Raw genomic sequence first — 72,089 nt, 5'->3', positions numbered from 1 at the left:
TCATCACTCCTAGAGTCTGTTGTTCTGCCTGTATCAGCTCTGAATGTCAATTCCTTTCCAAGTGGCAAGTTGAGGTATTGGAGCTTGACCCTACAAGGTGCTTTGGTAAATCCCATCATCTCCCATTGGATTTTGCAGTGTTTGTGCTCAATATTATAATATGCTTACTATGTCTTCTGAGTTGCTGAGCATCATCAGTTCCTAATGACTTCAGTAGTAAGTTGTGGGTGACCAGTTACTTGGGAGTGCATTAGAACATAAAAATGGACATACTTACTGAGAACAGTGGTCCATCCAGCCAAATATCCTGTCTTCCAACAATGACAGGTGCCAGACCAGTGTCAGACAGAATGAACAGAGCAGGGAAATTATTGAGTGGTCCATCACATGTCATCCATTCCCAGCTTCTGACAGTAGCTGAACCTGACCCTTTATGAGCAAGAGCATAAACAGAATAACAAACATTCAGAAAAATATAAGCTAAAATAAAGATGCATGTGCAAGTTGTCACATACTAAAATACAGCTTCAATTTATATGCATGCATCCAAATTGTATATGCAAATGATTTAATCATATATTCAATTTCTTTGTGTGTATGTAAATCAAGAGGAATTTTTTTTGCATGTATACGTTTTGCCATTTGTTTTCAGAAGTCATGGTGCACAAAACATACACCCAAAAATAAAGATATGATCAAAGTTACAAATACCTAACTAGAGACTGGGTTGAGATCCCTCTAAAATTAAGCAATTTTCAGAGGTGCTGAGTACATGTATCACCCATTGATTTCAATTTGAGCTGTGGGTGCTCAACACCTCTGTAAATCAGTCTACTTTTATTTAAATGCCTAAGCTTTAGGTACCCACGTTTGAAAATTTTGGCCATCATTTATAATCCAAATTTTACTGACAGTTGTGAACATTTGGGAAGTCACCAGCTGGTACTATTGCTAATTGTCTTACAAGTTCTGCTTATCTGAATGTATAAGCTGTTAGATCTTGGAGAAATGTCTATTATGTATGGTACAGTTCTGTTTAGACAATGAGCATGTCACTAGTAAAGTCTGCTATGCCTGAAACTCTCTCTGACTGTGTTTCATCAAACATTACATATTGTCAAACAATTACAGTAGTTTTTGACTGCAGTTTGGAAGCCGTCTTTCAAATCTGTCCTGGAGATATGGATCAAGCAGTGTCACCAATGCACATTCCTCTTTTAAACATTTGTGTGTCTCAGAGTCTGTAGAATGCTTTGAAGATTCAGTCAGTGTAACTGCAGCTATGTCTTCTTCGCTTTCAAACTCAGTCTGCAATTGTTTTAAAGAAAGAGGAAAAATTGGTGGCAACACCAAGCTTGTATTATCACTGTTGCCTTGTCCTTCAGATGGGAACATGAACAAATTTTCAATAGTAAAAATGTTCTAGAGAGTGGGACCTGAAGGCAGTCTCTGCCTTTCATTGCCATAATCCAGTGCCATTCCATCACTTTAAATAAGCTGACCATATTTCCCAAAGGGAAAATGGGACACGATGCAGGGCTGGCCTGAGTGACTCGCCCATACAGGGCTGACATTGCTGCTTACACAAGTGCTGACTCCTCCCCCCTGCTTGAGCCCTACCTACCGCCCCCTGCATGGGGCTGGAATCACCTCTTGCCCCCTCTCGTGTTTGTCCACACCCCCTTTTTAATTGTTGTTATTATTTTACACAAAAGTGGCCATTTGTTGCCAAGGGCAAACAGGACTTTTGCAAAAAAAAGTTGGGATGGCCAGGACAGGACTTAAAAAAGGGACGGTGCAGGCCAAAATGGGATGAATGGTCAGCCTAACTTTAAACCTTGGATAGACTCAAGGGCTCACATTCTCTTGTTTCATGAAACTGCCAAAATCCATTCTATGCTTCAATTCTGCTGACGAACACCAACTTTGCACTGAAAACTTGAAGTGTTGAAATACAAACCTCTGTAATTCAGCCACTCTAACTTTTCCAGGCTGGAAAAGTTTTGAAAAGTTAAAGTGTAGCAGAAAGAAAAAGTGAAAAAAGCAAATAATCAAAAGAACTAAACTAAACCCTGGTCATTATTCATTTCATTGTGACCAGTAGCAAAAAGAGCAGAGAAAATTGTGGGAAATTAAAATGTTAAATGAAAAGTTTCATGACAAATTTTGAAAGAAGGAAAAATTGTTCCATTACAAAACCTGCAAAGTGGAAATGACCCTCACATTTCAAAACTGTTGTGCAATTGCTTTTCCAATTTTCAACCAGCGCTAGAAAGATAAATATATAGACTATGGCCACATTACAGATTTTCACCCACTAAGGACAGATAAAGCGATTGTCTCTTGTAGGTTGAAAAGAATCCTTTATTTGCATCTTTTAGTATATTCATAAGCAAAACTAACATAAATCTACAAGGAAAATGTCTTGGGTAAACTCTTTTGCTGTGCAGGAAGAGTGTGAATAATGTAGGTTAAGAGGCTCTGAGATGCTAACTTCTTTGGGGAAATAGATGATCTCACTTTCCTCAGTTCTTCAAATAGAATTACACTGGAAGGGATGTTTTTTGTGTTGGTACCTTAGGGAAATGGGGAAAGGTAAACAGATTGGAATTAATAGCTTCAAGATCTGTAAGAAAATTCTGACCCTCATACTCTTGGAATTCTGTCTAATAAATATTAAATCCCTGTAGGAAGATTTATTTTTAATACCTACATTCTACATAAATGCAACAGAAAGAGAAAAGTGTAAATTATATGTACATCTGATCAGGTAGAAATGCAACATATTCATAGAGCTGACCAGAGGATGACATCTATTTTGCAGCAACTTTTGTGGTTTAGAAATTTCTTTTTGTTCCATATTGGAATGAGACCAAAACCCTTGAACCTTTTAAACATATTTGTGAAAACCAAATTCTGTTAAAATGTCTATTTTCAGACCCCACTCAAAGCTGTGTGTGTCCTAGGGTTTAGAGCATTGCCCTGGGTTGTGGGGAATCCAAGATCACTCTCAGTCAGGTTAAGAAGGGTTTTAAACCTGGATCTCCCAGATCCCAGGCTAGTGCCCTAACCACCAGCGTACAGATTATCAATCTTTCTTGCTCCTTCCCTGCTAAAAACATTGAAGAAACTGATACATTGCAAAATATTTCATATTTGATCAAATGACTTTGTTGAAAATATTCCAACCATTCATCATATTCTATTCATCATATTCTTGCTAATATTACTTTTGCTGATGAGTCCAATTCTGCTTTCCAGAGGGAGATTGTCTAAGAGCTTGTCATAAACATACAGCTACGGGTAACATAAATCCCTCCTTTACCTGTAAGGGGTTAAGAAGCTCAAATAACCTGGTTGGCACCTGACCAAAAGGATCAATGAGGGGAGAAGATACTTTCAAATCTGTGGGGGAAAGATTTTGTTTTGCTCTCTTTGTTGTTCTCTCTGGGTCAGCAAGGAATCAGGACAGGGAAAAATACATCTCCCAAAGCCATACCTGAACTAAAGGCCTCTAAGATTACAAATTGTAAGTAACAGGAAGGAAATGCGTTAGATGATCTTTTGTTTTAGCTTATGAATTTTCCCTATGCTAAGAGGGAGGTTTATTCCTGTTTTTTGTAACTTTAAAGTTTTGCCTAGAGGGTAATCTTCTGTGTTATAAAACTTATTACCCTGTAAAATTACCTTTCATCCTGATTTTACTGAGGTGCTTCTTTTACTTTTTTCTTTATTATAAAGTTCTGCTTTCAAGAACCTGATTGGTTTTTAGTGTCCTAAAAACCCAAGATCTGGTCTGTGCCCACTTTGTTAACCTATTTGGTTGGTATATTATTCTCAAGCCTCTCCAGGAAAGGGGGTGAAGGGGCTTGGGGAGGAAACAGGAACTCCAAGTGGTTCTTTTCCTTGTCTAACTCACTTGGTGGTGGCAGCAGTACTCATACAAGGAGAAGGAAGAATTTGTGCCTTGGGGAAGTTTTTAACCTTACCTGGTAGAAAAAAAGCTTAGGGGGGTCTTTCATGCGGGTCCCCACATCTGTAACCCAGAGTTCAGAGTGGGGAGGGAACACAGACAGAGCTACATCACAGAACTTACCATGCAGCTACGGTAACTTTAAGTCTCTTCACTTCATACTGATCTGGGACTGCTGCAGAAACTGGAGAGGCCCCCAATGTAACTTGGACAGTGATGTCTAACTTACAGTAGCTTCCCTAGCTACACCTATAGGTAGGGCCCTACCACATTCACAGTCCATTTTGGTTAATTTGATGGTCATAGGATTTTAAAAATAAATTTCCTTTTTTTCAGATATTTAAATCTGAAAATTCACTGTATTGTAACTGGGGGGGTCTTGTGGAGGGTTTGTGGGGGTTGCAAGGCTATTGAGGGAGGTCACGGTATTGCCAACTTTACTTCTGTGCTGTTGCCTTCAGAGCTGGGCAGTCAGAGGGCAGCTTCTGGCTGGGCACCCAGCTCTGAAGGTAGTGTTACCTCCACCATCAGCACAGAAGTAAGGGTGGCAATACCATACCATGCCACCCTCACTTCTGCATTGCTGCTGACACCAGTGCTGCCTTCAGAGCTGGGCTCCCGGCCAAAAGCCGTCACCTTCCGGGTGCCCAACTCTGTGAAATCTGGTCTCCCCTACAATAGCCAGATTTCATGGGGGAGATCAGATTTCATGGTCCATAATCTGTTTTTCACGACCGTGAATTTGGTAGGGTCCCACCTGTAGGAAGCAGCACCTCCAGAAATCTTTGTATTTCTGCATCTTCTTCTGTGCCTGTATTGAAAAAAAAAAACTTCCTCGGCTACAATGAGGCTCTTAGGACTCCTTTGTACAGCCCTTTAGTCTGACATAAAAGGGCCAGAGTAGATGTGAGGATCTTTACTGAGGCACTAGGTCAATTACTTTATTTAAACCAATAGAAACTAAGTGGAAAAACTCCCTATTGATTTTAGTCAGACCAGGATTTCTGACATTGATTTGCATGAGAATTTTATCTGAGTAAGGGCTGCAGGACTTCACCCAACAGTTTTATGTTTCTGGAGAAACAAAGATTTGTTGGGACAAACAAGGAAGACTGGAAGAAAATTTGGGATTAAATAACAGTTTTTTATTTGGTGAAATAAAATAAATACACTACAATAATATATATATATATGCTATATCAACGGTTCTCAAACATTAGCAATCCAAGGAACCCCATTTTGATTTTTTTCCCCATGGAGTCCCAAGCCCCCATTCAGCTCCAGGCCCCGTCCCCACTCCACCCCTTTTCTCAAGGCCCCACTCCACCCCTGCACCTCCGCTTCCCTGCTTCTTTCTGCCTCCTCCCCCAGACATGCCCCATCTCTGACTCCTCCCCCTCCTTCGCAGTGCCTCCTGCATGCTGGGGAACAGCTGAGGGATGGGGAGGAGTTGATCAGTGGGGCTGGTGGACTTCAGAAACCCCCAGGGAGTCTGCAGACCCCAGTTTGAGAAATGTGCTACATAATAATTATTAATACCAAACTAATGGGGGAGGTGGGCCACTTCCTTATTCTGAGTCCCAAATAATTGGACACATGAACAAGTAAATACAAATATCATTTATATCGAATTGTGACAGACAGACAATGGTCTGGTAGTAAATTATTTCATAACTAAGGAATATGAGGGAGATGAGTACTAGCTATAGACAAAAAATTGGCAGAGCCAGATTTAAACTACCTTCCCCAAGAGCAAAGGGCAGGCCTTTGCAAAAATAATCAACTTAATAAGTTGGGCAGATGCTCAGAAAACAACCCCATTAAATGTTGTGCTTAAGGCTTGGGAATAGGAAAATTCCCATTGAGATGGAGTTAACCTAGCTCAGGGCATTGGATAGATCTAGTTTTGGTGAAAAAGGTGATCTTGCATAATATGATAATACATAAGCCTTGAAAAACACTCTCTCTCTGACTCTCTCAGTGGACACAGAATGGGGCTGGAACTCTGAAAGGAGTGGTCAGACTTATGACTTGGTCTTTAGGCACATTAATAAGTTTATTGTTTCTTTTCTGTAACTACACTAGAAATGCCTTACCTAGTTTAGTTTATGGGGAATTCAAATCTAGCTATGTTAGGCAAATTCTTTCTTGGATTTAAATCCATTTTCACATTTTTTAATAAATCTTGTTTCAAGGAAGTCTACGGGGTGTGTGTGTGTGTGTGTGTGTGTGTGTGTGTGTGTGTGTTTGTGTGTGTTCCAAGCAGTTCATTCCTAAGGAAAAAAGAACCCTGGAGCGGTGCTAAAGGATAACAAATTTACAAGACCAAAAGTACCCACTCAGTCTTGGTTAAAGGCCATGATCAGAGATGCTTCACCCATTGAGCCCTGTTGCTTTCACTGTGATAGGTGAACACTTTTGGAGACTTCAACATCACCAAGGAAGAGATATGAGTTGGGTCACACTAACTTTGGGCACTTACATATAACTGATGATTAGCCAAAATATTATTCTAAATACCTGCCTTAAGGTCTAAGCACTTTGAACATTGATAGTAATAGGTAATAATTGGAGATATACCAATCTCCTAGAACTGGAAGGGACCTTGAAAGGTCATTGAGTCCAGCCCCCTGCCTTCACTAGCAGGACCAAGTTCTGATTTTACTCCAGATCCCTCAGTAGCCCCCTCAAGGATTGTACTCACAATCCTGGGTTTAATAGGCCAATGCTCAAACCTCTGAGCTATCTCTCCCCCCTAAGGGATGATAGTCTTCAGATAGATCAATTGAGCCTTGCATTGTATTACCAGTTAAGCAGGGAAGGATGACAACTCCCTCCTGCTAGATTAGAGCATCTCTGAGGGTATGTCTACACTACCAGATTAGTTCGATTTAACTTAATTCGAATTTGTGGAATTGACCTTACAAAGTCGAATTTGTGTGTCCACACTAAGGACACTAATTCGACTTTGTCAGTCCACACTAACGGGGCAAGGGTCGACATTGGAAGCGGTGCACTGTGGGAAGCTATCCCACAGTTCCCGCTGCCCATTGGAATTCTGGGATTTCCCCACAATGCATGCTGGGGGGGAAAAATGCGTCGAGGGTGGTCTTGGGTAACTCTCATCATTCAACGTGCTTTCAGACGTCTCAAGGGGAGATGGAGGAGCTTACTGACTCACTCGGATCTCAGCGAAACCAATATCCCCATTGTTATTGCAGCTTGCTGTGTGCTCCACAATCTCTGTGAGAGCAAGGGGGAGACCTTTATGGCGGGATGGGACGTTGAGCAAATCGCCTGGCTGCTGATTATGCTCAGCCAGACAGCCGTGCAATTAGAAGAGCCCAGCGGGAAGCGCTGTGCATCCGGGAGGCTTTGAAAGCTAGGTTCCTCAGGGAGCAGGGTAACCTGTGACTGTTCAGTTTCTTTACAGAGAAGCTGAACCTGCCCCTGCTTCAGTTACTGTTGACTTTCTTCTGCGGTTACATACCCCGTTCACCACGTTTCCCCCCTTCCAACACACATTTAAAAATAAAGTTAATGGAACATTGTTAATTAACAACATTTTCTTTATTAATGAATTCATGTTAAAGGGTTGAAACAGAGACTGTGGTGGGTAGGGTGTGCAGTGATGTTAACACCGCTTCTACACTTGAGGAATGACAGGCTCCTGCTCCTAGAGCGGTCTGCAGTGCCAGACTGGTTGTTTGAATGGAGCCTGCCATCCCTCCTTTTCGGGACTCTGTGTGTGGGGGATACGTGACCTTGTGGCGGGGGAGGACGGTTACAGATTCCCCTGCTGCGTGGCTCTTTGGTCCAGGACAAGGCCCGCTGCATAAGTTCTGTAACCGCCCTCCCATGCCACAAAGTCACGTACCCCCCACCCACACAGAACATGGAAAACACCTCCCAGACCGACCAGGGTGCCTACTGACTGCACTGTGTGTGTGACCTGCTGTTGATCCTGCCCTCGTGTCTGTACCCTGGTAAAGGTGACTGTCCTATGCAATTAACAACCCCCTTCCCAGACAGTCTTCTGTAGAAAAACTTGACAGAAATAGTAATTAACAGCCAACTACTTTTAATAATCAACTACACAGTTAAGGGATGAAACTGGGATTGGGGCTTCGGTGAGCCAGGAAGGGAAGGACTTCTCAACATTTAGGGAATGAGAGCCTTCTTGCATCTGTGCACTCTGCAGGGGTGCAGTGACAGTTTTCACGGCCCCTGTCGCCCCTCCTTCTTGTTACTTTGGGTGAGGGGGGTTTGGGACTTTGTGGCAGGGGAGGGCGGTTGCAGATACAGTGCAGGGGGGCTCTGTCCTCCTGCCTGCGGTCCTGCAGAACATCCAGAAGGCGCCGGAGCGTGTCAAATTTTCCCTGGGCATTTCCTGTGTGGCTGGTCAGAACATCCAAGCTCGGACTGCTGTCCAGAGTGTCAACAGAGTGGTGCACTGTGGGATATCTCCTGGAGCTACTAAGGTCGATTTTTGTCCACACATAGCCTAATTCGACATGGCTATGTCGAATTTAGCACTACTCCCCTCGTCGGGGAGGAGTACAGAATTCGAACTAAAGAGCCCTCTAGGTCAAACTAATTAGCTTCCTGGTGTGGACGGGTGCACGGTTAAGTCAAATTAACGCTGCTAAATTCGACATAAACTCGTAGTGTAGACCATGCCTAACTTTCACTTCAAGGTGAAGCATGCTTTCAATATAGTTACAGTATTCCGTAATTGTTACCTCTACATACATCTCACAATTATTATAAATCTTGACAAGCTTAGTGCAGATATCATACATGTTATCCTTTATGAACAAATATCCTCCAAAACATGTATTTGGTGTGGTGAGTTTATTGGGTTCAAGATGAGAGTTGTTTGCAAACTACCAGGGACCCTTTGCCCCTGAGCCTCTGTGTCACAGTGTTCCAATTAAGATACAAGCAAGAAATTTGCTGGATGTTGTTTTTCAGACTTGTGGTGGACTCAAAGACCTTGCAAGGCTCCTTTGATGATTCATCCTTATCTTGTTACCAGAAGATTTGGTTTAATATCCTATATCAATGATGTTGCCTAAAATTACTACTTTTAGTTTTAAAACCTTTCCTTTATAACTATCTAAACTTGTAACCAAGGTTGTGGCCCACCCTAAAGGAGCTGCCAGGAAAGGCCACAGCTAGCTAGCTTTCCTTGAAAGGATACAGATAAAGCCCTCCGATCAAGAATAGACAAGTAGGCAGTAAATCTTTGGGCAGGTCCATACTCACCGCACGGGTCGACGCGGTGAGTTCGACTTCACAGAGTTCGAACTATCGCGTCTGATCTAGATGCGATAGTTCGAAATCCGGAAGCGCTGCAGTCGACTCCGGTACTCCACCACTGCAAACGGCGGTGGTGGAGTCGATGGGGGAGCCGCGGAGTTCGCCCCCGCCGCGTCTGGACGGGTGAGTAGTTCGAATTAGGGTACTTAGAATTCAGCTACACTATTCCCGTAGGTGAATTTGCGTACCCTAATTCGAACCCCCTTTTTAGTGTGGACCAGGCCTTTGAAAACAAAAATATATATTTAGAAATGAGTAGTTATGGTAAAAGAATAAGAGTTACAGTATAAAGAAATCAGCAAAGAGTCCTGTGGCACCTTATAGACTAACAGACGTATTGGAGCATGAGCTTTCGTGGGTAAATACCCACTTCGTCAGACGCAAGATGTCTGTTAGTCTATAAAAAAAGACTAGGAGTACTTGTGACACCTTAGAGATTAACAAATTTATTTCAGCATGAGCTTTCGTGAGCTACAGCATCCGAAGAAGTGAGTTGTAGCTCACGAAAGCTCATGCTGAAATAAATTTGTTAATCTCTAAGGTGTCACAAGTACTCCTGGTCTTTTTGCGGATACAGACTAACATGGCTGCTACTCTGAAACCTGTTAGTCTATAAGGTGCCACAGGACTCTTTGCTGCTTTTACAGATCCAGACTAACACGGCTACCTCTCTGAAAGTATAAATAAATGAAGATGCAACACTATAATAATTTCAGCTAACTTTATAGCATATAACAACACAATCATTTACTTAATATAACAATGTATCAATTAAATATTTAATACTGTATACTTAAAGCTAAGCATCCAGTAAGTGCTGGCCAGGCTCACTGAGACCACAGACATCCAGCTTTATTTACACTTGAAACCCATGTGCTCTAGAATGGGAAGCAAAAGGAAATTACACTTACAAAATGCTTCTTAAAATTCCCTCTGAGACCACCTCAGAGTTTCTTCTGCTCTGTCTCGTGTTGGGGTGTGATGGAAGGGCAAGCTCGCTGAGCCTGCGGCTGCTGGCATAGAGTAGCTGTCTGCTACTGCTGAGGTAAAACCAGGGCCGCCCAGACGATTCAGGCGGTGGGTCCCGGAGCGGAAGGGCCCCCGATGCCGAATTACCACTGAAGACCTGGCACTGCGGCAGGGGGGTCCTTCCGCCCTGGGACTCGCCGCCGCAGGTCTTCGGGGCACTTCGGCAGTGGGTCCCGGAGTGGAAGGACCCCCCACCGCCGCATTGCCACAGAAGATGCTCCAGGGACCCAGGCCCCGCGAGAGTTTTCCGGGGCCCCCAGAGTGAGTGAAGGACCCTGCTCCAGGGGCCCCAAAAACTCTCATGGGGGCCCCTGCGGGGCCCAGGGCCTGGGGCAAATTGCCCCACTTGCCCCTCCCTCTGGACAGCCCTGGGTAAAAAGCTTCTTAGGTGAGAGAGACAGAAGCTCGCTTGGTAGCTGCTGCGGTGGCCTCCTGCTGGCTGGATAGCCACCATTGCCCGGGACAACCTCAGAACTCTGAGTGGGCTAATGCTGCTGCTGCTGCTGCAATAGCTGCTTTTCAGGCAGCTCTCAACTTTGCAGGGTTCTGCTAATGCTTCTTAGGTGGCTTCTTTCACAGAGGCATTTTCTTCCTTGCAGGTGCCTTGTAGCCTCCTCTCTCTTCCAGGTCCCCGATCCCACTACAGGGTTTAGCCTGCTAGTTGTCACCTTTATATACAATTTGCTCTCCCAATCTTAGCCAATTAGCTTCCAACTTCTCTTAGCTCCTCCCACTCCATAGACTTCTATGGAGCTACAATGTATTTCTATGGGATTTTGCTGATGTAACACTGCCCCTATTGAATCATGCAGAAGAGGTGCAATCCTACCTCCCAATTGCATCACCCCCATACATTCCTATAGGCTCCTGTGTATTTCTATGGGGCTTCTCTTAGCTGACCTGTAAAGGACCCCTTGCTACTTCCTGTCTGAAATCCCCATATATTTCTATGGGTTACAATGTATTCTTATGGGGTTTCTCTCAACTGACATGTGGAGGACCCCTATGTACTTCCTGTCTGGAAGCCCCTATGCATTTCTATGGGCTCCAATATATTTCTATGGAGTTTTACTTAGTCATTCCCCACAGGAAATGGAATCACATCACCCTATAGCTGCCATTACTGAATTTTCTAATTTGAACGATTATTAATTTATTTTTACTTAAGGCTTTATTCTTAAACTAATCACTATTCTAAGAAGCCCAAAAGGTCTTGACACTATCACTACTCTTTTTATATCCAATTGAACAAGTTATATTTTTTCCAAAATGTAAACCCCTTCTGAGATTTTTCTGCAAACCTTCAATTGAAAGTGTTATACAGCATTTCAGGCAACTGAGGCAAAATCTCTCGCCACAATGTCAGTTCCTTGAGCCTCACTTAGAAGGGCACAGTAATTACTACTGCATTGTAGTGGCAGGTGCTGTTAACTCCATCTAGGCTATAAGATGATTATGTGATGTGGCTGCCTACAATAGCAGGGGACTGAACTTAATGACCCCAGTGTTCTTATATGAGAAGAGTTGGAGCCTCTCTCAAAAGCAGAAGGAACTAGGTTGTGAACCAGAAGAGATCCTGCATGGAAGCCCTAGAAATAGCCACATTAGTCTTTGGTTCTGTTAATGACATCTGAATGAGTGCAATTAACTGTTTTTTGAATAACTAGGTCTCTAGCTGACCAGCTTTCCACTAATACAAGAAGGTCTCAGTCTCTCCTACTACTAGATTGTACCCTTTGGCTACAGCCTATAGTGCGCCTAATAATCGCCTTTGGAACTCTGTGCTTCCCAGAGGAGGCAGGTGCAATCCACTCCCAGTAGAGGGGAGGGATAGCTCAGTGGTTTAAACATTGGCTTGCTAAACCCAGGGTTGTGAGTTCAATCCTTGAGGGGGCCATTTAGGGAACTGAGGTAAAAATCTGTCTGGGGATGGGTCCTGCTTTGAGCAGGGGGCTGGACTAGATGATCTCTTGAGGTCCCTTCTATCCCTGATATTCTATGTTTCTACACCAGTGTAATTTAACTGACTTTGATAGAATTACTTCTGATTTACATCTGCACAAGTGAGATTGAATCAGCACAGACTGCTATTCTGTTTGGCCTTTATGTAGGCCATGCAAGAGAGGGATGGCTCCTTCCACTCTCACTGTTCAACCATGTCGGTCAGGTAAAATTTAGCCTTTACTTTCCAGAAAGTTAGCATATTATTCCCCTCATACACTTGCACTATAGACAGGAAGGCAGAGCTTAGTTTCTTCTCCACGGGGTAGTGCTTCTTAACTTCTCACAATTGTTTCCTGTTGTTGTGCAGTTAGGACATATACAAATTTTGTCCTGATATTCCCATTTTTCTTGTTTTCCCATCCATTCCAGGATTTTCATTTTTTCATTGAAATTGGGAACATGGAGAATTGTAGCTCTTGGTAATTCATTAACAGGGCTATCTTTAAATCAAAACATTTAAAATAATGAGTTGGTCTAATTTTATTTCCCTGCTGTCAATGTCTTCTTTCTCAATGGACAGCTCTGTTCTTTAACTGGGAACCTAGTTCCCTGGGTAGACAAAGGGGCAGATCTTTCATGTTTTTGCACCTTTCTCATATAGCTTTATAGCACTTCTCATAAGGTTTAATTTCTTGGTATCTTAATTCTTCATCCCACTGGAAGTCCTACATAACTGGAAGTCATATGTCCACAGGTGATAAATGTATTTACTGTGAAATGACTACCAAATGATAACTTTTTTTAACACTATATTAAGGTGAAACCTTCCAAACTGAGCAGTTAGATATATATAAACTGATGACTCTTTAATAGTGTAGGTTATGTGGGTCATTGGTATGATTAAGGGCCCTTATTTCACCTCTAATGAGCTTTACCCAATGCATATAGCATTATATTCACATACATTGTATTTATGAGTTAGGTTATTTCAGAGTCTTACTGTTGGCTGTTTTATCATATGAAACAAAATATCCAACTGGAAGAGAGAATCTTTTGGAATCTCATAGGCCTTCTTTCTGTTAAAAATCCTCTGACAAACCTGTGTCCTAGGTAACACCACAATAATAATAAAACTGGCACTAGTACTAATATTTTTTGTCTTAGAATTTTTGCAGAAGCCCATAGCAGTTTATTTTAAGTTTCAGTTTTAGACTACCTCATGAAGCTCAGCCCTCCAGTTCTGGCTTCCAGGCCCAAATCCTTCTCTCAGGCTATGTATACTCTACAAGCACTACAGTACCCCTTGTAGCATAGTCATTTGCTATATCAATGGAAGGGTTTTGTCCAATCGCTTTAGTAAACCCAAACCCTCAACAGGCAGTAACTAGATTGACAAAATTATTATTCCATTGATCAAGTGGCATCTACAGCAGGACTTAAGGCAGTTTAACTACATTTCTCAGATATGTGAATTTGTTACACCCCTGAGCAGCATCCCTAAGTTTTAACTGCAAACTAGATGTTGGGGTTTACTAGCAGGAGCTGCTTACTCACTGCCACAGCTCACTATTGTTGCTTCCCTATGCACACCATCCCTATTACAGCTGCATGGTGCCCTTTATATGGCAGGCTAAGTGATCTCACCCAGGTGTGGCTCATTCTGTAATCAAAATTGGCTCGCTTCAGCCTTTAAGGGGTGATCCACACTTACAAAGACCAGTTTTTATCTCCATCTTGTTTCTCTAATTTCCTGAAAACTATTGTCTGCCACAAAATAATGTTGGGAGAGTGTGCTAAGTATGACACTAAAATGCCTTTTTCCTTAGTGACTCTCTAATCATTTGCTGAGTTGCAGTTGTATAAAAACTCTGCTGCCCTTCTTTTCCCCCCTGCTTCCTTTCTGGGACTGACTGTTTAAATCAGGTAGAGTGAAGTAGCAGCACTTCTAAAGTGGCCATTTCACAACTAACTGCTGTAGTTTGTGTCTCCTTCTCTTCTAGATAGTGAGTAACTACTTTATTTTTGTCTCATTTTCCTTTTCTTATTGTTAAAGAGATGATACATTGTGCTAAAAATGTGTTAGGTTGGTCAGAAAATGTTTTCTTGAGTTTATGGGAATTTTGAAGAATGTGGTACTTATCTTTGTTTTGGGGGGTGGGGGTGGAGAGCTGACAAGCAGGGGCAATATATATCTCACAAGTTATAAAACTTTAAATTTGTTTTCCTGAATTAGATCTAATGCATAGGCTTGCCTTTTGGTGAGGTTGGGTTTCACTGCTATCATTACAAAAACTGAATGTCTGAGATGTGCTAGGTCTTGGACTCATAATATATATTTTTTTCATAGGGTTTACAGAGATTATAAACTCCGTGACACCAGGTAGCATTTGGAAATTCTGTAAATCAAATAATCCTTCCTGTAGGAATTTAAAATCTCCACAACCATGACCTATGGTTTTAAGGTTTAAAAACGTAACATCTCTGGTTCAGCTCTACTGGTTATGCCAGTTAACCCTGTAAATTCTATAGGCAGCACTATAGAGTCTGCTTATAATTTTTTATGCAACAGAAACTTGCTAGTGAACTGTTTATCTACCAGGGGGTCTGCAAAGAACTGTTTACCCCAGAATCTGAGGGGGAGAGAAGAGGGGGGGAAGTAGGCACCAGTCTTTAGAAGAGTATTTAACTTTGGATTCAGGTGTATCAATAGTTAATTATAATATAGAATAAACATTCAAAATGTCCATGATTGATTTTTCTTTTTAAATAATGTTTATAATAATGATGTCATAAATAAAACCAGCCAAGCCACTGAGCCTGGGAGAAATTAGCTGCTTATGCCATCATTTTGGTTAACATCAGCAGACTCAGGAAAAAAAATTATAATTAAAGGCATTAATTTCAAATAGAAATGGCCACTCCTACAAAACAAGAGTTGTTTATCAACTTTCAAACTGAGTGCTTACTGCATGTAGCTTTCTGTTGATGATGATGTTTCTCAGTGTTAACTATGAAGTGAGCTGGTGACTGACTCATTAATTTGAATGTATTCTAATCATTTGATGAGCACCCCTAATGGTCGTTGTATGTCCATATGTTGCAGGAATCAATGGATTTCTGTATCTTTAGTTGTTTTTCTGTCAGTAAGAAATGTGTCTCATATATTTCCTATATCCACACATTATATCAGAGTAAAAATGTTCCAGCTGATGACGTGTTTGTTTCCAAGTGGACATTTCAGCAAGGAGACCCTCCTAACCTGTTTCTGACAGGGCTATATATTAACCCCACCCAGTCCCCGGAGTATGATATTTTAACGAAGCTGAGCCTGGTAACTTGCTGTAGGCTTCTTGTCAAGTTGTGCAACTTGGAGCTATTATCATTTTCCTTTTTCCTGTTCTAGTGTAATTTTTCCCTAACTGATACAAAGAAAACTGCTCAATCTACAGCCAGTGAAGCTGAGGCTTTCAGAAAAAGCTGTAGGAGAAAAAGTTACTTGAGTCTGGTCCTAATAAAGACTAGCTGATTGTGAGATGTTCTGGGTGAGAAGGGGCTGAGGAGCACAGAAATGAAGCGGACACTTCACCTCAATTTTACTAGCTTGTTGACATATCTTTCAATGCAGCTGCCATCTCCTGTCTTCTCACTCGTGGTCCTGTCTGTCCGTATGTGTGTTTCACTTGTGTATTTACTGGACAGAGGGAGTAGCTGAGTGAACTTTGTGGATAACCAGTTTAGGATTAGACATGGGCCTTGAGCGGCAACATTTGGATCAAGATCCAAACTTTCTCAAAGGTATTCAAGAGACAAGGTGGGTGAGGTAATATATTTTATAGGACTAACTTCTGTTGGTGAGAGACAAGTTTTTGAGCCACACAGGGTGTCTCCCTCACCAACAGAAGTTGGCCCAATACAATATATGACTTGACCCACCTTATCTCTATCTAATATGCTGGGACCAACACAGCTATAACTACACTGTACACATCAAAGGCATTGCATGAGGCACTCTGGTTTAGCTCTGCAAAATTCAGATCTGAATTTGAGGTTCCAGGTTTGACTAAAACAACCAATCTCCACCTTGGTCAAAAACTCAGACTAACCTTTTTATTTTTTTGTTTTGTAAGTTTCAAACAAACAAATAAAAAATCCCTAAAAACCTTGTGTTTTTATTTTTCAGTAGTGTTCAGCTGAGTACTTCCAGGAGCTGAACAGGAACAAAGGCCCAGTCTTCAGTGTATTGAGCACCTGTGATGTTGCACTCTATATGATTTTATGAAAGTATGCTGATGAGTGTGAATATAATGTAACTAAAATATGCTTCAAGCAAAAGATCTCTTGTAAAGTATCATTACAAAGCTTATAATCTACTGAATGTGGTCATCCTATTTGTATAAATGTATCTCTCTTGTATCTGAAACTACAAATATGAAATGTAACTCCGAGCGCCTATTGTAATTATGCAAAGTGTGGGCCATTAATGGTGGTTTGGAATCTTGATGGCTCCCATCAACCAGGACAATTGACTGCGGATGGCTCTGTTTGCAGGCAGGGCCTCCTGTGAGTCAGGCTGGGAGGAATGAAGTCTTGGAGTCTTACAGTGACATGTGATCATGTCACCTAAACTGTAATCCATCTTTAACCTGGTGCTTTTCCATTGAGAAGAAGGGTTGGGAACCCAGAGGGACAAAGGATTCCCACCTTATGCAAAATATATATAAGTGGGTGGAACAGAACAAAGGGGGTGGCTATCATGAGAAATCCCCTAGCTACCACCTGAGCTGGAACAAGGGCTGTACTTGGGGAAAGGATTGTGCCCAGACTAGGAAGACGTCCAGTCTGTGAAAGAAATTTATTGAAATCTCAGAGAATGAGATTTTTATCTGTGTTCAGTTTTATTACTGTACTAGGCTTAGACTTGAATGTTTTATTTTGCTTGACAATTCACTTTGTTCTTTCTGTCACTACTTGGAACCACTTAAATCCTACTTTCTGTATTTAATAAAATCACCTTTTACTTATTAATTAACCCAGAGTATGTATTAATACCTGGGGGCGGGGGGCAAACAGCTGTATATATCTCTGTATTGATGTTATAGAGGGCAAACAATTTATGAGATTTATTTGGGGTTTGGACCCCATTAGTCGTTTAGCATCTGAGTGTTAAAGACAGGAACACTTCTTAAGTTTCTTTCAGCTAAGTCTGCAGCTTTGGGGCATGTGGTTCAGACCCTGGGTCAGTGTTGGAGCAGACTGGTGTGTCTGGCTCAACAAGACAGGGTGCTGAAGTCCCAAGCTTCTCCCAAAATCAGGGGCAGAAGTAGGCTTGGCACATCAGTTGGCAGCCCCAAGGGGTTTCTGTGATCCAACCCATCACAGCACCCTCAGCTCCCAACCCAAAGGGAGTGGAGAATGCTTAGTACAGGACTCGGCCCCAGAAGGAGAAATTCTGCAATTCCATGAATCAGGCTCATATGAAGAGATTCCTAACCCAATTATAGACTCTAGTGGTCCCCAGAGTTTGGCTAACAATACAGAGGCAGATCCTCAGCTCGTGTCATTACATTGAGTTCAGTGGAGTTAACACAATTCCTGAGGATCTGGCCCCTTTTGGATTTTTTTTTCTGACCTGAATCTCTACACTTTCAGATTCATCCCTCATTTGTATAAATTCAGTCATTTAAAATAAGCTCTTAAATTTCAGAAATTTTCTCTAGTGAGGAGAATTGCTGAGAGAACCTGCATTTTTATTTATTTATTTATTTTTATCAGCTCATCACTGGGAGATGGGTGAAAACACTAACTTATTTTCTGGGCTGTCCATGTCACATGTGCCACATGTCAAAAGGCATGTCACATATCCTACAATTAAACTCAGTGCAAATAAAATAAAATGCAAAGAATAGCAAACTTTAAAATAAAACACAAACAATGAAGAACACATTTATTTATCATAAACCTCTGCTTCTTTTTCTTTATTGAATAGTTTACATTAGATGTTCCCAAAATGTGGTATGTAGGTCTCATGGTGCTAGCTCTGCCTCCTTGTTCGGGTGTTAAATTGCATTAAAAACATGAATCAAATTTCCAATTATTTCTTTTAAATGTAAGCAATTTCTGTACTTGGCACAGGGATATTACATGATCATGAATAAGAGGGGAGGTGGTCTGTCTAATATTGAATGGGAAGGCAGGTGTTCATGACTCAGTCTTCCTCTTACGATATGGTCTGCCTTAGGAAAGTTGGCGAACTCATGGTTTAGGTTCTGTATTACTCAGTGGGTGCACAACTATTGGTATGTTTCAGTTACATACATATTTCTCCCAAGATTTTGCCATAGTATTAAATTATTGGGCAAGATTCCCAGCTGGTGTTAACTGGTGTGCTCCATTCATTCTAGTGTGATGTTTGGCCCTGGCTGCTTTGTATTGGAGCTAGAAATCTCCCTTTATGGGGGAACTGGGTACTCTTCTGATGTAGGGGAATATGTAGGTGGCATAAAGCTATCTTTATTCCACCTGCTCTTGGCTCCTGGAGAAAGGGTTGGGCCTTGGGCATGCCCAAGCCACACTACCCTTTAGTGATTCCCTGATCAGTGGAAGAGTCTCAAGGGAATCGTTCATGTTGATATAACTTGTCAGCTCATCAAACCAGGCTATAGCAGATCCCAACATCATAAAAGTTGCAGCTTAAAGATATCTTGGTTCCCTCTTCTCCTACTTTAGGACGTTATGTAGACAGAGTAAATAAACTCTGGAAAGGGTAGTTAAAACACATCATATTCCCCTCCCAAAGATCAGAGACTTTTTTTTAATTTAATTTAAGACTTTAATGCCCCTGAGGCTATTTTCCCCCTGTCCTGGTCTGAACCCTCACTTGAAACTGGAACACAGATCAATTCACAGAGGACTCCAGCCTGCTCTGAAGAGAGATATGAATCTCTACACACAAAAAAAAAGAAAAGAATTTATTAAGAGAACAAAAGAAAATACAGAAATCTCTATGAGTCAGCTCAGTACAAGCAGAATTAAGAATAATCAATAACAAACACACAGAATTGCAAACATAGGATTATTAGATAAGGACACAAAAGTGTCTTTCTAATACTCACTATCTTGACTAGAAGAAATTAGTTCAGAAAGGTGGAACTTGTAAAAGTTCCCTCCTAGGTTTTTCAATTCTCTTCCTGATTGGTCCTCCAGGTCAGTGTGCCCACCAGGTACTATGCTTAACCCTTTACTAACTATTCAAACAACCAGAGTAATAAAACACATGCACTATTACATCGACTACTAAGCATGAAAACATATTAAGAAAAGTTTTTAGCACTTTGATTCTGGGAAACTTTCACGAGAGAGTGCATCAGCAACTGCTGGAGCTCCCTGAAATGTGTTGAATGTCAAAGTCAAAGTCTTGGCATAACATTCTTTTTCACTGATGGACCAGTGGCTTTCCCTCTCAGACAGTTTCTTGCTGAGAAATACGACAGGAAGGAAGTCCCCTAACCAACTATTGTAAACCCCTATCATGCTTCAGAGCTTTAATTAGTTAAGGATCCTAGTAAGATCTGATGAATAAAACATTTTAGATTATTTGTAATGTACTGTAGAAGAAGACCTGCTGTAGCTTTTGTGAAAGTTTACATCCTTAGGTTCAAACACCCCTGAATGATACTAATATGTATAACTTCATACCATATTTATTTGTAGATCCTGAAGTGTAACTTAATCACATAGGGACTCATTATTATTGGTACTCAAAGGAGTGCTAGTTTGACTTCAATTAATGGGATTGGATTTAGATGTAGAACAGCACAGAAATTGGCCCAAATATTGAACATTAAGATATAGATAATTAATTGCACTTTTATTTTATATCAAACTATCTCAAAGGAGTTATTGGTAGTTCAGATGTTTTGTTTGTCTTAGTAGTTTAGATAATACTACATGCAAATATTGAAACAAAGTACGTTCAGTGGCTACAGGCACTAACTGTGATTCCAGGAGTCCTGATTTCTATTACTCACTCTGCTGCTGACTATGTGAGAGCCTGATTAAGTCATTTGACAGCTCTGTGCTTCAGCTTTCCTATCCTTAGAATGTTGATATTGGCCATTATATATCTTTGTAAAGTGCTTTGTGAGCCATGGGTGAAGAGGTATAGAAGTCCAAAGTAATATGAACAGCAAAATGCTGGAGCTTGAGATCTGGGCTCATCTCCTAGAGACTGTTAACTATGAGCTCTGACTCCCTGGGCAGCATATGGGCCAGCACACCCAATACAGAGGGGAGCAAATCCATGTGTATTCCACATGGGGCCATGTGGAAGGAGTAAGTAGTTATATTCAGTATGCTTACCTGTCCAGGGGTAGAGGGAAATGGATGGGGAATGGCCACACTCTGTGGCATGTTTCCCTTCCCAAAAGTGCAATAGTTCTACACAAAAAGATAGTGGGAAGCTGGTGCTCCCTGTGTAATATGTGACTCCCCTTCACGGAGCAGGGCTGGTCTGCAAGGCTCCAGAGCTTCGGGTTCCATGAGACCTGAGGATGGAAAGGGTTCTTTTGGAGAGAGACAGCTCTGTGAATGTTCAGCTGCCCACTCCTCCTTACTAAGACTAATCTGCTGAGCATTTTGGAGCTGAATCCTCTGGGCCTAATCAGAGAGACAGTATAGCTTTTGATGCAAAGAACTCTTGTCAGCAAATAATTTGCACTCTGCTGTCCGATTACGATCCTCCTTGTTTTCAACTCTTTCAATGTATGTTATTTAGGAATAATCATTAGACTAAGGATTACACATGAGGACTCTATGGAAATAGTTCCCAGTTTTTATCGGCTTTGCCAAAATGGGAATTTGGCAAAAAGTACAACGATTTTTCTCTTTAACACAAAATATAACTTGTGTTAGTCCAGGGATCGGCAACCTGTGGCACGTGTCTTGCCAGGGATAAGCACCCTGGCGGGCTGCGCCAGTTTATTTACCTGCCGCGTCTGCAGGTTCGGCTGATCGTGGCTCCTCCTGGCCGCAGTTCGCTGCTCCAGGCCAATGGAGGCTGCGGGAAGTGGCGCATATGGGTGGCAGGTTTGTACAATTTTTGGTGGTGCCCATATGATGGACTGGGGCAACTGCCTCAGGCTCAGGCCCCACGCCGACAGCAGCAAGCAACCCTGTTCTGCCCTGCCTCTTCCCAAGCCGCCCTCAGTCTACCTCTTCCCCAAAGCCCTCGCCCCTGTGCTGGCAAGGTGGAGTGGAGTGGGCTGGGGCCAGGTCACTTGCTGGTGCTAGCGCCAGCCCCCATTAACCTCCCAGGCCATTCTGGACCCCATGACCCCCTGAAGCACAAGGCAGGGATAGGCACCACCATGCTGTGTGACCAACACTTGACAAAATTACCAGACTTAGTGACGGACACAGGGGGTGAGGAGGTATTATGTCATTCAATCATTCAACCTATAAAATAGCACACATTTTGCCACACTGACCCCCCCAGTAACATAGCTGTTAATAATAATAATAAATTCAACTCATATAATGAAAAATGTGTGTATACTGCATATGAGATTATATGAGAAATGAAAATGAGTTTGCTTTGGAATTTTACAAGGCACTTATATAATTTAAACACATTTGGTACCCTGAGTAATGATAACACTTCTTGCAAATCACATAAATAGGGAATCCATGGTCCCCTTCCCTCACCCCATTGCAAAGGCACAGGGGTATTGCTGACTGCCCTAGGGCTGCAGAAAACCCCATGGGCAAAACATATGGAAAGAAGATGTTCAATTTATACAGAGGGCTGAAGGGGACTCCCATAGTGCATTAATTAACACTTAATAAATACATCAAAATTAAATACATTCAGAGATAAGAACCTGTAATGACAGACTCCAGAGAAAGAAGAACCAGAGTGGGTAATGGTAGGGGCAATACTAGGGAGACCAAAGGGGCTGGTAGAGAGAGCAGACAGAGAACAAGGGTAGAGTCACGGCAGGGTTGACCCCAGTCTTCTGCTTCTCCCCTTTGGGTGGAAACACTGATCACTATCCCTATAGGAGCGAACAATAGCATGGAATGCCCAGAAGATTCAATGACTTGAAGACAATTTCCTGAAGGGACCTTTACCCTTGCAGAGCTTTTCTAGTTCCAACATGTACATTTCTACACAGGGTGGTTTGGCCCACAGAAATAAAAATTCTGCACATTTTCCATGTGTTTTTGGACCAATGGAAATAAACAGGTACAATTCAAATGACTTTTAAAATTGCCTATGAAACTGAGTTAACAAAATAAATGAGCTTATGAACAACCCAAAAATATACTTCTGAAGGGGGAGGGGGGGGGCAAAAAAATATATAAATGGACTTCTTTGCAAAGAAATTGTAAGTTTTCTCACAGGAAAAGCCACAAACTCTCAAGAAAGGAAGAGTAGACTGAATTAGAATGCCTCAGTGACGTTAAATATCCAGAGAAATGCTGTGCTTGTGATGATGATGACTGGAGCTTGCTCACCTGTGACTTCCCCTCTGCATGCTGTGGAGGCATGGTAAGGCAGGCCTGCATCCTGCCTTAGGTGCAGGTGCCATTGGCCACGCTGACCAATACACTGGTCATCAAGTCCAGCCCCCTATCTTCACTAGCAGGAACAACTACTGATTTTTGCCCCAGATCCCTAAGTGGCCCCATAAAGGATTGGGCTCACAACCCTGGGTTTAGCAGGCCAATGCTCAAACCACTGAGCTCTCTCTCCTCCCTGGAGCAGTGAACCACGGCCAGTGGGAGCCGTGATTGGCCGAACCTGTGGACACGGCAGGTAAAGCGCCCGGCCCGCCAGGGTGCTTACCCTGGCTGGCCACGTGCCAAAGGTTGCCGATCCCTGTGTTAGTCCCACATATCTATTAATTCCCTGTGTTAGGACTATATATATGGGATCTTCTGCTGTTAGTAAGGATGATTCACAATAAGACTTTTCTGGAATGAAGCTAAATTGGGCCCTATTCTGAGGGGTGGGAATACCTTTGTGTAGGTGTCAAGCCCCGCAACTGCATGTGAACAGGTGAAAGAAAGTCAAATTTGAAGTCTTTTTTTTTTTTTTTAAGGAAAAATTACTTAGAGCTCATAACGATTAAAAAACAGCTGAGTCCTTCAGGGCCTAGCCTATTAAGCTGTAAATGAATGTTGAGAAATGGTTGGATTGAGCCTTAGTCTGAAATAATGCCTAAAGGAACGTAACACTTTTTAATTCAATTCTCCTTTCCCTTCCTTGTTTATCTCTCTTTTTGTGTGTTATTTAATCAGATGTTTCAGAAAGTTTTCTCACCTTAGGTCAGGTGATTTTTGGCTTCCCTTGACATTCTTACTACTTCCCATCACCTGTGCTATGTCCATAGAAGTCATCGGTTTTGGAAATTGACCATCAATAGGTGCAGCAACCAGCCAGCTGGATTTTTCTATTCATCTCTATTCTTGTTTCTCTTTCTACTGCATTCATCTCTATTCATATCTCGCTGATTTCCTCTCAGTGTGGGGTCAGCTGGTGGGGCCCATTCTCATTTATTCAATTTCCTCACTCTAGTAGTCCCAGTGTCTTCAATGGGCCCACTTGAGTGAAAAAGTCCAAATTGGCCTGAGTAATGTTTCCAAAACTGGCTTTTTTAGCTTTTTTTTTTTTCCTTTTTTCTTACTTTGCTGTATTTTTCTCTGTTCTTACTTGATTTTTTTTAATTCAGATTTCTATTCTCTGCTTTTCTTTCTTTATGTATTTATTTTCTCTCCTGTGACCCAGACATTGAGATGTTAACAATCTCACTGAACTTTGCTTTGCAGGTCACATTTGTTCTGTCCCATCCACTCAAGAGATTTGTCATTCTCTGCTATCCCCTTATTATATCTGTAACTACTGAGATAGGAATAGGAGGGTTGGCAGAGAGCCAGGATCTCTGAAAGGACGCTGAAACATAGATTGTGTAGCTGAAAGAGGGATCCTTGGTAGGTGCCAAGCTAAGTGTGAATAGGCTTGTTTGTCCAAATAGCAACAGAGTCCACAGTCAGCAACCTTCTAATTTAACTGAGAGACAGTACTACTTTCTCCCAAGCTATATATATTATTGTTGAAAATTTCAAAAGTGGGGATTTAGGCACATAATGGCCATTAACTGCAATGGGAGAGGGGTCTCTAAATCCCTTAATTAGCTTTGAAAATTCATCTTTTGGGTTACATTTTGTATCTAGTCACACCAAGGCAATTCCATTGTCAAAGTTCTGAAGTATCATCAAGGCCACAGGGTTGTGCAAATGTATCAGAGGGCACATGTGGCCTGCAAGTATATAAATAGTGAAAGAAAATGATCCTTCAGCTGCATGGCAAACTAGTACTATGCTGTGTAACTTCCTGAATTTGCTGCCAGGTACTATATTCCAGAAATTTCCCTGGGAAAAAAAATCAGAATTGATCTACTGGAATATAATTGTTGGTTTAGGGTCAGAGAACATATGTTTGGATTGAGGTATAGTACTTCATTTTTTCAAAGGTGCAAACTGAAATATCTTACTACAAAATAAATTACAGAAAGAAAAAATAATTAAATTATAAATATTGCTGTGACTCTCACATTCAATTCAGACTCTTTTTAGAGCCCTTTCTGGGCGTCATTTCACTTGTTTCCCTCCTGCTTCCTACTTATATATTAACATGTAAAGTGGTGCCCATTCCATTCAGCTAAAAAGATGTTGATTTAGATTTTATCAGACCTCAGCATCTTGCCCAAAATCACAAGTAAACTGGGCTGTGAGCACACAAGACAGTCTCTTCTCTTCCCAGTCTTTTTTTCATATGAGACCATTTTTACCATCCTGTTCTGAACAGAAACTTTACACACTCTGCTTACTACAAAATTATCCCTTTCAAGAAGTTTGGCTTTATCTGTAACTTCAAAACAAAATGTCAACTTCAAGCTTGCATGTGATTGTGAACAGGGTTTCTTAGCAAAGATCAACTGGTCCTATGCGCCTCTGTTCAGAAAGCCATTCCCACTTCCCTTACAGCTGATGTGGCATTAACAAACTGCATCAGCCACATAGAGCCAGCATCTCTCTTCTAGATTCCAACACCTGCTAACTTGATAGGTCAACAGAACAGTTCAACCTAGGATTTTATGGGGTCCATTTTATTTGTTAGACATTTTAATTTTGAAAGAGGTTCACTTCAGTTGGGGTAACATGTTTGGTTGTACACCTGGACTGCAGGGGCGGCTCCAGGCCCCAGCACGCCAAGCATGTGCTTGGGGCGGCAAGCCGCGGGGGGCGCTTTGCCAGAGCCGCGAGGGCGGCAGGCAGGCTGCCTCCGGCAGCTTACCTGCGAAGGGTCCGCTGGTCCCGCAGCTTCGGTGGACCTCCCGCAGGCGTGCCTGCAGGAGGTCCGCCGAAGCCACGGGACCAGCGGACCCTCCGCAGGCAAACCGCCGGATGCAGCCTGCCTGCTGTGCTTGGGGCGGCAAAATCCCTAGAGCTGCCCCTGCTGGACTGGATTTTATCTAACGTGAACCCATTAGCACCCTACACCAGTCCTTGGAAACTCTCTATGTGAAACACATGAAATTGACAAGTACTTTGAATTCTTAAGGGCACTACACATATTCTACATAAGATGATAAAGCCACACTAGGGATTCATGCTGTGCCCTCACCTGAAGTGGCATGGCTTCACTGAGTGGTGGTGGCATCAGACTCATTTCAGCATATATGTGTATAGAGAGAGAGAGAGAGATCTATAATTGTGCCGGACATCTGTTACATCCAAAATATGATTTGTACCTAATCCAGGTTGACTGACTTCTGACAATGTATTAACAATAGTAAAGATATAACTATATAAAACAGAAGCATGGACTCCATTAACAGAGTACAATTCTTACAATTCCCTTAAATTAAGTTACACAGGTTTCAGAGTGGGAGACAGGTTAGTCTGTATCAGCAAAAACAATGAGGAGTCCTTGTGGCACCTAAGAGACTAACAAATTTATTCGGGCATAAGGTTTTGTGGGATAATATCAGCTTGGCTTAACAGTGAAATCCTTGCTCGTCTTAAACACAAAAAAACAGCTTACAAGAAGTGGAAGATTGGACAAATAACCAGGGAGGAGTATAAAAGTATTGCTCAGGCATGCAGGAGTGAAATTAGGAAGGCCAAATCACACTTGGAGTTGCAGCTAGCCGGAGATGTTAGGAGTAACAAGAAGGGTTTCTTCAGGTATGTTAGCAACAAGAAGAAAGTCAAGGAAAGTGTGGGCCCCTTGCTGAATGAGGGAGGGAACCTAGTGACAGAGGATGTGGAGAAAGCTAGTGTACTCAATGCTTTTTTTGCCTCTGTCTTCACAGACATGGTCAGCTCCCAGACAGCTGCACTCTGCAGCACGGTATGGGGAGGAGGTGACCAGCTCTCTGTGGAGAAAGAAGTAGTTCGGGACTATTTAGAAAAGCTGGACGAGCACAAGTCCATGGAGCCAGATACACTGCATCCGAGGGTGCTAAAGGAGTTGGCCGATGAGATTGCAGAGCCATTGGCCATTATCTTTGAAAAATCATGGCAATCGAGGGAGGTCCCGGATGACTGGAAAAAAGCTAATGTAGTGCCCATCTTTAAAAAAGAAAAGAAGGAAGATCCAGGGAACTACAGGCCAGTCAGTCTCACCTCAGTCCCTGGAAAAATCATGGAACAGGTCCTCAAGGAATCAATTCTGAACCACTTAAAGGAGGGGAAAGTGATCAGGAACAGTCAGCATGGATTTACCAAGGGGAAGTCATGCCTGACTAACCTAATTGCCTTCTATGATGAGATAACCGGCTCTGTGGACGAGGGGAAAGCAGTGGATGTGCTATTTCTGGACTTTAGCAAAGTTTTGATACAGTCTCCCACAGTATTCTTGCCAGCAAGTTAAAGAAGTATGGGCTGGATGAATGGACAGTAAGGTGGATAGAAAACTGGCTAGATGGTCGGGCTCAACGGGTAGTGATCAATGGTTCCATGTCTAGTTGGCAGCCGGTATCAAGTGGAGTGCCCCAAGGGTCGGTGCTGGGGCCGGTTTTGTTTAATATCTTCATTAACGATCTGGAGGATGGTGTGGACTGCACCCTTAGCAAGTTTGCAGATGACACTAAACTGGGAGGAGTGGTTGATACGCTGGAGGGTAGGGATAGGATACAGAGGGACCTAGACAAATTAGAGGATTGGGCCAAAAGAAATATGGTGAGGTTCAACAAGGACAAGTGCAGAGTCCTGCACTTAGGACGGAAGAATCCCATGCACTGCTACAGACTAGGGACCGAATAGCTGGGCAGCAGTTCTGCAGAAAAGGACCTACGGGTTACGGTGGATGAAAAGCTGAATGAGTCAACAGTGTGCCCTTGTTGCCAAGAAGGCTAATGGCATTTTGGGTTGTATAAGTAGGGGCGTTTCCAGCAGATCGAGGGATGTGATCATTCCCCTCTATTCAGCACTGGTGAGGCCTCATTTGGAGTACTGTGTCCAGTTTTGGGCCCCACACTACAAGAAGGATGTGGATAAATTGGAGAGAGTCCAGCGGAGGGCAACAAAAATGATTAGGGGGCTGGAGCACATGACTTATGAGGAGAGGCTGAGGGAACTGAGATTGTTTAGCCTGCAGAAGAGAAGAATGAGGGGGGATTTGATAGCTGCTTTCAACTACCTGAAAGGGGGTTCCAAAGAGGATGGATCTAGACTCTTCTCAGTGGTAGATGACAGAACAAGGAGTAATGGTCTCAAGTTGCAGAGGGGGAGGTTTAGGTTGGACATTAGGAAAAACTTTTTCACTAGTAGGGTGGTGAAGCACTGGAATGGGTTACCTAGGGAGGTGGTGGAATCTCCTTCCTTAGAGGTTTTTAAGGTCAGGCTTGACAAAGCCCTCGCTGGGATGATTTAGTTGGGTTTGGTCCTGCTTTGAGCAGGGGGTTGGACTAGATGATCTCCTGAGGTCCCTTCCAACCCTGAGATACTATGATTCTATGAAAACCCACTTCATCAGATGCATGGAGTGAAAAGTACGGTAAGCAGTATATATATTACAGCCCAGGAAAAGATGGGAGTTGCCTTAACAAGTGTGTGTGTGGGGAAGTGCTAACTAGGCCAATTCAATTAAGATGGAAGTGGCCTATTCCCAACAGTTGACAAGAAGGGGTGAATATCAACAGAGGGAAAATTACTTTTTGTAATGACTCATCCACTTCCAGTCTTTATTCAGGCCTAATTTGATGGTGTCCAGTTTGCAAATTAATTCCAGTTCTGCAGTTTCTCATTGAAGTCTGTTTTTGACGTGGTTTTTTTGTTGTTGTTGAAGAATTGCCACTTTTAAGTCTGTTATTCAGTATCCAGTGAGATTGAAGTGCTCTCCTACTGGTTTTTGAATATTACAACTCATGATTGTTCGATATGTACAATTCTTGGATGCGACAATTCTGTCAGTTGTTAAAATTGTTGAAAGGACCTTGAGGAATTCCACTAGGATTTCAACAAATTCCATCCCACCATCAACCTCAACATGGACCAATCCGCACAAGAGATCCACTTCCTGGACCCTACAGTGCAAATAAACTATGGTCACATAAATACCACCCTATACCAGAAACCTACTGACCACTATACTTACCTACATGCCTACAGCTTTCATCCACTGTATTTTTCACTCCATGCATCTGATGAAGTTGGTTTTAGCCCTCAAAAGCAGACAATCAACTATGACGGGGTGAGAGAAATTTAACTTATTCTAGATTCTGAGTGTAGAATGTACAGCATTTGATATACACCATTCCTCTTTTGTGTTAAAACAATCTGTATGCATGTCTCAGCTGATGTTATCTGTTGCCTTTCATTGTCTCCTTGATTAGCATAACAGGATTTTTCTTGCCAGAGCTGGTTGGTATGCTTAAATAAAGTCTGCTACATTTTTGGGTCTCCAGGAAATGTCTTTAAACACTTGTGTGAGCAGTGGCTTCTCCTGACCCTGTTCCAAACAGTCTGTTTACCCCTTTTTGAGAGATGGCTTTATCGACAAAAGGAATTTAAAAATGAAATGCCACAAAATCCAGTCCAAGCCTTCTCCACAGGTGTGAATGCCCCCAGGTTTCCATTATGAGGGCTATTCAGTTCACTCCCTGGGTCCTCATTCTCCACAGAGCCATTTTCACTGTTATAATTGAGGTAATGATAACAAGCTATGTGCCTCAATGAATCAGCAGAAATCCTCTATTCCTTCCCTAGAAAGAAGAGAATCTATAAACCAGGAGGTTTGCTGGAGAAAAACAGTGTCAGGTAGTTGGGCTTCTCTCTTCTTTAATTGGGCCTGGCCTGCTGTCTGAAAGCACAACTGCAGGAATTCAGCTGGGCAGCAGAAGTGACTGAAAAGACTCCTATTCACTTTGCTGGAACAGGACAGGTCCTTACAACTGATGAGAAGGTAGGGAGTATCTTATGTTGTTGTGTTTGTCAGTAGGCTTTGGGGTGTCCTTTCAGCCTATTGCTTTTTATGCTACAAGGGAAAAGTTTGACCTTTTATTTTTCAAAACTATAGAAAATTTAAAGAACCTGGTTGAAATCATCAGCATAATAAATTCTTAGTAAATTCATATTTAATATCCATCAACACTTTCTAATTGGCCAAACACCCCTCTATAAGGTTATTTGGAAGGCTTGAAGGCCTTTGACAATATTTTTGTCTTAAAGGGAAAGACAAGCTAAAGAAAAATAGCTGAAATCTTCTGTGGAATAGTATGCCCTTCTCTGAGTTCCAAACAACAACAAAATAAAAGCCTTGAGTAGGCAGAAAAAAAGTACAGAGAGATGTCAAGTGAGTATTTTGCAGCAGAGCATGCCCTCAGAAGCACACAAAAATCATATTGTTTTATCCATCAATGGATCTGATTTTAAAAGTGAAGCAGAAATGATGATACACCTTGTGTCAGGTAAAGTTCACAGTAGTTCTCTAAGGTTAGTAACACTTATGATTGGTTAAGTTGACTCAGACCTGGTGATAAGCCTTGTGACTTCATTGTGTATAAATGCCAATCAGGCACCACATCATAGAATCATAGAATCATAGAATCATAGAATTCAAGATCAGAAGGGACCATTATGATCATCTAGTCTGACCTCCTGCAAGATGCAGGCCACATAAGCCGATCCACCCACTCCTTAGCAAGTGACCCCTGCCCCATGTTTCGGAGGAAGGCGAAAAACCTCCAGGGCCATTGCCAATCTTCCCTGGAGGAAAATTCCTTCCCGACCCCAAATATGGTGGTCAGCTGAACCCCGAGCATGCGGGCAAGACTCTCCAGCCAAACCCTCTGGAAAAGGTTATATCATACCAGGCACATAATTGACCTATTGACTAAGCCCGTTATCCTATCATACCATCCCCTCCATAAACTTATCTAGCTTAATCTTAAAGTCATGGAGGTCCTTCGCCCCCACTGTTTCCCTCGGTAGACTGTTCCAGTATTGCACTCCCCTGATGGTTAGAAACCTTCGTCTAATTTCAAGCCTGAATTTCCTGACTGACAGTTTATATCCGTTCGTCCTCGTGTCCACATTAGCACTGAGCTGAAATAATTCTTCTCCTTCCCTGGTATTTATCCCTCTGATATATTTAAAGAGTGTAATCATATCTCCTCTTATCCTTCTTTTGGTTAAGGAAAACAAACCGAGCTCCTCAAGTCTCCTTTCATACGAAAGGCCTTCCATTCCTCGGATCATTCTAGTGGCCCTTCTTTGGACCTGTTCTAGTTTGAATTCATCCTTCTTAAACATGGGAGACCAAAACTGCACACAATACTCCAAATGAGGTCTCACCAACGCCTTATATAACGGGACTAGCACCTCCTTATCCGTACTAGAAATTCCTCGCCTAATGCAACCCAAGACCGCATTAGCTTTTTTAATGGCCACATCACATTGCCTACTCATAGTCATCTTGCGATCAACCAGGACTCCTAGGTCCTTCTCCTCCTCCGTTACTTCCAACTGGTGCGTCCCCAGCTTATAACTAAAGTTCTTGTTAGACATCCCTAAATGCATAACCTTACACTTCTCACTATTGAATTTCATCTTGTTACTAATACTCCAGTTTACAAGGTCATCTAAATCTCCCTGGAGAATATCCCGATCCTCTTCCGAATTGACAATACCCCCCAACTTGGTGTCATCCGCAAACTTTATCAGCCCACTCCTACTCTTGGTTCCCAGGTCAGCAATAAATAGATTGAATAAAATCGGACCCAAAACCGAGCCTTGAGGAACTCCACTGGTAACCCCCCTCCAACCGGACAGTTCTCATGAATCATGAGACAGTCTCAGAGGCAACTCCAGAGTCATCCAAAAATTGCCTGTGAAATCCATCTGCGACGCTTACACAGACAAACAAAAGAATACTGTATGTTCTATATGGGCATTCCACTTAACAAGAAAAGGTCTTGCTTAGTAGCTTTCTGTGGGTGGCTACTGATGCTGACCTTAATGTAGTTGAAAACAGCAAGGCAATATCTAAACAATAATAAACTATTTGGGGCAAGGAGCATTTTTCCCTGTGTTTTGTACAGCACCTAGCACAATGAGGTCCAGATCCCTGAGTCGGGCTACTAGGCAATGTAAGACTAATTTGATATATGGATATGGTGACAATATCTGATTACGGACATTACATTATCTGACCAAAAAAAGAAGCTTTACAGACGATCCAGCTGGGTTTCAGGTTTACCATGCTTAACTCAACACTCACTGTTTCTATTAGCTCATGCTATTTTCTAGTATAATTGTTACATAGTAAATGTCTTAACATTTAACTCCTCCCACTCTTAATAAGCCTAATTGCCTAGTATTGATAAGACACTGCACTAGCTCTGGATCAACTGATATTTTTTCTTGTTATTGTAACACTGTATGTGGGGTTCAGTTTTCTGTCACTGTGTCTTGCATGGGATATGTACTGTGTTGTAGTATTCACTATATAGTGTATTAGGCCATGCAACCCTTTGAATTTACCAGCAGGAAACTGAAAATATATTTAATGAATTTTTCACTACTTAGACAAATGCAGTACTTCATCAGAAAAAGTCACTTATGCTTTGTGCACCTTGATTTGTGTTACGTTGCTCACGGATACAGGTGTAAAATATGTAAGAGAGAAAGTCCTTGAATTCTTCTGCTTCAGTTGCAACTCTATTAATAGAATGGGTAGGGAATTGTAATGCTTCATTGCTTTTTGGCTGATGGAGGGGAATGCAAGGACCTTCCTACTTTCAAAGTGGCTTTGAAATAGTATTACCAGAAACAATGCATCAGAGAAATTCAGCACTGTAAAGGTAAATTTTGTATTCTTCCTTCCATTTTTTTGTTTTGTTTAATAAGAAAAAGGAAAAATTGCACTTTTCTGACTTTATCGGCAGGAAACTTGGATAACTGGCTCTTTCACTCTTCTTCCCCAGTTTCCACAGCTTCTAAATGACAGTTATCATAAGGATCTACTAATGAACAGAAAATTTAATCATAAAAGATCTCTGGTAATAGGCTGATTAAAGTGGACAGTGCATAGCCTTGCAGAATAATCACAATCGGTTACTCATCCAAGTGACAATGAATAAACAGCTGATTATGTGATTATATAAGATTACCAGTAATTTCGCGATTCAGCTGCTGTATATCTACCTGAAATGTTTGGCCTGACCTTGGAAAGAGCTTATACAGTGGCATTCCTGTGGATTACTGAAGTCCTGCAGTTTCCCCATTAAGCCAAATTAGAGAGTTTTGACCATTGCAATTTGCATCATAGAGTTCATTATGATTTGCCCTACAGGTGATTCCGTATGTGCCTTATTACAAGAGATATAGAATAGCTGAGTGAGAATTTTCCTGCAGACAACATTGTCAAACCTACCCATTTGTGTCCAATATTGTTAAATTTTCAAGGTTAGGCAATAGAGATTAAACTGTGTGACTTCCATTAATATCAGTAGGAAAGGAATGATTAAATATTCACACACCACTTTGAAAAGGAATTAGCATGGCAGTTATCTTACTCTGAAACAATGCATAAATGTACAAAGATTTGAAGTCACTTTAACAAAGCTCCTCTGGTTGTCCCTAAAGAAGAAAACTATCCTGTTAGAACCAGACAGCTAAATGGACGCCTGCACAAATGGTTGAAATGTGCATGGTAACAATAATTAACATATTACAAATGGGCATAACAGTGCAGCATTTCTCAGAGCAGTATTTTAAAATGATTCATTGGCACAGTTCTCTTTTCTTTCCTTACAGCAGGTGATATACATATCTCAATTTGTTGATGAAATGTTAACCTAGGAAAAATCTTTTCATATTGCTATTGTTTGATTGAATTCTGGGTGTTTTTGTAGCAACAATATATCTGATGTCAGCAGAACGGAATGCACAGTTTGGGGAGTGCTGGTCTAACTAATCTCTCCTATATAGCCAGCAGAGAGAGCTGATGTATTGTTTTTGGTGTGACTCACTAAAACCAAAGACATTTATTTTAAAATTTTCAAAGAAGTAGAATTATGTGAATATGAGATTGAATATGTGGTGTAGTAGAAAGGTTTGGTCAGCTTGAGTTTTGGATTACTGCATTGTGAGCAAGTTCTGCAGGTTTTAACAAATAAGTCATATTGAGTAGGTGTTTGATCTGTTCTGAATAGTTAGGGTTGGTGTAAATTTAAAAAGAAAAAACTAACAAAAAATCAATAAAAAAAATTAAGGTTCCCCGTAACAATTTAGATTCCAGATGCATTTGAGATGCTGCCATAAGTAGATCTCTCTGAAGTAATCTGATCTTGAGGTGATAAAAGCGAGATGGTGAGGTTTGCATTCAAAGGGGAAAAGCTGCAAATCTTTAACCAGATTTAAATGGAAAAAAAGTCTGCAACTTAATGTCTTGGCAATAATTGGAAATCTTACCAGACTATCAAATTGCAAACATAATTAAGTTATGTGTTATGGAGGAAAACTATTCTTGGAATGTTTTCAAATTTCTTTGGATGATTTTTGTATCTTTCCGCCTGTAAAGGCAACTGCCTATGTTGCTATGACTCCAGTATTCCTAAAAAACATTCTCTAAGATTTATTTTTTTAAAAGTAATGTCACACTTTTAAAGTGAGGTTTCTCTTGACTTTTCAGGGTAGGAAGTCGATGCCATGTGTACTTTTGGGAAGCTTGGAATTTGCCTGCCTCATCATTTATTGTAAATGAAAGAAGATGGCAGAGTTATAAGAGAGAGATTTGATTTTTTTTTAAATTGGGCATATATAGAAAACAATGGTACATGCTGAGATGTCCTAAAGCTCCAGATGTCTCGCTAACCGAAGTCCATCCTGAAATCTGCCCCTCTTTCTCCATCTCACCCGTCCTACTACACTTCCCAAAGGCATAAAGTTCTTATGTATAGCCTGGCAGAGCTGTGAGACATCAAATTTTAACTTGCTATATTTTTAGCTGTACAAAGCCTGTCATTGGTCTAGTGCTGAATCTTTCCTGTACTGAGTTTCAGTCAGATGCAATTTTGGAGGGAAATTTTCACATTTTGGGAACTAGGAGGAAGCTTTCTCTGACAGTCAGATTTTTTTTTGTTATTGTTGTAGGAGTTTAACGTTTTAAAATAACTTCCAGAGAGATGAGTGGCCGAGGGACACAGGGAGATCATCAGAGTTGCATAATAATCATGTTCACATATGTGGCATTTGCACACACAATTTATATTTATTAACCAAAAAAAATATATCATTCTTCCCTCATTAAAACAATTGAATGGCATATTTGGGCCTAAAATAGCAAAACTCTGGTAGCTTGTGATACAGTAAAGTTACATCTCTAACCCCAAGATAAAGTGAGTTTTCTTAGTGATGTTTTACAGATACCTGTTAGAACAAAGATACTTCAAATTATTAATTTACTGTGCAAGAGGAATTAACTTTCAAATTAAAACCAATCCAGCTGAGATTTCAATTCTAAACAAAGAATTACATGCCTTCCAGAAGAGTCAAGACTCCAGAGATTTCTATATTCTGTTGTAATTGCAATTGCTTAATTGCACATCAATAAAAGCTGAACAAAAATGATAAAGAACAAAATGATTCAATTGTTATGATCATTAGGAAGACTAGCATGGATCAATCCCCAAATGAAAAAGGAGCTATAATTTCATAAATTTTTCAAGAAACCAAAGCAATAACAATTAAAATACAATATTGCATGGAAAATCATGGATTCTTATCTGACCTACCTCAACTATTGTGTTTTCAAAATTTGTCTAGGATTTTTTTTTTAATTGTCTCTTGTGAGGTTTCATTTTCTTGCTAAATACTAATGATCCAGCAATAGAGATGGTTTAATACTTTTTGACAGAACAATTCTACAATGGAATATGTCACTTCTGTTGAACATTACAAAAGAAACTAGGCAAGCAGCCCCTGTTTCCTTGGTAGTCCACCTAGAAGCAGGGTGGGCTGCCTGGCTCCTTAAGTGGCCTGGTGGCTGACTCCCTGGTGAACCAGTCAGCCTGCCTGCCAGTTAGAGGCAAGCTAGCCATGGAGCTATCTTGACAGCCTGGAAAGTTTCAAAAAATTCCATGTTGGTTTTTCGAAAATGGAATTAAATTTTCTGTAGGACAGATTTTTTTTTCCATACTCCCTTTTTGTTCTGGTTCTGAACAACAACAACAACAAAATGGAAATGCAAATGTTTTTCACAGGATGGAAATTCCAGTTCCCACAGAGCTATAGCCATCAATAAAAAGAAAACAACATCTTGTAATATTTTAGTATTTCTGACCTCGGCCCCAGCTCCACAGCTGACGAGCTAATTCCAGGAGCAACCAGTGGGAGGTGCCAGCGGTGGTGAGTCATGTACCCCATCACACTACTCATTATATTTAAAACAAAACATCTGATAACTTACAGAAATGCTTTTAAAATGCATTTACCAAACTCTTATTAAGCATTGACTTCAACTGCTTAGACCAGTGTTTCCCAATCTTGGGACGCCGCTTCTGTAGGGAAAGCCCCTGGCAGGCTGGGTTGGTTTGTTTACTTGCCACGTCTGCAGGTCTGGCTGATCGCGGCTCCCGCTGGCCGCAGTTCGCTGCTTCAGGCCAATGGGAGCTGTGGGAAGCGGCAGCCAGTACGTCCCTCAGCCTGCGCCACTTCCCGCAGCTCCTATTGGCCTGGAGCAGCGAACCGCGGCCAGTGGGAGCCAAGATCGGCCAGACCTGCAGATGTGGCAAGTAAACAAACCGGGTTGGCCTGCCATGAGCTTTCCGTAAACAAGCAGCATCCCAGTGGGAAACACTGGCTTAGACAAAATATAAATGTTTATTTGAGATGTATGCTGCAGACCGCTTGAGAAACATCAGATAAGTGGTTTAGATTGGTAGCAAGTGCTAGTTTCTGTCTTGTGACCTATAGTTTTTTCACCCTGCAGAGTAAAACACAAACAAAAATAAAACCCATCCTTTAAATAATCAGCATAGTTTTTTTTTTCATTTTGAAAAGTAAATGTTTGGCTAAAAGCTGAAACCTCTAAGTAAAAAACCCTCTTTCCTGGGAGAAAGAAGAATGAAGTGTGCAGGACACAACTGAGTTCAACAGAAGAAAAAATATACTGACTGGCTACAGAAATGGAAGTGCTTAAATTAGCCTATTAGGTGTTTTCTGCTTAGGGAATGTCTATACTACAAACCTAAGTTGACCTATATTAGGTTGGCTTACAGCCACCACAGTCATTACGCTGATGGTGCATATCCACATTATCCTCCTTGAGTCAGTGGTGCGTGTCCTGACCAGCAGCATTTCCACCAACTTAAGAGGGGAGTATGGGGAGCTGAGAGCCCAGTCTCTCAGCTCCACTGGCAGCTCTGTGCCAGGAATCTGGCTGCCCCACAGGCTCCCAGTAGGCTGCCCCCGTTCCCTGGTGGGAGGAGGTGGAAGCCACCTGGGGCATCTTGCGCCCCCTTCACTCCCCTGTTCCCTACCAGGAGCAGGGGAAGCAGTGAAATTGACAATGTTGACTGACTCCTGGCAGAGCAGGTGCAGGGGGGAACCTCAAGTTCTTGCCCTGGCATCTAGCCGGGAGCAGGGGACAGCTGGGATCTAGCTGCCCCACTCTTTTGTCAATTTCATGGCTCCTGCTGTGAAATTGACAAGACAGCTGCTGTAAGGGACACCCTGACTATGCAGATACTGCTTTGCCCTAACTCCACTGACATAAGACTTATGCCTCTCCTGGAGGTGGAGTTATGTCCATAGGTGCTGACTCCGTGGGTGCTCCAGGGCTGGAACACCCACAGGGAAAAAATAGTGGGTGCTCTGCACCCACCGGCAGCCAAGCTCCCCTCAACTCCTTCCCCACCTCAATCTCCTCCCTATCCGAGCACGCCGCCTCCCTGCTCCTCTGCCTATCTCCCAGCATTTCCCGCCACCAAACAGCTGGTTTGTGGCGCTTAGGACTTTCGAGGGGAGAAGTGGAGGAGCAGGGATGCGGCCTGCTCGGGGGACAAGGTGGAGAAGAGGTGGAGCACCCCTGAGAACAGTGGAAGTCATGAGCTTTCGTGGGTGAATACCCACTTTGTCGGATGCAAGCAGGGGAACTTTCCACAGGCAGGTATAAATAATACTTGATACTTGACCTAATTAGGTTGACACTATCTGCCTTATGTTGACCTGTGTAGTGTAGACCAGCCCTTAGTGTTTGCCATTTCACACCTATACTTCACCATAAAAGACTCAACAGAGGGTCAAATTCTGATCGTTTTACTAACATGAATAGCTCCATCAATTCCACTAAATTACTTCCTATTGACTTGTCAAATGACTACAAGCAGGATTTGGCTCAGAGTCAGTAAACACCAGCTGGTACAACTCTGCCCAGATGTGTTGTCTAAAGAGCTCCCTAAACTGATTCTCAATGCCAACAGCTGGAAGAGAGCAGCCAATATACTTAGTGCTTTTTGCTGCCTGGCTATTAACTGCTACTGCACATTTGCTCAGTTAATAGAATACTAGCAAAAGTATTGGTGGTTGTGAGGATATTTAATATTTTTCTCATCTTTCATATTTGGCAGATGTTGGTTGAAAACAATTAGGCAAAAAGCCAGAAGACTAAAAACTTCTCCAATAAATTATAATACAATTAAACGAGAATCTACATTAGATATCTTTTCTGATTAATTATCAAACAATTACCTAATAATGAAGCTTCAAAGCTTCTCCTAACAGATGGTCAGAAAGTTTAAAATATACTTGATCATGGTTAATGCGCAAAGTTAATATTCATGGTACTTGCAGCAATCAACCTATCCTCTTGCTATAGAATACTTTACAAGTCTCCAGGATCAAATGAACATTAGTGATTCTCTAGTCTCTTCCTGTATTTAGGGTGATCTTGGGGTTCAATGATTTTGTCTGAAAGACTTTTAAACTGCAATACACCTACAAGTTTAAATTTGCCACTTAGTGTAATTCCAGTCATGTCACTTTAAAAACACTCTAGCACAACTTCAGGCCTCATTATCATTATGTTTCACATCCAATTATTGTAGGAGTACAAAATTACTCCCTGTAGGTTGTCATCTAGGTGATTATAGCTGCTGCTTGTTTTATGTTATCTTGTTTTATAATTAACCCCTTATGAAACTTCCACTAAAAAGTAAGAATAAGTCTATATTTGCCAGATTATATGCACACTATCATGTATATACATACCAAAAGTGAATTTCTGTAATGCTTTGTATTTTAGTTTCCACTTTGCAAAGCCAAATTCTATTCATCTCACTGAAGTGAGTAGTTCTATTGAGTTCAGTAGGTCTACCTAAATGAGTAAAATGAGAAGGATACAGCAAAAATGTTTACTGGACTAAATAAGCTAGTCCTGACTTTAGTCTAAATCATTTGGACCAAATGCTGCCCTCTGTGGTACCCTTATCACCTCACTGAAGCTATGCAGTAGTATGGTTGTAACTGAAAGCAGAACATATTCCTTTATCTCTTGTATATTGGAGTTTATACTTGACATGGTTTATATTGTGTATAACCAAAACAATTTGAGTTTGTCTGATCCTATGCTATAAAAGCAATAGGAGTTTTGCATGTGTATGGAGTTCAGCATTAAGCCTCCTTAGTGAGAACTGTTCAGTCCGGCGTTGTAACAGAAATAAAAAATATGTGAGGAATTTTGGGGGAGAACTGCAAAGATTCTCCTCCCCCCCCCATCCAACCTTAGTAGCATTTCTGAGGTGGGCGGGTGGTTTTGATTTTCTATTCTACTTTTAGGCCAATGGATGGGAATGACTGAATATTTTCCAATTTTAGACTTTAATGGTAAACAGTGCCATCCAAACATATTAAATAGATTAGTGAAGTGAACAGACTTCACTGTTGCTGGAAGCTGTGCCATATGTTCCCGTGGCAGTTTCTTATGTAGAGCTGAAATAATCAAAGCTTTTGAGAGAAGTTGAAAAGGATCATATAGTTCGACAGCTAATTTAGGACTAAAGGTGGTTGGAACACTTTTTGATAATTTGTGGTGAAGCTAAAACGTTTAGGTTTTGACTAAAACTTCATCAAATAAGAGTGACATTCATACTCTGTAGCCTGGTGATTAGGGCACTGGCCTAGCCTGTGGGAGTACTATGTTCAAGCCCTTGCTCTGCCTGAGCCAGAATTATGTGGTTTGAAAAACTCCACAGAGCAGGGTCTTGCACCTCCTAGATCAGTGCCCTAAAGATACAGGTTTACTCTCTTGTGCATATTAACATATCTTCCTGAATTTCAAACCTCGATTTTTGTTTTTTTTACCTGAAAATGGAGAGCAGAATTCCATTTTCACTGAAACACAGTGGTTTTTGTTTTCATTCTGCATTGGAATGAAAAGAAATTCTGAAATCTCAAAAGTTGTGTGAAACAAGATTTGTCATGTTCTGGTCTTCTCCCCTTTGAATTTCAGTTCAAGTGAATTGCCATTTCAACACTGATCTGAGCTGTAAAATGATACAAAGCTTTAACCAAATTAATATGGACCTGACTGTAACTGGCCAATCAGTGGTTGTGTGGGGACTGCAAGCAGGGGCGGCTCTACGAATTCCGCCGCCCCAAGCAGGGACCTCCTGCAGACGTGCCGCTGGTCCCGCGCCTACGGCGGAGCTTCCGCAGTCATGCCTGCGGGAGGTCCACACGAGCCGCGGGACCAGTGCACCTGCCACAGTCATGCCTGCGGGAGGTCCGGTCGTCCCGCAGCTCCGTTGGACCTCCCGCAGGCATGACTGCGGAAGGTCCGCCGGACCCGCCTGCCACCCTCCAGTTAAAATGCCGCCCCACGCGCGCGCTTGGCGCGCTGGGGTCTGGAGCCGGCCCTGACTGCAAGGAACCCCCACCTTATGCTACTGTCTCCATCATTGCTTTGCAAGTTCCACATCATGGCCTTTCATATTTAGGATCTCAGTCGTGTCCATAATGTCCAATATGGAAACTACTTTTTACTAACTAATTCTGCTCATAACACACTCTCAGATCCCACTTTTTTTCAATAACAATGATTCAAAATTTATGAGGAAAATTTTCAAGAAATAAGATGAGTACATGTTTGGATTGAACCTCCCAAATGACTCATCCCATTCACCTCATTAAGGACTAGCTATTGTGCCTTCTAGACAAAGCCCTTTGTGTGTGTGATAGGGAAGGGAACAAAGATTGAGGAGAAATTTACTTAGGGGCACCACAGGCATTCTTCGTTAAAGAATGCCTCCTGGAGGTCGAAGGGTGCACAGATGGAAAATGCATACACTTATCTCCCAGGGAACCATGGCTCTGCCCTACTCTCAGCCCTTTGTGGCAATAATTAGGGAGCAGTGCCTGAACTGCATCGACAGCAGGGACCAAAATTCTTCCTTGTCATTATGCAGTTCACACAAGAAAAGGAAGGATTCCCCTTCTCTGCAGTCCATCTCTGGAACTACCAGAATCTAGCCATAAGTATGGCAGGACTAGCATTCTTTAATATACTCAAAGTGAAGGCTGGCCTGACTGATGGTCATGGAAACATTTTAATGCCTATAATGTGACGTAAAGCCTTACAAAAAGTGAAGCTCTATCTCTGGTGTTCCATTACATCAGTCACACTGTACATACAGTAAGTGGGATGTCTTAGTACTTTATAATCTTTTTTTAATCAAAATTTGGCTTTTAGAAAATCTTAAAACATTAGCCAGAAAATAATAAATTGTTTTCCAACTTCTGTTCTAATAGTCTTTTGCCATTTAAAATGACATTATAGCCCTATCACATTGCACAATCTATTTTTCACAAATAAAACATTGCTAAAAAGGTCAAATGTAGTTAGTGAATTAGATCTACCTATATAATTGAAAATGCAATGAGTAAGAATTTAATACTATTTAATACATAAAGACCAGTGGACTAATGCATCCTTTCTAAAACAGAGTGGCTACATGTGGGTTCTAGAATTCATTTTAATTTTGATGCTCTTACTTTCTTTTCTCTTTTATGAACAGTGACTTTTAATCTATTGGCGACCTCAACAACAACAGCACACATACACACAAACCCACAAAACAAAGAATACATTAAAATACCTGCACAAAGTTGTCTTCACCAGGCTAGATTGGAACTCCTAGGAAGGGCAGGGCACTTTCAGATTTTACAGCTTTTCTTCTTGATGCCCTTAAATATGGGAGACAAAGAAAATGAAGTGATTGGTGTGTGAAACTCTCTCCACATCTCAAGTTGTTTTTAAAAACTATAGACAGAAAAAGGCTTTTCAGAAGATGGTTTGTGTGTGTGGTTTTTTGTTTGTTTGTTTTAATAAGACCGAATTAAGGGCTTCTAAACCTGAATAAGCTACATTAGGAAATTCTCTTAAAGGCTGTGATAAGGAAAGTATTCCTATTCAAGAAGGGCATTTAAGCATTAACTTGAAAACAATGGGACTTAAGCATGTGTTTAAGATAAGCACACACTTACATACTTGCCTAAATCACATCCAGCATTAGCATTGATATGGTTTCAATTAGGATTTGAAGTTTATGCCTTATTGAGGTGAGTAAAGTTGGTTGCAGGTTCATTCCAACTTTCCTATCTACCTCGAAAAAGTTTTCTACAAGGCTGGGTTACCAGCACATCAGCACAACTGTATATTAAATACTGAGATGTCTTATGTTGATGGAAAAACTGACTTTTGTAGAGTTGCACTGATGTAATGAATGAACCACTTCCTTTGTTTGTTCTTTTAAAAGAGCTTAGAATTCTAAAGTGTAATTTCATAACACACCACAAATTGTAAGTAGGCAGGATATTATGATCATGTGTCCAAAGTATTTTCTTGCCTGTGATTAGTCCTTAATCTTAAATTAGTTTGCTGTGGGTTTGTCAGGCATTTACAGTCATGCTCGCCTTCCAAACTTTCCCATTAGCAAGCACCAAGTCGGGGTAATCAATTATATTTTGTCAATGTCCAAATTTCTTGGTAAAGAATGTAGTCAAAGTCCAGACTCAAGATAAAATAATACAATATTAATAACAATGATAGTAAGTAAATACAAAGATATTGTGATCTGTTCAAAAGTGACTGGAGGTCTGGCTTTTGTGCACAGTCCACCTATTGGCTACCTCTGCACTATGCATTAGACTGTTTGTTTCTTACTATTGGTAAGTATATGACTGACTCTCTCTCTCACACACACACACACACACACACACACACACTTAAAATCCCAATAGACAAAACAAACAGATGGAGGAAGAAATTGTCCCCATTGTACATAAGTGCCTAACAGTTGTGTTATCCAGCAAATCTTATCCCCCAGACGTTAGCCATAAATACATTCCCCAGTGAGGATTATTACATGTCAAGTTTGAAATTCCAGCCATTCTTGAGTCGTCTATAATAGGGAAGGGGAAAGAAGAGCACCCCTACAGTAATTACAAAAAGTCTCCTCTTTTCCAAGCTGAAGAGTCCTAGCCTCTTTAATCTCTCCTCATATGGGACCCATTCCAAACCTCTAATCATTTTAGTTGCCCTTTTCTGAACCTTTTCTTTTGCCAATATATCTTTTTTGAGATGAGGAGACCACATCTGTATGCAATATTCAAGATGTGGGCGTACCATCAATTTATATAATGGCAATAAGATATTCTCAGTCTTATTCTCTATCCCCTTTTTAATGATTCCTAACATCCTGTTTGCTTTTTGGAAGAACCTTTAAATTCACACTTTAAAGCAAATTCTTCAATCTTTAGACACAGAGCTCCTGTTGAGTTCAGTGATAATTTCAGATGTGCTTTAAAAAAAGATAAATCTGGCTCTACAGGCCTGGTTCTGGTTTCCTTCTCATCTTACAGTGCATTTCTTAGAATGGAGACTTTATACATAATATGTGAAAAGCCCTAAAGATAATATTTAAAATGTAAGTATTGCTACAGTTTTCCTATTTAAAAAATACACAATATATTTATAAGCAGTTCAATATGAAATTGTAAAAGCTATTTAGAGACTTAGTCATATTTTTGAATAATAAGAATGATCAGCTGGTGAGATTTTACAGCTAAAATGTTAGTGGGATGGGTGGTAATGAGTGTTAGGTGCCTGAGCTAATGTAAAATGGCTACTGCAAAATTTAATGTCATTTTGTGACCATGTTTTGTCTAGTAGGTGGAAATAGGAACATTGTAGTAAGAATGAGACTCGTTTTGATTCAGAGTCCCTGTGAAAATGTCTTATTAAAGTTCTTTCATTTAAACACAAGTGGCCAGAATTTGCTGCTCTGCTGTTCCTCTGCTACACTGCATTGCTGATTGCATAGCCAGCTCCAGGAGGATCGCACCAGTGTAAGGGTCATGGCTTCCCTGCACCACAGATCCCAGGCATAGATCCACCAGAAATTAACTACTGTCTTGTATTATCTCTATATAGTATGCAATTAAAAAAATGTTCAGCAAGAATTACTGAACAGTTCTCCTTCAGGAGATTGTTTCCTGCTGCAGTGTGCTACTCGGCTGGGTTTTATGCAAACTTTCATAATAGCTAAGGACATGTATGATATGATATATGACCCACATATTCATATAAATGTCCCCTTAAGGCTGAGAAGTTGTAAGTTGAGATGAGCAGCAACAATGTAATTACTTATTGTTAGATCTATCTGTGATGTCTGAAATAAGAGAGCTCTAAGTCAAGTAACAATACAAAACTATCTTATAGAACAGTGGTGTGCAAACTGGGGTTTCTCTCTTCTGGGGGCGGGCACAAGAGGTTCTCGGGGGTGGGTGAGGGAGGGAGCGGGGGGGAGAAACTTTGCCCTTTTAAAAAACAAACATACAAATAACACTTTTCAAAGCAGACTTACTAGTGCCCCATTGTCACCCTTTCTTCTGCACTGCTGGTTGGCTGTTCATGTTTGCGGTGCAGAGGGAATATATATATTTCTTTTAATCCTGTTTCTGTCCTGCCCCACAAAATCATTCACACCAGCTCCCGTGTTGTTTAAGTTTTATCTTGCTCTTCCTACTGTCCTAGTGGGTCCTCCCATGGGATCCCAGGCCTGCTGCAGGGTAGAGCCAAGTAATGGAGGGGAACGTGACAAATTCTGTGAATGGTAAGGAGGAGTGTGACTAGAATAGGTATGAAAAGCTTTGCACATATAGTTAGTCAGGAACCTGAATTTATGTTCAACTTGAAATTCTAATTTTTTTTAAAATCCTTTCTGAATTAAAAGAGAGACAACCTATTGAAACTTTGAATAGAATATAAATCCCCCCCGCACAAAACCAAGATTCATGACCATCAAAACATTTCAATAATGTTGATACCTTTCTTTTCAACTTTTGATAATATATTAAAGATAATAATTTGAATATTGTGTTTATATAAAGAAATTTCAAAACAAAATGTTTCATTTCTTGTCTGAAGAAAATGTTTCTATCTTTTCCCTATTTAAAATAATGCGAAAATTGATGTTTCTGGAAAATGTTTTGATTTCAACCAAGCTGCATTTTTGTATGGAAAACTTCTACTGAAATTTTTTTTTAATCACCTCTATCATGGTTCATCTGTACAGCTACGGGTTCTTCATTGCTATGAAGTAATTAGTTTAACCATTTATCATAACATGTGAACTGAAGCTCTGGAAATATTTTAAATGTCATAAAAATAAATGACTCAACATATATTTGTAACATATGATCCTTACTTAACATTTGTTTCCTTGGGACTGGATACAGTGTTGTTGTTCTGATTGACTTCTACCATATATTGACATGTGATCTTATGAATGCCTCCATGATCTGCCACAGGTGCCAATGCCTCTCCAGGCACCCTTTAAAAGGTTGTGGCTTTAAAAGCTATAATCTAGCCCTCTATATAAAAAGGACACTTAGGTAGCCTCTCCATGACTTTCAGTGGTAGTTGGCTGTTATATATGAAGAGATTTCAGAGTCTCCTTTTATTAAAGGACTGTCATTTAGATGGCCTTTCTGTTTTATGTTAAGCCTTATAAAATATTTAAATCCTAACAAACCACTCTTTAAAGCATCTTGCATCTTTCCAAGACAGACATTTGATGGGTACAGATTTATACCTGCAGGATATGGGGCACAAAATATAATTGTTCCTCAAAGTAGATCTAGGACCCATCCCAATTATCTCACTGTGTGGCAGAGTTTCGTGTTCTGTCTCTTTCATGGAACTTTGCTGGAAGCAACAGTGAACTGTAATTAGCCAATTAAGAGTCTAAGACTCAAATATTATTGACCTCTTCTCCCTCCCGCTATAGATTCGCAACAGTGGATTTAAAAAATTAAATTAAATTTAAAAAAAAGGCACAGTAGGATATAATTTTTAATTCTCAAAAAAAATACTGACAGCAGTGTATGTACAAGCAATATCCTGCTACCTCCTCCGTTGGTACAGTTTTGCTGTGCTAAGGAGAGGAGGGGTATAAGATCTGGGATGTGCGGGACTCATCCTGTCTCTGAAAGCATTCCTTGTGAATTTGTATGCAGAGGTGGGGAAAAACAAGACTTGGTATTGATATTCCTAAGGAAACAATCTTTAAAAAAAATTGAAGCCTTTTTTATACATTTTAAGGAAGCAAAAAGGGTGACAAACACATTTTGCAGATGACCTTTAAAGCAGCCAAAGCATCTCTTCCCTCCCCCCCATCTGATTTCATTTACTGACTTTCATGAAACAATTCTTTTGGAAGAAGGTAGCATACTGCACCTGCCACTGAAATACCCTGCAGCACATACTGCATTATAGAATCAGTGTGCTATGGCGATCAGGCTGCTAGTACTTCAGAGATCCTCTAACTTACTGCTGAATCATCTGGAAACCTCCAGTAAACCTACTGAATTTCAATTATTTACTTATCTGTCCTATTACCCATAGGAGAGTCATTACAACAATATTTACAGCTGTCACAATAGCTAATGTGCTCTAGACATAGCAACTTCACTTGTTGATGCGGTGTGACATTTTAATAGCAGTCATAATCATGGGTATATAAGTCTGGAGAGAGGTGTTTTTTTTACTCCCATGGAATTGCTGTTTTTATCTTGCTACCAAAGGCTTCAAACTTAGTCCTTTGTATAAGTGCACTTTTCTAAAGGCATTAAAAGCTGCTTTTAGCTTTATCAGCAATGTAAACACTAAGCCATTTTATCTGCCTCACAAAGAGGAAAGGGAAAAAAAGGCAAGCATTTATTTTTCTTCAAGTGAAATAGAGTATCCAATGGGATGGGGAAGTAAAAAATAAAAGTTCTGCAACAAGATGAAAAACAAATAAAATAAACAAGAAGAGTGTTAATATGAAATAATAAAGGAATAATAAAGGAACCATTGAGATACACAGATTTATTTTGATGTAAAAGCGGAACAATTACAAATGCACTTAAGTGTTCATGATGCACATTTCTTAATGTGCTTTTCCAGTTATTTCTGGATTTAGTAAGTTTGTGTTTGTCTATATTTCACAAGGTTAAAATCAAATTCATAATCCTTAACACTAGTCTGAAAGGAAGACACTTCAGTGTCCAAAGGCAAGGTTTCCATATGTACTGCTAATCTCAAATCTTCTCTCCATCTCTCCAGCCTCTTAATCACACACAACACTCCAGAGATCATAAGCAAACTTTGAAGTTGGTTATTTTTGGGAAGAGAACAGTCGTTCATTTCTCTTTCTTGGCAAGTAATTCTCAGATGGTAACACAGCAGACCATTGCATTTACTAAACTCTTAATCTTAATGTCAGCCAAAGCTTCACCAGATGAATTGAGGTTTGACTTTTGCAGTTGTGTGAATGTTTGCACTATAGACACTCACTTGAGATACTGTAGTCGATTGTTATGTCTATCTGTGACTGGTGCATTAAAAAGCCAGAAATAAAGCCCTTGTGTGACTATTCAGTGTGAATGAGTTGACAGATCCATCCAGGAAAGAATTAAACCAAAGGCTTTAAATGAAAAGGCAATGCATTTATAAAAGGATTATACAGCAGTTTGAATCAAGTTTGTACAATGTCAAGCTGAGAGTTCAAAGGAAAACGAGTTCACAAAGTATTGCATTTATAATTGGCTAACGAGACTTCAACATTACACAGGAATTGTACAGTAGAAGAAGAATTTAATATAGCTAGAAGGACTGAGGAGGATTTTTATTTATATGCTTGACTAGTTTTTTTTAACTACAAACTTAAGTTGACTTAGGTCTAGTCTTCACTACAGGGAGATCTATGCTGCTGCAATTGATGCAGCAAGGATCCATTTAGTAGATCTAGTGAAGACCCATTAAATTGATTGCAGAGTGCTCTCTGGTCGACCCCGGTACTCCAGCTCTCAGAGAAGAGTAAGGGAAGATGACTGGAGCGTGTCCCCTGTCGACCCAGCACAGTGAAGACTCCGGGGTAACTCGACCTAAGCTATGTAGACTCCAGCTACGTTATTCATGTAGCTGGAGTTGATACCGTTTTGCTGTGCTAAGGAGAGGAGGGGTATAAGATCTGGGATGTGCGGGACTCATCCTGTCTCTGAAAGCGTTCCTTGTGAATTTGTATGCAGGGGTGGGGTAGCTGGAGTAGCATAACTTAGGTCGACTTACCCCTGTAGTGAAGACAAACCCTTAAGTTGTCAACATCCAGCCACTGCAGTAATTAAGTCCATCAGGTGTGCCTACACTACAGTCATTGTGTTGGTGGAGTGCATCTTCATTACCAGCACTTATCAATGCAGAGAACAGTGCACAGTGGATCCTATCCCACAGTGCAACTAACTGCAGGGGGCTTTGGAGATTGTTTGCAATGCTTCATGGGATCAAAACATTGTTGCAGGGAGGAATTGGAACATGGCTTTGACCTCCCATGATGTCATTTCCTCCCTCTCTCCCTGCCCTGGTATCAATGACAAACAACCCATTCTTTTTCACTTTTTTTTTAAATCTGCCTTAGCAGTGCATATACCATAACCCAAGAAGCATAGACTCTGCTCAGCTGTGCACTCTTGTTGTGAGCATTACAAACACCTCACACCTTATCCTGCAGTGTTTTCAGAGCCAAGACAGGAGCTGCTGCATGGAACATTGAGATGTCATGCAAGCAGCCCTGCTGCAAGCCATGGAACACAACAATTCCTGGCAGCTGATGGCTGTGCGCAGAAACTGAACACAGTGGAGTTCAATTTCTGGTCCCAGAAAACAAGCACCAGCTGGTGGGATCACATTATTATGCAGTTACAGGATGATGAGCAGAGGCTGCAGAACTTTCAAATGTGGAAGGTTACTTCCAGGAACTTTGTACAGAACTTTCCCCAGCCCTGAAGCACAGCAACACTAAAATGAGATCTCCTCTGATAATGGAGAAATGATCATGCTGTAGAAGCTTGCAATGCCAGACTGCTACCAGTCAGTGGGAATCAATTTGGAGTTGGTAAATCCTCCATGGGAGCTGTTGTGATCCAAGTGTACAGGATTATTAATCAAATATTGCCTCTATAGAAACCCATGGTACGCTGATATCTTGAATACTGTGTGCAGATATATTGGAATTGGAAAAGGTACAGAAAAGGGCAACAAACATGATTAGGGGTATGGAATAGCTTCCATATGAGGAGAGATTAATAAAACAGGTTTTTTTCAGCTTGGAAAAGAGGATGACTAAGGGGGGATATGATTGTGGTCTATAAAATCATGTCTGCTGTGGAGAAAGTAAATAAGTGTTATTTACTCTTTTCTCATAACACAAGAACTGGGGGTCATCAAATAAAAGTAATAGATAGCAGCTTTAAAATAAACAAAAGGGGGTATTTCTTCACACAACATATAGTCAACCTGTGGAACTCCCTGCCAGAGGATGTTGTGAAGGCCAAGACTATAACAGGGTTTATAAAAGAACTAGATAAGTTTATGGAGGATAGGTCCATCAATGGGCATTAGCCATGATCGGCAGGAATGGTGTCCCTAGCCTCTTTTTTGCTAGAAGCTGGGAATGGGCAACAGGGAATTGATCACTTGATAATTACTTGTTCTATTCATTTCCTCTGAAGCACCCTGGCATTGGCCACTGTCAGAAGAGAGGTTACTGGGCTAGATGGACCTTTGGTCTGACCCATTATGGCCATTCTTATGTTCTTATGAATTCTGCTAAGAAGTTTAGTGACTCTGGGTAACATGCAGGACATAATTGATGGTTTTGCCATGCTAGGGTTCCCTAACTGCAATGGAACAAGGGATGACCTGCATATCACTATATTGGCATCAGACTACCTCGCCAAAGAGTACATACATTGAAAGGGACACTTTTTTCAATGATGTTGCAAGTGCTGGTGGATTACAGGGGTGTTTCACCAACATGAATGTGGGGTGGTTTGGAAGGGTGATGTGCATCTTCAGGAACACAGATCTGTTCAGAAAGGTACAATCAGGGATTTTCTTTCCAAATTAAAAAAAAATGTTGCATTGCTGATAGTGGTCCTGGGAGACCCAGCCTACCCTTTGCTCCCATGGCTCAAGAAGCTATACACCATGCATCTGGATAGCAGTAAGGAATGGTTCAATAATAGTCTGAGCAAGTGCAGAAGGGTAATGTAATGTGCCTTTAGACATTTAAAGAGTCACTGGCGCAGTTTGGTTACTAGGTTAGGCCTCGGTGAAAGCAATATCCACGTTGTTATCACTGTGTAAGCCATAATATCTGTGAGAAAAGGGAGAGAAGTTTCTGGAGGATTGAGGCATGGAGGTAGATAGACTGGCAGCTAATTTTGAACAGCCAGCTACCAGGGCAATCAGAAGAGCTCAGTGAGGAGCTGTGTGTCTCCAGGAGGCTTTGAAAACCCATTTCAGTAATGTGCCACAGTAATGTGCACCGCTTATCTGCTTTTTGCCTTCCCATACTATCCCCTCCATTGCATCAGTTTCCCTGTCCCTCCCTTCCTCCCCCCCCCAATGATTGCAATAAATAAAGAGTATTTCATTCTCAGAACATTGTCTTTTATAGCACAAACATAAATAAACTGAAAGACAATGAAAAGAAATTAACCTTGGGAAAATGGTGGTATAAAATTGGGAGGGGAGAAACCAAGTCAGCTTGTCTGGGGAAGTGCAGTAGTCTTGCCCATCAAATGTCTTTGAATGACCACCTCTTGTTCTTAGGACCCTCTGTGATGTTTCACTCCATATGCTTTATAAAAATATGATAAGTGTGAATATGATATAACTGGAATATGCTTTATGGAAAAGGTCTCTTGTAAGGTATCATTACAAAGCTTATAATCCAGTGAGTGTGTTCATCCTATTTGTATGAATGTACCATTCTTGTATCTGAAATTAGGAATATGAAATATAATTCTAAGGTCCTATTGTAGTTATGCAAAGTGTGGGTGATTAATGGTGGTTTAGAATCTTGATGACTCCCATTGATTAGGACAATTGGTTGTAAGTGGCTATGTTTACTTGTAAGTCTTCCTGTATATGTTTGTGCCAGCCAGTCGGTAATGAAGTCTCAAAGGACATCTCACATGATACTGGAATCCATCTTATACCTGCTGCTTTTCCATTTAGAAGGATAGGTGGAAACCCAAAGAGAAACAAATATATAAAAGGGGGTGGAACAGAACAAAGGGGGTTGCCGCCTTGTGCCAAAAAATATAAAAGGGGGTGGAACAGAACAAAGGGGGTTGCCAGTCATGAGAAAACCCCAAGTTACCACCTGAGCTAGAACTAACAAGAACTGTACCGGGGAAAGGATTGGGCTCATACTAAAAAGGAGTCTAATATGTGAAAGAAGCTTATTGGAACATCTCTGAGGGTGAGGTTTACCTGTATTCAGTTTCTTAATGTAGTAGACTTAGACTTCCATGTTTTGTTTTATTTTGCTTGGTAACTTACTTTGTTCTGTCTATTATTACTTGAAACCACTTAAATCCTACTTTTTATACTTAATAAAATCACTTTTGTTTATTAATTAACCCAGAGTAAGTGATTAATACCTGGGGGAGCAAACAGCTGTGCATATCTCTCTATCAGTGTTATAGAGGGCAGACAATTTATGAGTTTACCCTGTATAAGCTTTATACAGAGTAAAACAAATTTATTTGGGGTTTATATCCCATTGGGAGATGGGTCTCTGGGTGCTGAAGTCAGGAGTACTTGCTGAGCTGTTTTCAATTAAGTCTGCAGCTTTCGGGGTGTGGTTCAGACCCTGGGTCTGTGTTGCAGCAGGTTAGCATGTCTGACTCAACAAGACAGGGTTCTGGAGTCCCAAGCCATCAGAGAAAACAGGCTCAGAGATAGTTTCAGCACATCAGGTGACAGTCCCAAGGGGGTCTCTGTGACCGAACCCATCACACCTTCCCCTGGTGTTGAGTGGTGGAAGGGATACTGCAGTGGCTGGATTACTTGGATAATTAAGTCCATCAAAAGAATTAATTTCATCTGAAACACTTTGGCTGCAGGAGCTTCTTTGTCAGTGTCAAAGTGGAATAAATAGATTTTAAAATGTCAGGTTTAATCATTTCTAAACACAGCCCCAACATACTTGGAGAAGTGGATGGGGGAGATTGGGAGTAGGGTGATGTTTGAAGGCTCTTCTGCAGAGGCTATAGAAGAAGTCCAGCCTCAAACTGTTTGTGTGTGTGGTGTTTTGTTTTTTCTTCAAGCTCAACCAGATGCCTCAACCTGTCTGATTGGTCCCTCATAATCTGTAGCATCTCCTCATCCTGTGTGGCAAGCTCATCCTCCTGGGCTGTTCTCTTCTCCATGTCCATTTGGAGTTTTTCAGACAATGAAATCCTCCAGGCTCTTAACTCTATGCCCTCTATCCAAAAGGAGTTCATTACCTTATTGAACATGTCATCATGTGTTCTTTTCCCACCCTCTCATCTGTGAAAGCCTCTCCACAGGTGTGAAGGCTGTGCTAAAGGACAAGCTTTCCATGTAAGGCATGCAAAGCACAAGGCAACCAGAGTCAGTACATTCCCTGGGTCTAGTACAAAGTTGCTATTTAAGAATCCCTCCCCTTATTACACCGAACTGCAAGCCAGAACATAATCAGTATTCCTAGATATTCAATGAACTGTTTTGCTGTTCCTGGCATTGTTAATATGGCCCAGAAACATGGGCAAAGGGCCCTGTGCTGCAACTTGTTGACAACATGGACAGTGCCTGGAGACCAGAGATCAGCGTTAAGCCTCCCAAAGTCCAGACTTTGTCCGAGGTGTCTCAGGGGTGGGAGGATGTGGCCAAGAGAGAGCATAGGAAACCCACCCCATCCCTTTTCTTAACACAGCTGTTAGCAGTCGCCCTGGGCTTGCAGATTGGAGGCCAAAACCAATCCCTGCCACCCAAACAACTGTCATGTTAGGGAAACCGTGGTTGAGGGACCCAGAAATCACCATGAGTGGGGGAATCACATGCTCTATTGTTTGCGGTATGAGCACTTGTAATAAAAACTTCCACCATCTCCGCTAGGTGACCCTATGTGATATCAGTCTCCCGAGCGTAACAGAGGAAGCAAGAGAGTAGTTGCTGCAAGAGTCTGGGTACAGACCTGGTCCATATGCTGCAATGATGCTAGCAGAATGAATACTGGAGTGGTGTGGGAAAGTATCCTACCATGGTGGAAGAAATGAAACAGCCCTACCCAGAAATCTTCTGCAAAGGATTGCAGAATACCTCCATGAAAGCTACCTGGAAATCCCCAAAGAGGATTCCCAAGCCATACTTGTGTACATAAACAGTCTTTTCCGGGGGCACCCTCTATGTAGCTGGAGTGGCCAGTGGGAAGCAGATACCTACCACACCTCACTTTTTCTTCAGATAAAACATAAAATATAAGAGCCTGTAACCCCTACACTTTGATTGGAATTACATACTCACAGAGGTGCCTTCCCCAGCATCACGCTCAGCCACGATACCATTGTGTGATCAGCTGGAGTGCTCCAGGGTTAAAAATAGCTCCTGGATCTTGGGGAAAATGAATTCTCTGCTCACCTGTCTTCCATTCTCCTCTTCCTCATCCAGAATGTCCTCCTTATTGTTGCCTGAGGTGGCCCGGGACTCTCACTCCTGGGAGGTAATCACACTATGTTGGGGATAGGTGAGGTCGCCACTGAGAATCCCATGCAGCTCATTGTAGAAGTGGCATATTTGTGGTGCAGAACCATAACAACTGTTCACCTCCCTTGTCTTCTAGTATGCCTGCCAAAGTTTCTTTGATTTTCATGTGGCACTGCTGCATGTCCCTGGTGTACGCCTTCTCCCCTATGCCCTTCGGGGTCTTTTTGTAGATGTCTGATTCTTCTGCTGGATCAGAGCTGCTCTTGAGCCTGTGCTCTCACCACAGACCAATAAGATCCACCACCTCCTGTGTATTCCAGGCTGGAGCATGTTTGGGGCATTGAGTCACCATGATCAGCTGGGCTGGCAAGCTCTCCATGCTGATCAACCAGGAAATGGGGATTCAAAAGTTCCTGGGGCTTTAAGAGTGAAGGGGCTGTTTCCATGTGTATCTGGGTGCTGTGCAGTGGAGCTGAGAACAATCACCAGAGTGGTCACAGTGGAGCATTGTGGGATGCCTCCTGGAGGCCAATTTAATTGATTTACACAATGCAGAATCTATGCTGCCTATTTGTTGATGCATCAGCATTGAATAAAGGGCTATGTCTCTCACAGAGGTGGAGTAATTAAGTTGACTTAACAAGTGAGTTAAGTTGGCGGAAGGCACCTGTTAGGGAGGTTGACATAAGGTGACTTCCATCAGCCTAAGTTTGCAGTATAGACCAAGCCTCAAGATGCAACATTTCAATCTGGATTTCCAGCCCTTCAAAATTTGGATGAGTTTGGATCAAAGATTTCTGTTTATCCCATTACCCATCAGGCCTGATCCAAAGTTAAATGAAGTCAATTATAAGGCTGCTAGAGACTCATGGACTAGTCAATCCACACTACTCAAAACAGTTGTACGGAGTGTGAACCTCCTTAAAGTTTAAGGGTATTCAAACACAGCATACTGGTGTGAGCCTCTATGTTTAGTTATTACATGTTAAAGATGAGCATGTGGTCGCTTTACTAAGAGTAGAGACAAATGGATACAATAAATAGAAGTTTTGTATTACTCATACAAACCATATCCCAAATGACACAATTACCAAGTTCAGTGATGGGGGGCGGAGGGAGAGACACAGAAAAAGGGACCTGGAAATTAAGAAATACAAGCAAGGGAAAGAATATTTTCATCAGGGATTTGAAATGAGATGGGGAGAGCTGATGAGGCAAAGCAATACAAGAATGCTATAATTTTAGGAATACTGTACATGTCATAAAATCTAATAATTTTTGTTGGAATAACACCGGCTTTCATAACAAATGTTCACCCTTCAGTTGTCATCTCAATTGACTATTCAAATACTGTACCAGGCACCAAAATCAGCTCTGTACTGCTATAGCAAGTCTTACAAAGACTAGATATGAGGGAACGATTATTCTTTCAAACTTTTGGCATACAAAAAACCCTTCCCTCTCTCTCAATTGTTTTGTTTTTGCCTTGTTTTTTTTAAATAAATAAATAAAAAGAGACATTAAACTACTTTTAGAAGAAACTCTACCACACCAGTCAAACAAAGCTATGAAAAATTTCAACTTCAACAATTTCAATAAATATGTCCTGGAATGATACACCATGAGCAGGTATTTAAGCGCTGGCATGCTTTCAGCATGTTAAGTGACCAGCCAGATAGCTCTTTGACTCTCCTTACTCTTGGACCATTCCTTCAGTGTCTCTTTTGGCAAGTCCTGCTTGTCCTCATCCTCTCCCATGGACTGTGGAAGTTCACAGAGTTCTGTCCTTGGTTCCCCTTCTTTCCACTTTACTGTCTCTCTTTCGTGGATTTCATCTGTTCAAGCAATTTCAAATACCATATGTGTGGTATGATGATGATTCACAAATCCACTTTGTCCACTCCTGAGTAGTCTCACTTCTGGGCCTGCTGTAATGAGGAGGTGTCTGGAATCAATCAGCTAGAGCCTGTGACTGTTCAGAACAGACTGCTTTGAAAACTCCCTGCAAACAGTGCTGACTTGAGTTTAGTGGCCTTCACCCTTAGCAGCTACCATGATCTCCTTGCCACTGGCACCACCACAATCTATCCTAAGCAACAACTCTCATTTCTCTTCCCATGACCACTATTTCCTACCTCAGTATTGCAACCAACAGTTTCTCATTTACACACAGTTTCCTTAAAGCAGCTGTCTGAGATTGACTGTCCTCCACTACTCCTCTTTGTCTATTCAACACTGCTTCTCCACTTCCTCCCCTCCAAAGTTCCTTCTCTCCATTTTATCAACCATTGCAAGAATTGGTTTCATAATTTCTTAGGCAAGTAGCTCTTAAGGCAAGAGACCCATTGTTTTCAATGAGACACTTCATGTGAATAGGGGCTGCAGATTCTAACTCTCAGTGTGCCTTACACTGGAAGTAGTAAAACTTGACAAATGGAAAGAAAAATGTTGTTAAAGCTTCCACCAGTTGAAAAGTTTGAGTAAAAAAACCAATCCATCAGCTTTTGAAACCCGATGCGTGCACAGGTACTTGTCATAAATCCATTTAAGATGTGTCCAGTTCTGCTCTTTCCCAGTCCATGCTAAGCAGCGGAGAAACTCAGTCTCTCTGAGACTTGTTTTTGTTTGGCCACTTGAAAACAAAATTAACAGGTATAGAAATACAAGATGAACGGAACACTGATGTAATTCTGAAAATAACCACTTCTCCAAGAAAGCTGGGGCTGTGTTTAGAAATGATTAAACCTGACATTTTAAATTCTTCTTATTCCCACTTTGACACGGACAAAGAAACTCCTGCAGCCAAAGTGTTTCAGATGAAATTATTCTTTTGAGTGTCAGCCCTCCCACTCCCCACACTTAAAATGCTACTTCCTACCACAGTGGCTCCCAAACTTGTTCCGCCACTTGTGCAGGGAAAGCCCCCGGTGGGCCGGGCTGGTTTGTGTACTTGCCGCGACCACAGGTCCAGCTGGTCGTGGCTCCCAGTGGCTGCGGTTCGCTGCTCCAGCCCAACGGGAGCCACAGGAAGCGGCGCAGGCTGAGGGATGTACTGGCTGCCGCTTCCAGCAGCTCCCATTGGCCTGGAGCAGTGAACCGTGGCCAGTGGGAGCCGCGACCAGTCGGACCTGCGGACATGGCAGGTACACAAACTGTCCCATCCCGTCAGGGCTTTCCCTGCAGAAGCAGCAGAACAAGTTTGGGAACCACTGTCCTACTGAAATGCTAATGAAAAGTATGCACTTTACTGAATTTGCCAGGATTAAACAAAAAGATCTCTGTAAATTTCCATATTAACACCTTTCCCCCCAGTGAACATGATATATATCTGGAAATTCCACTGTGTTTACTGTTACCATAATGAATCTGATAAGCCATGCTTTTCTTTCACCAACCACTGCATCTAACTTTGAGCTAGTGGCAAGTCAATAAATAAACTTTAGAGAATCCAGGGGCATATTTCTGTAGATTCAGTGATGTGCATGTGATCTTACATAACCTGATTCATATCAGGTTTAAATGTTTAACAATTTTCACAGTAATCAGTCATTCTGGAAGTCTTCTTTGTTAGCCTGTCTCCTTCAAGCCCAACTCTTCTCTCACTGATGTAAATCAAGAGCAACCCCCATTGAAGTCAGTGGAATTGTAATGATCTAAAATCTATCTGAGGAGAGAATTAGGCCATTCCTGTCTTTGCCTCCCTCTGACAGCTGCCTTAAACTGAACATGAAGAGAACCAATAGAAGCTAAACGTTACTGACAGAGTATGATAAAGGCACACAAGCTACAAAAAGTCAGAAGCCTTGCCAATCAATATGACAATGATTGCTTGTTTCTTGGCCCAGTGATATAGATAGCCCCTTATTGTTTGTAGTGGCTGTAGTTTGTATTGTCTAACTTTAAACCAATAAATGGAGGGATTCATGAAACAACACCATACCCAGTCCTGTAACCCCTTCATGGACTCAGTGGGAGTTTAGTGCTCAGACAGCTTGCAATATTGGGCCCTGAGTTTTTGAAAAGGAGGTATTTAGGCTTCATAGTGCTGTATATTAGCAAATTACATGAAGTGATACACACTTCAGAAAGGTAAATCCTTAATGTTACTTGTCATTTATTTTCTATGTAGTTAACAAAGTAACTTTTTTTCCTCTGGTGAGATTCTGCATAGCAACTACATAAGTAATTGTGCACCCAGGTGTGGTATACATTTTAAATAGCTACACAATTTAACATTTTCCTGGAAATGTTACATGTACAGTCTTTGCAATTATATGTTTCCTGAATGGAGAGTGATGAAATGTGACAGCAATTTAAATGCATGGCTGAGGATATGGTACTCTGTCAAATGTACAAATCATTAAAGACTTAATCTTAAAAAGTCATACATAAGACACTGAAATTTCATAGTGCATAAACACATATACCTCATGCTTTCTAAGCCTACGCTGTCCTGACCCTTAAAAAGATAGTATAGTATTCTATAGTAGCCCCGAATACTGCAGTATCTCCATGGTAAGTTGTAAGGATATTGGGGTAAGCTGTGGGAACTCTTTGAAGTCAAAAGAGCTATTTCGACTTACAGGCCAGATTATCACTGGGGTAGCTTTTCTGATCCCATTTTATAGACTCATAGACTTTAAGGCCAGAAGGGAACCATCATAATCTAGTGTGACCCCCTGCACACTGCAGGCTACAGAACCTCATCCACCGGCTCCTGTAATAGACCCTTAACCTCTGGCTGAGTTACTGAAGTCCTCAAATCATGATTTAAAGACTTCAGGCTACAGAGAATCCACCATTTACACTTGTTTAAACCTGCAATTGGCTGGTGCCCCATGCTGCAGAGAGAGGAAAAAAAACCCAAAATAAAACAAACAAACAAACAAAAAACCAAACCCAAAACCAGGCATCTGTCATAGAGGAAAATTCCTTCCTGACCCCAAAAATGGCAGTCAGTTGGATGCTGAAAATTTTGGCAAGACCCAACAGCCAGATACCTGGGAAAGAATTATCTGTATTAACAGAGCCCTCCCTGTTTACTGTCCCATCACTGGCCTTTGAACTTAGTAGCAGTCTTTTAATATAGTTAGGGCCCAAGTGGAAGACGCCAGTATCCTGAATAAAGGGTTTTGAATAGCCTACAAAATGTGCCTTCGTTTGCATAGAGATGGAGGCATGAAATTCTCATAAGGTGTCTGCATTAACTTTTATTGTGTCCTCCTGTTATTTGTGCAACATGATGCACTCCAATGATGACTTCAGAAATATCTGTGTGAGGGCTAAAAGTCATCCATGACATGGATTCTTCAGCAGCTTCCAGAAAGGAGTATTGACTTTTGAAATACAGTAAGAAACTCTCTGCTAACTCCTTTTATCCAGCTCAAGTCAAATACTAAGAAATTGAACTGTGAGTGAGTGCACGAACACAATTTTACATTTATTCTGAACAATCCCATTTTGTTTATCAAGACAAAAACAATAGCAGCCTATAAAATAATGTTAAATATTTTTAAAACTGAAACATTTTTGTTTTACAATATCGGGATTGAGTAAGATTTATAATATATTTTAACATTTCTATTGTACACATATTCAAACTAGATGAGATGCTTATAACAGTAACTTTCAAAATAATTAATATATAGTTGCACTTTCCAATTTTTCCAGAAAAAGTCAGAAATGTTGAATTATGCTGGAGCCATTTATTTCTGTCAAGACCAGAAGAATTTTAACTAATTTCATTTCTTCTATTCAGAGGCTGATATATTTGATCCTTGATCGCATCTTTTGTGTTTTCTAATTACTTTTGTACTCTGACAATGTAATTGCTTTAATTCTTTAATTACTATATAATTTTAATTAAACTTTATTGACATGTAAGACATTTTTATTTAACCTAATTAAAGTTTGTTCATTAGATAAGTCTGATCCCCACGTGCTCTGGACTGTATGCAGCCTCTCTGTTAGGTCTACTTTTTGGAATCTTACTGAAAGCTGAGCCAATAATTTGATTAACTGAAATACTGGTTCTGTTCTATTACCCAGTGTCCTCAGTACAAGCTTTGTTCTCCACTGAAAACCATGCTGGTAACCTTTGAAAAAAACCGAGCGCCGTAGAAATAAAATCTCTCTCATTACTCATATAGAGGAGCAAAGTTGATCAGGAATCTCAGGTATTGCCCTGCCAGTCATTATTGGAATTAGATTCTTTGGGGTGTCTGTGTGTGTGAAATCCACTCCAGTGCTTAGTCTGCAGTACACCACTTATGCTTCACTTTCAATCACATCCTGAGGTTGTCTATACAGAACCCTACTCTCCTCGTTGGAATCACCTGTATAGGAGAAAGGAACTTCTGTGATGGATACGGCGTGTAGTATCACACTCTCCATTTGCATTTTCTGCACAGTGGCTTCTCAATGTAACCCTGTGATTGTTAGGATATGCTTTTTTTTTTCATTTTTCAATTAGCTGAACAACCCACATATTGAAAGTTTGCAGCTCCATTGCCAAGACTGAGGCCTTGGCTACACTTGCAAGTTAGAGCACATTAAATCAGCCCCGGGTGCCCTAACTCCTGAGGTGTCCACACTGGCAAGGCACGTGGAGTGCCCAGACTCCATGGCTGGAGTGCCTCTGGGAATCCACTTCCACAAGAAGCATAAAGCTTGCTGCGCCCCGGCTGGAGCACCATGCTGCCGGTGTGGATGCCCTGCTCTATTAATGCTCCTTGATTGGCCTCCAGAAGGTCCCACAATGTCTGTTCTAGCCACTCTAGTCATCACTTTGAACTCTACTGTCCTGCCCTCAGGTGACCAACCATCAGACCTGTCCTCTAAATTCTCTGGGAATTTTGAAATTCCCCTTCCTGTTCAGCAAGGAGTGGAGTGCTCTCTGCACATCTTTCCAGGTGACCATGCGTCCACACGCCTGGCGATCCCCAGTATGGAGCAATGGCGAAGTGCTGGACCTCATCAGTGTTTGGGGGGAGGAAGCTGTCCAGTCCCAGCTGTGCTCCAGCCATAGGAATTACGATACCTACAGGCAGAAATCAAGGGCCATGATGGAAAGGGGGCATGACCAGGATGCAGTGCAGGGTTAAAGTGAAGAGGCTGTGGAATGCCTACCACAAAGCGCAGGAGGCAAACCGCCACTCCAGTGCTGCCCCCACAACTTGCCGTTTCTACAAAGAGCTGGACGCGATACCTGGGGGCGACGCCTACCTTCACTCCAAAGACCACCATGGACACTTCAGAGCCCATAGCAGCACAAAGTTCAACAAGGCAGGAGGAGGAGAGTGGTAGTGAGGGTGCTGAGGAGGAGGGGGTCGCAGAGCCAGAGGACGGCCTGGCATCCCTAGATGCATGCAGCCAGGAGCTGTTTTCAAGCCAGGAGGAAGGTAGCCAGTCACAGCGAATGGTGATTGGGGAAGAACAAACAGGAGAGGAGGTGTCCGGTAAGTGGCTTTTAATTTGTGAAGGTAGTTGTTCAGTGCAGGCTCGCTTGGGGTGAGAGGAGTTGCAGAAAGAAGGATTAGGGCTGTGTGCATGCCTAGATGTGGAATAGGGCGTTGATGTGCTCGCTCACATCGCGGTAATTGGCCTCAGTGATCTCTTCAAAGGTCTAATGCAGAACCTGGGCAATCCACTTGCTCAGGTTCTTTGGCAGAGCTACTGTGCTCCTTGTCACAGTAAGGCTAACATATCCGTGCCACTGGGCCATGAGAGGTGAGGGGACCATTGCTGCACACAAGCAAATGGCATAAGGGCCAGGGCAGAAACCACATTGTAGTAGAAGACTCTCCCTTGCTTCACAGGTCACCCTCAGCAGTGAGATATCTTCCAGAATGAACTCATCCTGTGGAAAATGTGGGGACAGTGTTCAGTATAGGGGGCTCCTGCAGCTTTTGGCTCTCCCCAAGGCACAGAACCAACCCCAGAGGACAGCACGGCCCTGAAACAATCAGTCCCCCTCACCCCTGTGCAGTATGTGTGCTCACTTTGGGACGGGCACTTTCTGCTATTGCGTACGCTATACTTGTCTTTAAGTATCGCCAAATTGTTGCCCTGTCTAGTTTAAACAATGCTGCCTCTGTTAAGTGTTGCATTTTGGCTTTACAGATGCAACCTTGAGATCCCAGCTTCCTGAACATGCCTGTGTTCTGAAAGATGTATGTGTCATGCACCTTTCCAGACCATCCTTCATTAATGTCTGTGAAACGCCCACGGTGATCCACAAGCACCCAGAGAACCATAGAGAAATACCGCTTTCGATTTATGTACTCGGAGGCTAGGTGGTCTGGTGCCAGAATTGGAATATGTGTCCCGTCTATTGCCCCTCTGCAGTTAGGGAAACCCATTTGTGCAAAATCAGCCACAATGTCATGCACATTGCCCAGAGTCATGGTCCTCCTGAGCAGGATGCGATTAATGGCCCTGCAAACTTGCATCAACACGATTCCAACAGTCGACTTTCCCACTCCAAACTTGTTAGAGACTGATCAGTAGCTGTCTGGAGTTGCCAGCTTCCCGATTGCAATAGCCACACGCTTCTCCATTGGCAGGGCAGCTCTCAATCTTGGGTCCTTGTGCCACAGGGTGGGGGCGAGCTCAGAACACAGTCCCATAAAAGTGGCTTCCATCATCTGAAAGTTCTGCAGCCACTGCTCATCATCCCAGACTTACATGATGATGTGATCCCACCACTTAGTGCTTGTTTCCCGAGCCCCAAAGAAGCATTCCACTGTGGTGAGCATGTCTGTGAATGCCACAAGCAATCTCGTGTCATATGCATTATGCAAGTCGACATCATTGTCTGACTCCTCACTGTCACTTTGTAGCTTAAGGAGTAACTCGACTGCAATTTGTGACGTGTTGGACAGATCCATCAGTATATTCCTCACAAGTTCAGGATTCATTCCCACAGACCGAAAGGAAAGACAGAGCACGCAGTACAAAAAACGCTGAAAGATGGTGCCAGATGTGGATGGAAGCACAAGGATTGTTGGGATGCAAAGCGATGCATCACGGGGCATTGGGACTGGACCCAGAATGCCCCCCACCTCCCTTCCCCCTACCCAAAAGCCACAGCGCCAGAATGGGAAGAGGTGCTCTATGGGATACCTGCCCATAATGCACCACTCCCAATGCTGCTGCAAGTGCCGCAAATGTGGCCATGCCACTGCACATGCAGCTGACAGTGTGAACACACGGCAACACTGTCCCTGCTGCTGTCTCCAGGGACTGATTTAACTCACAGCGCTCTACATCTGCAAGTGTAGCCATGCCCTGAGGCAAGCTTTCTATCCGCCTGATTTGGAAATCCCATTTTTGCATGTGGTGATGGGTACACTGGGACACTATATTTAAGTTGGTGATGAAAATTTAACAAACAAAAAAAAAGTTTATCGCTTCCACAGCAAACCAGCAAACATCCATCAGAACTTCAGGATTCCTGGCAGTCCTTAGAATGGCATGTCATTCCAGTGAATTTCCTGACATCCATTATTCAGCACTTAACAGTTGTTGTTGTTTTTTTAATAAATATATTTTTCAGCAGCTGACATTTGCTTCTTTTTGCTAGATTTTGCCAAGATCTTTCAAATAAACCTCACATGAAGTCTCTCAGACATGCCCGTTTTCTACCTAGGAGAGGATTTTTTTTTTAAAGCCTGAGTTTCAGGAGTTTTTTTAGGTTATCTGATACTGTAATTCCAATGCCTGGGGAAATGTCTCAGTACTGTCCTACAGTGTCCCAGTACTGCCAACCCTAAGCATTAAAAAATTATGAGTCAGAGCCAAAAACTCATGAGATTAACTTAATAGTTGAAAAATACAGTTGTTTTTGTTTTTCATTTGTCTTCTTGTTTTTGAGCCTTTTGGTTGATGTTTTTAAAGTTTTTCTCTGCAGCCATGAGGGCTAGAATTTCTTTTCTTTTTTCTTTCTTTTTTTTTTGGTGGGGGGGGCGGTAAGTGTATGCTGAGATTCTTACCCCCAGTGTTCTTGGAATCATTAGCACTCTTTGTCATTGTCCACATTTGTGTAATTCCAATGCTGTCTATGTATAACAGAAAGTTCCTTTACATGAACAGCATGTTGTAAAGAACTAAATCCTTCGTGTTCACAATACCATAACATTACTTCTGCAGACCTCAAACTCCACAGGAGCATTTATAATCTACAGATATTTCTTTGGCTCACTGGCTTTCTACTTTGGGAACTTGAATAAGCTTTGCAAGGGGGGGTGGAAGGTGAGGAGGAGTATAAGAATTAATCTGATTTTTTGGGGGGTGAAAGGAGGTGGGGGTGAAGGTGGTGAATATACTCCCCCTCTCCCTCCCAAAATTCAAACAACTCTATTGCAGTAGGCCATGGAATGAAGGTCCCAAGGTTAAGCCTTTCAAGGCAACTTCAATTATTGTTTGTACTACCCTTTTTTTCTTTAATCTGATGGATAGTTTACTTTTGTTTTTATGATATATATATATAGTGAAAGAGTCAATAAGGAAAAAGGGTGGACATCTCAGGATCAGCACTCAATAATCTTCTCACATAAGAATACTGAGGAGGCATTGTACCATGAGAATTATGTTTTAATATAGCTGATATCACAGATGGAACCTACACTGTACATAATGGATTCAGGTCAAAGAATAATAATTAAAGACATCAAGAACATCAGCTAGGTCATGAAATCAATAGACCAAACTGGTTTTGGAATTAAATTTTGAAAAACTGGCATAAAATGCCACTTGCTGAGTGCTGTTGCATTTTTTTTATTTCCCCACCCCGTCAGCATTACTTAGCTCTTCTTCACAGATTCTCCCCAATGACATGTTGTTTAGGAGACGGTCTAGACTGAACTATCTAGGGGTTATGGATGGTTACAGTTCAGTTCTCTTTACAGATGTGTGGAGAAGATTGGACATTCCCCTAACTGCATTGTTTCAGGCTTTAGCCTATGGTGTTTGGGTGTCATCCTGAACACCTCCAACTCCCAGCATATCTCTCAACCTGCCAATGTCCAAATATCTGACAAACACCTAAAAGGAGGGACAGGAGCTCATGCGCACACACACGGAAAATATTCATGCAGGAAAGTTAAAATGCTATGGAATGTATTCCTTTGGGTAAATAACTCTTTCTATAACCTCAATTTCATGAGTCTTTATTTCTGATGTAAATCATTTCCATTGTTAAAAGTGAGAGTACACCAGACTTGTGCAGAATGAAGATAACTATGAGACTAAAAGGAGCGATCAGGTGCAGTTGAGACTCATGACTCCTGTTTAAGTCTTTCAGCATTTATTCAGCATGTTCTAGGGTTAGGTCCTTAGTCTCTTTCTAGGAGCACTCAAATTCATGACATTTATCTTTTAAGCTTCTTGTATTACACTTGTTTCTCCATGTTTAAATAAACTGTTAAATATTAATTGAAGGATGGGGGGAGGAGGGAAATTGCATGCTAGCCAAATCACTTTTAAAATATGTTCACTTGGCAGGCTACATAGGTAGTTCTGGAGTAGTAGTAATCAATTTAATTTTGGCCTTGAAAGGAGCAATAGTCTGATCATGCCTATTTAGTAGTCCATTCATGATTCTACCACAAGTACACAGATGTGCATCAAAAATGTCAAGCCAGATATTTTGCTCAGAAAAGTTGACAATGGCAATTACACAAGTGTGCCTTACGCAGTACCAAATGTGAAACTGCTGTCATCTTAGAGTAATAGAAAATTTGGAGATTAGGTTAAAATCACAATCAGGATTTATAAGAGCTTGAAAAAGCACACATCAGCCCTGGGATACTAAGCTTAACTTAGCCCTTGCTTATGGTAAACAGTTTTTCCTTTCCCTGTACAATGTTCAGTCTCAGGGTAATCACAGAAAACTGGGACAAAAATAGTAAAAAGAATACATGCAATTATGATATGAGTGAATAGCACAAATGTGGTGACCTGGGTATTCTGCAAAAGACCGTTTGATGTGGGGGGTGGGGAATTTGGAGGGGGCTGAGGTTTTTGCTCAACCTCATTACAGCTGTGTTCGGTGGTGAGAAGTAGCGATCACCCAGAGCCTCACTAGGGCCCTGATGTGAGCCCCCTAGGGCTCTGATGTGTGCCTCCTCCTTCCATTAATCTCCACAAAAGTGTCTAGATCTTTGTGTAGGCATTTTTTTATTATTCAAATAAAGATAAAAAAGTCAAAAAGTCAAGTCTGTCCGTATGTATATGTGAACCTATATACCAGGTATCAATAATCTCTCTTATGAGTGTAAGTTGTTTTGTTTTGTTTTTTCTTAAGCATAGATACAGATTACAAGCTCGTTATTGTTTATGTAGGGCCTTTTCCAAACCCCACTGAAGTCAATGGAAGTCTGTTAAATTCTGTCAAGCCGGATTTGAGTTAATATGCAGAATACAGTAGTTACAGGAAGAGCTATCATAAACAATGTCAGCTGACATCTAGCATACTAGAATACTGATTTGTATGTCCAGTAACACTTCTACTCCTGCTATTATATTGCTTTGTGCAGTTAGTGTCTTGCCAGAAATTAGATAAAGCACTCTGTCTCAAAGATACTATTCAGTCATTCTGAGCATTTTTTTGGTAAAGGCAGCCTCTAGAACTCAGGCTCAGTTTTGTGTCTCCAATATTTAAGCATTTTTGAGCTTGTGAAGCCCCAACATTCTCTTTGCCATTTTTGAACATTCAACTTAATTAAATGTATTATATAAATACTTATAAAATAAAAATAAACAGATATTAGTATATAAATAGCTGACAAGTAGATCTGACTGCTTTTAAAAGAATGTTTATTGAATGCTCTCAGTAAGTAGTGTAAAAAAGTACAATGAACTCTACATCCTGGTAGTATTTGTAAAAGGCTAAAGTATCGGGTGGGTCCGCATAGGTGAAACAACATTGTAGAAAGTTGTATAGATCCCTTATTAAGTCGTCCATTTATCAGGTGCTTGAAGGCTGATGTAATTACTGCTGACTTTTACTAGCAGGTACATTCAATAGTTTCAGCCAGGATAGAATAGGAGTTGAAATCTACTTTCCTCTACCCCTTACAGAAAGTTTGGGGAAAGGATGGACCTGCAGGAATACTGCAGGAGCAGCCAAGCTTGGGACGATAGCCTAGGTTTAGGTGTATGTTCTTTTGTCTATGTTTACTGCATTTGTTATACGTTTCTTTATATTTATAACTGGGGTGGGATAGAGACAGAGAAGAGCTCTAGCTCAGTCTTTAAAGGTCAGATTTTTTTAAGTTATTGATTTAAATGGGAGTCTGGTGCCTAGGAACTTCTGAAAATCCTGTTAAATGCCTATCTGCATCTTTAGGCACCTAAATACCTTTGGAAATCTGGCCCTATGTGCCTTTGACAATAATTGTAAAACCAACACCGCTTGCACCATATACCTACACTAACAAAAGCTATCTAACCCTTAAAAAATTCCATAAAGAGTAACCTCCCCCCACAACAAACACCTCATCCCAGGCAACACCCTACCCCAAAAATCCTCATGGAAAGAATCACTTTTGATTTTCCTTCAGTTCATACTTTAATTTGGGCTATTTCACACCAAGGTGAGAGAATTCAAAGCTGAGGTTCCCAACTTACAGGGATCTGCAAGCATGACTCAGTTAATGCTGTCTGAGTTTCCAGTAAAGTCAGACTACAAGAAGGGGGTAAAGTTGAACTATATGCAGTGTGTCCATTAAAGCATGATAAGAATTTTACCTGTTCCCAGTATGTCTGCAGTGCAGCTAGTAACCTGTTTAATTTAGTTTAAGTGGCTGCTGCTTTAGTAGCTCTACCGTTCAGCATGAGATTTTAGCTTGAAAACTTTCCTAAAGTTTAAATTAGAATTTTGACTGCTGCTGAACTTTTGAAATTACATTATCAGATATATAATCCCAGTAGCTCGATACAAGTAAAATGCTAATTATTACTTTAAGTCCAAATGTAAGTTGAGTTTGTGAAATGCAATAAAGTCAGATTTGCTAAGAATTTTTTATAATGTCCCCTTGCAAATGTCATAAAAAATTAAGATACTAATAATTCTATTACTTGGCAGCATTGTGAATTATGAACAAAGTACATTCTGTCTTTGATGCCATTGTTGAAGTTTGTTTTTAATGAAAGTAATAAGCAAAAGTTTCATTTTCTGAAAGTATAGCTTCTTGGCCAACTTTGCAATTCTGAAGCCAAAGCAGATCTACCCTATAAAGGAGCTTTCACAAAGTATACCTAGGACATAAAGGAGAAAAAGGAAATTAACAGTGACAAGGAAGAGAGAATAGAAGGGGGGAAATCACACTCACAATTTTAATACTAATATGTTCTATTTAATTTATGAACTTTCTAATGTTTTATTGGGTATTTTGGGCAGAAAAGGAATAAAAAGGAGAATCCAAACCTTGTCTTTGAGGGTTTGGGTAAGGCTAAAGGAGGAAGAAGTATATCTTAGTTTTGTGTTTTTGTGGGTTTTTTCCCCCCAAATTGAGCACAGATGGTGGTGACATGTACACTGGTTACAGTTATTATTACCATCAAATACAGACCTTAAAGACACTATGCTCAATGGTATTTCTCTATCCAGCCCTACTCAGAATAAGAATTCAGCTTCTTGGAACATTTTGAGGTCTGGCCAGTTATTGCAGATTGAAAACTAGACCTTTCAAAACTTTTAATGAAAAGAAGATAGACCAACTTACCCCAGAGTAGCCACTAGCCGAGTGGTTAGGGTACTCATTCTGGATGTGAGAAACTCAGGTTCAGGTCCCTATGCTGTCTGATTTGGATCAAGGGCTTGAAAATGTGACTTTTATAATCCTAGTGAGTGCTCTTAACCACTGTTGGGTGTCCATCTCTCTTGTTTTGACCAGAAAGTCCACCCTGGACCTGAGAGAACCTTGCCAAGGAAATTTTCATAAAAATCAATGTTTCCACAAAAATCTTGTTTTGATTGATCAGCATTGTCAAAATATTCTTAAGTACCTCTAATTTTGAGTGAATCAGTTTTGGGGCTGGATGAAATATTATAATACTGCAGGGAGAAACTGTCCAGTGGAGGCACGGTGTATCCATATTATAAAAAATGGTTGCAGAAAGTAGGCGTGGACAATAGTATAATGGCCAACCTTTGAGATTTGTTTTGGATGCCTCAGGAGCAATGAAGGAATATTTCTGAGTAGAAGGAGGCCAATACTATAAAACACTTCAGTAAATGTTCGTTAATTTACAAAAAAACAAAACAAAAAAACCTTTCCATTTCACTGTTCAAACATCTCAGAAGCCAATGGAACCTGAGCAGTGCATGTGGTCCATTGTACTGGGGAATCTCTGACTATACCAGCTTGCACAGAATGCAGCATCCCATCACCTCTTTAGGAAAAGTCATTGGAAGACCTTCATGCAGTGACAGGGCCGCCCAGAGGGGGCAAAGGGGGTTTGCCCCCCCCCCCCCTCCACAGGGGGCCCAGAGAGAGAACAGCGGGCTCCTCCCTCCCCCTCCTCTGGCCTAGCACATCAAGCGCTGTCCTCCTCCAGCGCGCGCAGTGTGTGCTCTGGGGGCCCCCCTGACCCCGCACCGCAGGCCGCGGCGTCAGGGGGGGGGCTGGCTCTGCTCTGCTGAGCTCTCCTCCTCCGGCGTGAGCCCCCAGCCCCCCCCCCCCCCCCCGAGCGGCTCGGGACGAGCCAGCCCCCGCCCGCCACGCCCTGCGGCGCGCGCGGCGGCCCGGCTGGCTGGGTGAGGAGGGGGAGCGGGGGAGAGGGTTGGGGCGGGGGCGGCGGGGGCCGCGAGGCGCAGCCTGGGGCGGGCGGGCGGGGGCGGCGCGGGGCGGCGGGGGCCCGCCGGCGCCCCAAGCCCCGCCCCCCCCCTGCCGCGAGACCCGGCCCCTGCCCCCCCCCCTGTGAAGTGATCCATGCCCTTAACTGGTTCCCAGTTTCCATCCAATCCCAAATCACAGCACTGGAGTATAATTTACAAAATTTGTTATGCGTCAGGATCCAGCTACATCAGAGACTATATCTTCATGCATGACACAGAATCAGATCTCTAGAACAATGCCACTCTCACAACCTGGCCCAGCATCACTGTACAGTTGCCAGTCTATTGCAAGGGGTCTCAATCCACTGAGCCCCATGTGTTTCTAAGCCAACTGCATATGGACAGAGACTAGTCCCTATTTCTAACTCAATCTATCAGGCATTCTTCCAATCTTAGGCCTGGTCTTCACTGGGGGGGGGGGTTCGAACTAAGATACGCAAGTTCAGCTACGCAAATAGCGTAGCTGAACTCGAAGTACCTTAGTTCGAAGTACTTACCCGTCCTCATGGCACGGGATCGAAGTCCGCGGCTCCCCCGTCGACTCCGCCACCGCCGTTCGCAGTAGTGGAGTTCCGGAGTCGACGGGAGCACGTTCGGAGTTCGATATATCGCGTCTACATGAGACGCGATATATCAAACTCCAAGAAGTTGATCGCTACCCACCGACTCGGGCGGGTAGTATGGACGTACCCTTAGAACTTTTATCTGACTCTCCGCCTTGTTATGCCAACGTCCCTTGCTTTCCTGTCATGTCATCTGCAAAGGGGTTACACTATAACCCAAAATACACACAATATCAGTGGAATATAGGGAAAGTGTAAATGATTAGGGAGCTTAAGGTCCGTGGTACTGGTTTACAAATCTAGAGCGGCTGGAGTCTCACATCCCAAGAAGGAGAGTCAAATGAGATCTAAGCTCAAGAGAATGTCTGATAGGGACAGAAATAGTGACTAGTCTGCTCACATTCAGTATTCTACTCTTAACAGAATTTGAGAGTTGCAGAATTTGGAAAATAAACAGCTGAGACACATTCTCTCCTGGTTCAAGCTCACCCCTTCTATGCATCTTTGGCTTGTCAGTGTTTCAGGCTAGATGGAGTCCTTTGTGTCCTCTTCTCTCCTGCATACCCTGCTTCCATGTAGCAATATCCTGCCCACTCAATGAGGAGTGAGCTGGGAAAGGACATGAGGATGGGGAGCCTGGGGACACTCATGGAGAAGTGAGGGACAAGCAGTGGAATGCATTTGAGGAGGAAGGAGAAAAGTGGGTACCTTATCTGTGTCTGCAGAATTGGGGCCATGAGCTGTGCTAAGTAGGATTGGGGAGAGCAATGGGGTGGACGTGAGGGGTTTGTGTGGGGGAACTGTTATAAGATCAGGGGTGTCAGGATGGGGGTCTTCTGTTCTGCAAAGCAGGGTGTAGCTGGAGTTGGGATTGGCCTTTGTACCACAGGCGGCTGGGACATGCAGTTTAGGCGCAATGGGGGTGGACTTAAGGTTGCCAACTTTATAATTGCGCAAAACCAAACACCCTTCGCCTTCCCCCTGCTCCCCCTTATCTGAGACCCCGGCCCCTCTCACTCCAGCCCCCCACCCTCCATTGCTCACTCTCCCCCATGCTCACTCACTTTCACTGGGTGAGGGGGTTGGGATACAGGAGAGGGTTAGGGCTCCAGCTGGGGGTGCAGGCTCTGGGGTGGGGCAGGGGATGAGGGGTTTGTGGTGTGGGAGGGGGGCTCCAAGCTGGGGCCAAGGGTTTGGAGTGCGGGAGCGGGCTTAGGGCTGGGGCAGGGGTTGTGGTGTGGGAGCGGGTGAGGGGTGTGGGCTCCAGGAGGGAGCTTGGGTGCGGGAGGGGGCTCAGGGCTGGAGTAGGGGGGTGGGTTGCAGGCTTGGTAAGGGTGTTGGTGCACAAGGGGGTTACAGCCTGAGATAGGGGGTTCAGCGTGCAGGAAGGAGCAGGGTGCAGGTTCCAGCTGGGCGGCACTTACGTCATGTGGCTCCCAGTTGGCAGTGCAGCGGAGTTAAGGAAGGCTCCCTGCCTACCCTGGCTCCCCGCTGCTCTTAGAAGCGGCCGGCATATCCGTTCCCTAGATGGAGACATGGTCAGGTGGCTCTGTGTGGTGCGCACTGCCCGTACCCTGAGCGCCGACCATGCAGCTCTCATTGGCCACGGTTCCTGGCCAATGGGAGCTGCAGAGCCGGTGCTCAGGGCAGGATAGTGCGCAGAGCTTCCCTGATCGCCCCTGCACCTAGGGGCCACAAGGACATGCAGGTCGCTTCCAGGAGCTGTGCAGAGCCCCACTGCCCTGCCAACCGGACTTTGAACGGCCCAGTCAGCGGTGCTAACCAGAG

This window comes from Mauremys reevesii, linkage group 2 (genome assembly GCF_016161935.1).
Source record: "Mauremys reevesii isolate NIE-2019 linkage group 2, ASM1616193v1, whole genome shotgun sequence".
NCBI classification, from domain to species: domain Eukaryota; kingdom Metazoa; phylum Chordata; order Testudines; family Geoemydidae; genus Mauremys; species Mauremys reevesii.
The sequence above is the reverse complement of the archived record's forward strand: the minus strand, read 5'-3'. Positions refer to the sequence as shown.